General features: G+C 35.3%; 1 non-coding gene and 1 pseudogene across 1 annotated transcript; one reads left to right on the top strand and one right to left on the bottom strand.

The window, feature by feature from the left end:
• Nucleotides 1–3,372: 3,372 nt before the first annotated feature.
• LOC145591963 (wax ester synthase/diacylglycerol acyltransferase 4-like) lies at nucleotides 3,373–31,597 on the bottom strand (annotated as a pseudogene).
• A 22,754-nt stretch (nucleotides 31,598–54,351) lies between these two features.
• On the top strand, nucleotides 54,352–54,457 carry LOC145593251 (small nucleolar RNA R71). Its single transcript, XR_014102622.1, has one exon. It is a non-coding gene; the product is annotated as a small nucleolar RNA R71 (small nucleolar RNA).
• Nucleotides 54,458–72,089: the final 17,632 nt, after the last annotated feature.

Genomic DNA, 72,089 nt, shown 5'->3' on the forward strand with positions numbered 1-72,089 from the left:
CCTAATAATTAATTATAACTAAAGGATAGTTTACGTAGGTTCTCAAGAAGCTCCATGTATGAATCTTTTGCTTATGTTGCTCGATAATTATGCCATGTCACTAACAGATTCATAAGAAAATCTAAAGCAGAAGATACATACAAAACAAGACTAATATAAAACAAAACTAATTCTATTATGAAAGGAATACAATTGCTCTCACGTTACTCAAGACATTTAAAATATAGAGGTGACAATATACCTGATGAACGGATGAAATATTAAGCATCATAATTTATCTAATTCATTCAATTGTATTGAGCTTTGGTTCTGATAACTTATTGTGAAATAAAGGGAATATGTGAGAAATTGGGGAGAGAATAAATACATCTCTTATTCCACTGAATAGCTAGGTTTTTTTAGAAAACACTAAACCCTAAATCTAGAATATTCTAGAGTGTACAGGAACATAATGGGCATCCACAAATATTTCATAACAAAACTCTAAATAATCCATATTTTTTCCCAAAAAAATAAAAATGATCCTTATTTAATATATACTCACGAGTAGATCGAAACTTTGACGAACCAAACTGTATAAAATACCAGTTTTAATCTTAATTTGTAAAATAATCCACACCCAAAAATTAAAGAGACTAATTAAATAATTAATCTTGAGTACTTACTTTGCTCTCGCATTAAATTAATTTAGTTCGATGTTGACATTTGTTTATCTCTAATGCCTGATCTATGCACCCGGCCCGAAACGACAGAAACGCAAACCCCAATCAAACCTAAAAAAGGCAGAGAGAACATTAGGTTACTTTCTAAAGAACATGGAGTGTATAATGTAATAGGCTTGAAGTAAAAGAACACGAGTAATAAGGAGTTGGCATTTTCTCTCTCTAAAAATTTCCTCTCTCTCTCTTCAAAGTAGTTTCGCTGCTTCTTAAAAAGTTAGAAGCAAAAATCGTTCAATTATTGCCAAGAACCCTAGCATAATTCGAAATTCGTTGAATCTAACCTCAATGGCCGATTCTAATGATAAGTAAGTACAAAATTTTCACCTTCAAAGTTTTTAAATCCATAAATTTGTTATTATAGAGTAAAATTTTGATTTTCGTTTTCTTTTTGTGGGAATTTTTTCAAATCAAAAAAGGGTAGGTACAAAAAAAGGTGTAAGAAGAACAAATTCAATTTAGTGAAGAACAACTAGTACAAGAAAAACGAGAAGAGCAACAACATAGGCTATTTTTTAAAGCTATTTTTCTTGTTTTTTGATCAATGTTCTTTTTTTTAAGATAATGAATGTTCTTAGATATCAAATCAAACCAAAATTTTCGAAAAAATAGGGTTCTACACGACTAGGGTTAGGAAAATTTGAGCAATTATAATCACCATTTTAACATATTCCAATCAATTAAAATCACCATTTTAATTATGTCATTGAATTTAAATTTCTCCCTTAATTGAACTAAAATTAATATGGACATCAAAATAATCAAATTATTATGATCAATATGCATAAATGCAAGAGGATCACTAATACCACTGTAGGGATTTAGGTACTACATTATTACAGAATATACTAATCATATTCGTTCGCACCTAAACATGATTTACAAGCATAACACATAAAGAATCACCTTTAACGTGTGATTTCCATGATGTGATTAACTATCAACTAGGGAGATAATAGAGCCCCAAGCGTTTCTCCTCTACTAGCCCACAGGATTCGGCTGTACTTCCACCAATACTAATTGGTCGGATGACGGAAGATAATCACCACGGTACGATCACCACCTTTTATGGACAACCGGCCACCACGAACCACCACGAACACCACAACGGCACACGCACAAGGAGGGACGAGTGAGAGAGAGAGAGAATAGACTAACCTTATGTTTGCTAATTAGGGATTGTTAATCTCATCAACTGTTATATCAAACCCTATGCACCTAGTCTATTTATACTCATATTATAATTAGACTAGGAAGCAATCCCAATCCACATACGACACTACTCCCTATGGCCGGCCACCTAGAGAGAGAGGCCCATCATGTGCCTTTTCCTCTAATGTTCAATCTAGGCCCCTTTGTGTGACCTTATAGGATATGTTCATCAATTGGGCTTTGGCTTATTTTACTAGATTAAAGATCATTAATGCCTCTAGCTATGATATAACGACGATCCAAAAGAACAAACTTAATTATCTCCATAATTTAATCCATTTAAATATCTAGTAATTGCACTTGAGGAAAACAAAAGGCATTCAAATTATTACTCCGCCACTATTCGAGTCGGGTTACATTAGGTTTGGGTCGGGTTAAATATAAATCGAGTTGAATTCGAGTCGGATTAGTAATAGGTCGGGTTGAATCCAGGTCAAGTTAGTAATAGGTTGGGTTGATTTCAGGTTTCCACGGGTCAAAGCAGGTTTGGGTTAATCTCGAGTTCTGGTCGGGTTCGGTTCAGGTCAATAATTGACTGGTTATGTTCAGTTCAAGTCATCTCAGGTTAAGTCATGTTCCGGTTCAGGTCATGAATCCTAAGGTTAACTCGGGTCTTGGGTTGGTTTTAGGTCGGTCATATCGGGTTTAGGTCATCAATTTCTCGGGTTCAAACAGGTTAGGTCATGATCGGGTTCGAGTAAAATTTTCGGGCCGGGTCAGCTTTTAACAGCTCTAAGTTAAATAGGTGAGGTTCAAGGTAGGGGGTTTTTGAACCCGAATTGGCCCGAACCAGAAAGTGACCCAACCTGACTCAATTGTCAGTCCTAACTTATAAGATAATTTTGGAAAACCGGACTAAAATCCTCACTAAATTTTCGCCTTGATTAAAGAGGTCAAGTGACTTAAGTCTTAGATTATGTGATTATTATTAAACGTGCAAATATACCTAGCTAATTAATTAAGATAAATGTACGCCTTGGATTTACAATGATTCTTAGGATTAAAAAAAATGCTTTAAAAACATGTTTTTTATACTGAAGTATATTTTCTCATGATTAAATTAATCTTTGGTTGACCTGAGTTTTGCATGTTGGACTCACCAAACAGGTTTCCGAGTGAAATCTATAATAAAAACGAGGTAGGGACTCATTCAAAGTATAATCAAGTACTACGTATATAGAACTAAAGCGTTTAACTTGTTGGATTACAAACAATAAATTGACTTCCACAATACTCATTAGCACATATACCAACATAACATTAAAACACTATTGACACCAAGTATGGTTTTATCAAGGAATATTGCTCATATATAGTGCAATCAAAATACAAGTTTTAAAAGTGCAAAATGAATAAGTAGTACAAAAGCTTTGAAAGAGTACATCTTTATTGAAGGGAAAAACAACATTCAAAATATCTCTAGAATCTTGATTATACATCTTCAAAGATCCATAGTTTTTGTCTGATAAATAGCAACATCCTTCATTTTATGTAACGCGTCTTCAAAGCATTTAGCTAGATATCATGGATCTAGGATTATCTCTTTTGCCACAAGAATTTGCATGTTAGCGATTCCCGCATAGCTTATCATGTGCATAGTTATTGCCTAATGTTAAGACATATCAAACTTAAATTAAAATCAACTTCAAACTTAAATTAAAATTGATGACAAACACTAAACACATCTTATGATATTGTCATAATATTCCATGTATATTATTAATTAAGAAATAAGTTTGTAAAAAGTTTACGTAATAAAGATTACAATACCTGAATTCAATTTAAAGCTAAAATAAGCTACAAGGACTTTAAATATATATAAGTTCACATAAATTTTGATAAACATAGATATGTGATGAATATAATTGAATAAAATGCACCCCTAAAGTTAAATCACTAACTACTAAAACTCCAAATGAATTAATCACCATTTTTTTATAGATATTGAAAATTACTATGTATTTATAGTTCTAATAAATTGTTGATAAACTTTATTTCTTTTGATAGTGTCGTCGTTAGTTAGTAGCATACCTAGCCAATATGATTAACTTGGATTAGATAATTTAAAATCTAAATAATATCATACAATTGAAGATAAAAATAGCACTTACATGAGGAATGCTTGTAGATGATGATCGTATAAAAGTCATGGGGTTACCAGCAAATGTCATTTCCTCTTGTGGACCAACCATATTTGTGATCATGAAGTTGTATTGCATACAACCCTGTGATTAAGTATGCTGGCAACCTAATGTATCATAACTTAGAAGAATTATTCGCATAATAATATGAATTTAGATGATATAGATAAGAGACATAAGTATATCGACAATGCATTAATATGCTAGAAGAACAATCGAACATATATGGGTTGGGTTTGGGACCCCTAAGGCTTGTGTATAGGATTTTCATAGGGTTACAGGTACGAAATAACTTACTCGGCCACCCAAGAAAAAGCAATGACACAGTTTTGTATGGAATGAAATGGTTTTTTTTTAACACAAATTATTGATTTCAATTTTATTTTTTTTAAAAATTTTGAAACAGTTTATTGATTCCTTTTCAATTTCCACAAACTCTTCAAACTTGGTTCATAACCTGTGGCATCCACTACTTATTTTCAACATGTGTGAACCAAGACTCTATTAAACGGAAAAGGGAATGTTTTAGTCATCAATTTCTTATACTAAAGTGGATCATATATGACCAGTGAAACTAGCTCACAATATGGTACGTAAAGTAGTTTATAGGCTCTCATCAGCTTTGTCTCTATACCACACTCATAATTCTTTTATGTTTCTCAAATGTACAAAAGTATATATAAGCCAAGGAAAAAAAGATGTAGAGTCGTCCTTTACTACTTTGATAATCAATTTTATATGTTAAGGAAAACTGATAAATGTGATTATAAAATCAATCGAAAAAGTAAATGAAATATTGAAATCACGTAAATAGTAATAAAACTAGATTAGTGCTCTTGCGATGCACGGTAGTAATAACCTTTTTCCATAATTATTTGTGATATAATATAAAATAATGCATATAAGAAAGATGAAATAATAAGGCAAAAATTATTAAAACTACAATTGAGAAAAAAAAATACTTCCTCCGTTCCTGAAAGTTCGACTCACTTTGTAATTGTGCGGTCTCCAATGAAATTCTTTGACCATGAATAACTCCGATTATGTATAAGTGAAATTTGTAAAAATTGATATTTGGATTATTTATAATAATAGGAATATAATAAAATCTCACATGCTTATTTATTTATATTGTTTGTATATACCTCATAAATTATAGTCAAACTTATTTTATTTTAAACACATGAATAGTAAATGAGTCGAACATTTAGAAACAGAGATAGTATTATTTTTGAATAGTTGTGTTAAAAATATCTAAAAAAAATACGCATTATATTACATTAATTGTGGATGTTATTCGCAATAAAACTATACAATGTAGATGTCAAATGGCCTTTTTTTAATGTATTATTTAGTTCACAAAAAAAAAAAAAAAAAAAAAAAAAAAAAAAAAAAAAAAAAACTATACAATGTACTTTAAAAAACTAAACTAAGTAGAATAATTGATAAAATTATTACAGAAGTATTTAACTCAAAACTAACTCAATTATTATTATTTCATAAGATTTCAAATCAACACTACGAATAGAAATGTTTTTTTGTTTTTACCCATTAAACCCCACTATTTACAACTATATAATGGTAATTTCAAGAGAGTGAGGAATAACTCAAGTGGTTAGAGCTTCCCTTCCGATCGCAGGAGATCCTGAGATCGATTCTCACCCCCGCCCTTGTGGCTCTCTGAACACCAAAAAAATATATATATAATGGTAATTTTAATGATAATATTGTATTTTTGGCTCCGCTATTTTATACTCTTCACCATATTTCAACCTTCTAAATCATAACTTATTCTCCTTTAATTAAAAGGTATCAAAATCTTGCGTAACTATTTTAAGTAAATAGAACACAGAATAAAAAAATAATACAATTATTATAAAGATAATATATAAGATTAGGAGTAATATATTATTATAGTTGTATTATACAAATATTCACAAAAAAAAAAAAAAAAAGATTTTTGCTAAAAAGAGAAGGAGGAGTTTAGAAGAGAAAAAATAGCACTAGAAAGTGACACGTGTCATTCTCGGTGTCTGTTTTAGTATTATGTTATTAATTGGGAATTAGCTTCAAATGTTCCAAAATTATGCAAATACCATTAATAGCATAAGAAACATATTGGCCATCCAATTTTGACCCTTAGTCCATTAAAATCAGAAGGCCAAGATGATATCTGTGTCCTTAATAGCATTTTTCGTTATTTTGGAAATTTTCAAGCAAATTGTGACTTAGAAACTTTACACAATCTAGTTTTTCCCTTACTTTAAATACCAAATTAATGAAAACTTATCTAAATAAATATTTTTTACTAAAATAGATTGAAAGGTTTGTTACTGCAAATGTTACTTAATGAAGATATTTGTAATACCCCGTATTTTTAAGACATATTTTCTAATTAAATAATTATTTTTTATTTTATATAAATGGTATTTTAGTAAATTATTTTACTACTTGAATTTTGAAGCCAAAATAATATTTGAATTTTGGTGCCAAAAATATTATTTAAACTCTATTATTTTTTTTGATTTTGGATAAGATTTATTATCCATTTTTTTAAACCAGATTATACATATACATTTCGGATATTTTAATTAAGCAAAAAATATTATATTTTCCTATTTATTTTAAAGGACAGAAAATTTATTTAATTAAACTAGGAATTTCGGATTTTCTAGGCATAGACAATCTGAATTTTTTCATGATTAAGTAATTATTTTAAAATTGATATTTTACTAATTAATTATTTTCTACAAAAAATATTATTTACACAATAATTTTTAATCCTTAAAAACTAGAAAATATTTCCTTAAAATCTAGTAAATTTTGGGATAATTATTTTGTTAAGTTTGTATTTGAATTATTTTCCTTAAATTCCTTATTTTCTTAATTCCTGTTTTCCATCTCACAAAGATTTGATCATACAATTTATTTGCCTTAAATCCTTCTTGATTATTCTCCAAGTAAGCTCGCTTGCCATCTTCCATTTCATGATCAAGCTACTTACCTTTATTTTTTGTTTCTTAATCACCATATACTAAACCTTATTTAATTCTTAAACTCTCTTTTCCAAGTAATTCTTTAAACTAAATTTACCATAATTCTTCCTACAAAATCTTACCTTAATTCTTTCATTCATAAGCCTATAAATACCCCCCTAATACCTCTCATATTCTTCACACCAAAACTCAACTATTTTCTTCTTTCTTACTCTTCTTTTACCTCAACCTTTTCCTACTTTTCTTCTCTTCTTTTCCGAAAGAAAATCAGCCTGTATACCTTTGAAGCCAATTTTTGGACATTTTTGGGGTTTTACTATTTCACAGAAAAAATTTTCCCTCAAAAACTACTTGAGGCACTTAATTAAAGAGTAATCGCACCGGTTCAAACCAAACCGATGCGAACTTGAGTTAATTACACCGGTTCGGATTGTTTGGAATGGTTTGTGAGTATACTAATATCGAATGTGACTTTGTTTTGTGCGACTATACTAGTATCTATTTTTGTTTTGTGGTTTTGTTTGGGATTGTTTTAAAATAGTAGAAGCTATAATGATTGTAGATGGTTGGGAATGCATGATTATTCATTTCCTCGCTAGTAACCATTATCTTTTCTAAGATAAATATACAAGGCATGTTTTAGGACAAATGATAATCAGTAAAAACAAGGAGTTCGAATATTAGAGTATGAAAATATTGTTAATTTTAAGTGACTATCTTATGATTTGTCTCTCTTATGAATGTGGGATAACTATCTATGCCGTATGATTTAGATTTGTAAATTTTCTAGATTTTATTAAGTCCTATTGATTGTAGTGTTGTCTTGGGGTTTTATATGTGAAGTTGTGAACCTTATATTTGGTGACTGGTGACATATTGAGTACCTTATATATTTTGCATGACTTGGAATTTTTGTGCAAGAATTCATTTTTAAAGATGTTTCTATAGCAGTAACACTTCTAAATAATTCGAAGTATGCAAAAGGAACTAACCATCAGATGTAGGTGGCCTGGCAAGGCTGCAATTACTGTTGGTCTGGCAAGGCTGCAACTACTGCTGTTGTAGGGTGGCATGGTAAGGCTGCTGCAGCTGCTACCCTACCGAGGCTGCTGCTGCAGGTAGCCTAGCAAGGCTGCAGTTGCTGCCCTGCTCTACCCTGCCATGCAGAGGCTATTGTTAAAGAAGTGAAGCATTATTTTTTGAACCATAGGCAAAGTATCGACTGGTTTACACTAATGCTACTCTACTCTCGATGCTGCTAGTCTAATCTACACTACTATTGTAATATTATTACAGTCGGACTGTTTACAATGTTTACCTATGTTCTATAACTTTTTTTTTTGAGTGAAAATTGTAATATTACAACTTTGTATTAATGAAAATTATAAGTTTGTATATGTTAGTCTTTATATGTCAATTTAAATGCAAAAAAAAAAATAATAATAATAATAATAATTTTTAGCATTGGTGCAGCTTTGAACCGGTGCGAATAACTTTACTTTTCATTTTTATAGGCATTTTTACCGGTGCGAATAAGTGCTATATATTACCACCGGTTTTGAACCAGTGCGATTTTTTTTAGTTTTTTGGCATCCCACCGGTTCAAAACCGGTGCTATAGGGGGTTTTGAATCGGTTCTCTTTTATATTTTTCTACTAGTGAGGTTAGGCGCAAGAATCACCCAATTCGGAGTTATATTGAAGGAGTTATGCTTCTGCAAGTTGTGCCTTTTCTTTCCAACGCAAATCCAATTCTCTTTAATCCTATTCCTTTATTTTCTTCATGGGTAGTTTTCTAAAATATAAATACTTATTTCAAAGATAAAATTTTATATTAAAGTATTATTTCTAAAAGAGTTTTATAGTCCATGCACATTAGGGTTTATGTCTAAAGATGTTGTGATAGCCTTATGATTATGTTAATTGCAAGGTGTATTCGTGATTGAACTTTGAAAGTGTGAAGTGTTGATTGAGATTCGGAACCAAGGTACCTTTAGGTGGCTAGATACCTTAGAAAGTGATTGGTTTGAATAGCATGTTTTATAATTAATTTGAATTATGATTTATGAATAAAGTATGTTTGGGAGAATTGATTTTAATATATGTTTTAATTAATATATTTGAAGCATTTATTTTAATATCATGTTTTAAATTACTTAATTATCATGTTTAAATAAAGGAATTGATTTGAAAAGCTTGTTGAACTAAATAAAAGGTTTTTATCTTGAAAGGAAGAGTTACTGATTTTTGAATAGTTATTAACATGAGATTTAATTCTAACGTAATATTAAAGGCTGATTTTTGAAAGCATGTTGAATTGAATAACAAAAAGGAGTTTTGAGTTAACCTATTACAAAGGTTGATTTTTTTAAAAAGGAATTGAATTTCATGAGAATTATTGAATTATTATTAAAGCTTCATTAGCATGATTATTATATTAATCCCACTATGCGGATTTGGTTGATAAGAGTATGGACTTTGTATGACCTACTCTTTCGTCAAGGATAGCCTTTCCATATAAAGATACTAACTAGAGTTAGGAGAGGAATTGAATTTTTTTAAAAGAGGAATTGATTTTATAAATCATTATTATTGAATTATTGAGTTATTGGAATAATTTTGAGAAGTTTGGGAATTGGTTTTCAATTAGGAGATTGGAATTATTAGAATAGGTTTTAAAAGCATATTTGCTAATAAATTGAGTTTACTTATCTTGCACTTATTGTACTTAGCATATTTTGCTAACCCGTATATCCTATTTGTTATGATTCGCCCTGTTTACCTTATTGGTAAGCAGTGACGATTATTTTCAGGTGGAGTTATGAATGAGCATATGGGAGTCCCGAATTTGCTTCACCTAGTTTAGGAATGTTGGTTTTTATCTCTATTTTTATCAATATTAATAAAAGAGTTTGATTTTCTGTTGCAACGTTTGTTTATGAGTTAAGTATTTTGAGTAGCATTGTGTAATCACACAGCGGTAATACTCCTACATCTATCTCTACAATATAATTATACGTATTATACTAGTATTTCCATAGAGGGAGATTTGGGGTTGTTACAATATTAATATGTTTTCTTCATTTAATGTTAAAAAATAGTATAAAAAGAATTCCTAGTAAAAATATTTTTAACTCAGTTCATATATAATTTACTTTAATGATATATTTTTTTAGTTTTAGTGTACAAAATTGATTTACAGCTTTTATTTTAAAGTTGAATCGCAATTAAGTGTAAAAGGTCAAAACATTTACGAAGTGAGATTGAGGTAATATGATGAAATATGTTCTTGACGTTTCATAATTAGTATTTTCAATATATAAAATTTATACTACGTAAAAGTTTTGCACTCATATACATGTGTAGGGGCGGAGCTACAGGGGGGGCTGGTAGAGGCCCGCCCCTTGTAGCCCAAACTCGTGGCCCTTACTTTTATTAATTTGGCCCCTGTAGAGTTTTAGTATATTTATTGATGATTTCGTTTATATGATGTTGAAATCCTAGTGGTTTAGTGGTAGTTGAGCTAATATTGTTTTGTCTAGGATTGAGGTTCAATTCACTTAGTGTGTACCGTTATTTTTTTTTTTTAAGTGTGTCTCCATAATCTTCTTCATAAATCCAACGACATTAGATCTTTCATTTTATTTTTTTTCCTCTTTTTTTTGCCCAAATCTATACTAAATTTATTCAACTGTTCTGTAAGTGATTTATCTTTTCAATTCTTCAATCTTTTATTTTCGTTCGATTGGTCTTTTTTTTTTTTTTTTTTTTAAATTACCGCCTTTATTTTATAAAAACTCAAATTTTTACTTCTGTAAGTGATCACTTTTTTTTTTTTTTTTTTGGATGATATGATTTGTATACTCATGAAATAAGAAAATCTTAATTTTTAAAGTTCGTGGTGTTGATATACACCAGTTATATACATACGTAGTATATAGGAAAATTAATTGCCAATACTTTTAACATGTAATGTATTATTGACATTTATTTTAATATGAAAATTCATAAATTGTGATTTAGAAAAAAAAATTATTATAATAATAAACCATATATTTATACTTGGTATATTGACCCATCGACCCCCCTAGCTTAAAAATCCTGGCTCCGCCTATGTGGTCAAAGTTTTTCATTTACGAGTAATTTACCCGTGAATTGTCGATAAATTTATAACTTAATGCTAACAAAGGATGTATATTAAATGCGTATATGCAGCCTTAAGGGCTGTAGGGCTGCATATAACATTACCCTTAATTATATTTTACTTCTTGACAGTGGCAGATCTTCATACCTTTTCTTTTAGGGGCCAATAAATTCTAAGATAGAATGTACGTAGTTATATACAAGACTTAATTTAAATAAAGTTAGTTAAGATAAAATAAAATATGGAGTACATTTCTCCCGTATTTGAATTTTAAATATCGTAACAATTGGACATTCCACTATTCACATACCTTTCGTTGACCATAATTATGAATTATACATGAGAAATATATAGTCACGTAAAAATTTATTAGATTAATCTAATTTCAAATTATTTTCAAACCGTTAGCGGTGCGTCTCAATATACGTAGTATATCTTTAAATTATCGATTTGAATTTTTTTCTTACTAATATAAAATTAAGTACATTAATGATTTATGAATGATTGGTAAATACATTTGCAACTAAGATTGAGTACTCAAACTAATTAAATGAAATTTCAATTTTGTGTTAAAAAACATATAAATAATTATAAATAGATATCTGAAATATTAACATTTTAATTTTTTTTTTTGTCAATTGGCATGCAATTTGCCATGTATTAGATTCTTTGATTAACAAAATTTTCCAATTACTTCAGGGGCCAAGCCCACACAAGCCCCTTCAAACATCCGCCATTGCTTCTTGAGCAACATAGTTTAAAAGGTTATCTTCTTTTTCATTTGCCTCAGTACTCTCATACTAGACGTGGAAAAGGGCTTGAAATTTTTACATTACATTTCTATAGTCACTAACTAAAGGCATGGTCATCGCTTATTGATTACATTCAATAAACAAACATCTAGTTAGTTATCTTCAATCATCTTAATTATTAATAAAATTATTTTTCACTATCTCTTTTAACATCTACTTTTCATAACAAAATAAAAATAAATAAATAAATAAATAAAAAAGTAAAAAATTAAAAAAAAAAAATGATAATCAAACAACTAATCACATATAAGACGTGCCATAATAATTGTAAAAAATTATACAGGAAAAAGTTTAATATCTTCAAAAGTTTGGAAATTAGAGCATTAACATACGCCTTCGTTGATTTTTTTTTTATCTCATCATTAATAATTCTTAAAGTGATTTTTTATTTTTTATTTATTTTTTTATTTTTTATTTATTTATTTTTTTTGTAGTAATGACATATATAGTAGTTCTTTTTCATATTGTAATATTGATTGAAAAGTTCAATTAGGAATAGGCAAAGTCATAACTAATCAAATAAATGTATTAAGTAAATATTATGTTCGACCAAATAAGATCACAACGACAAAAGTTTAGATCTAACATATAAATAAGTTAAAACTAGGTAACGGGGCCTAAGAAAAATACTAAATTTTATGAGGGCATGTGTCTTTACCTTTGGTCCAAAGAAAAGCATTGTTAACTTTGCAACAATGTATGAAAAATGAGCCTCCAAAGACTGTTTCTTCTGATCAATCATCTTCTTAGCTCGTTTTACATACATTAGAGGGTTTTCATCATTTGTATAATAATAGATAGGTAAAAGAATGAATCCAAACTTATTACCCCAATTTCCTCCAGATTCATTTTCCATCAAATTGGACATTTCCTTCATAATAAGTAACAAAAATGACAATGTGTTAATTCATCATTTAAATAACAATTAATTACATGTTGTAAATTTAAAAAAAATTGAACCTCTATCTAAGTTTACCTGTAACCCAAGTTGCTTTCTTAAATTAACCATGGCTAATCCAGTAATTTGAAGCCCTTCATGAAAAGCTGATATAATTGTACATACAATGATTGGGTAATTTGTTAGATCAAGTTCAAGCATTTCTATATATATATATATATATATATATATATACACACACGAAGTATATTATATGCATTTGAAAAACATATTTGTATTTTGTTAGATGTGTTCTCCAAGAGCTAACATAAATTAGTGAACATTGAGCCTAAGTAGAATTATTAGATTGCCAACACCTTCTATGAGACCTCATCACGAAAGTTAGGGGAAGTTGACAAATCCTTTTGATCATTATGTGATGCATCTTTCTACTTATCTGTGTACTTATTTTATTTGTGAGCTCAATGGAATGTTAATTCTTCATTCTAATACATTAGTTTAGATTATAACCCTAGCTACCTTATTCCTTTATCAGTACGTTCTCTTAGCAACTAGAAATGGAAACATTGTAATCTTAAGAAGCTCACACCTTTAGAGTTCAATGTCGAGTTATCTTATCTACTTAATTAGAAGTTAGGTTGGGGTTTGAATTTTATATAGGTGTGATAACTTCCTTTTATTTTAGCAATCTGTGGAGGTGTAGACTTTGCTAAACTGATGTGTTAATAAAGAGCAAAGTGTGTTGCATAATGATGTTTTGAATAATAGTAATTTGCTATAGACCAACTATAGTAGTAATGCAAATGTTGAGTAGTGTTGGCAGTACGGTGGAACATGAAAATTAACATCAGTGGAAGAATGATTCAATAACATTAGCAATAATAACAACACCAATAGAAACAACTATAACAACAACAACAACAACAACTATAACAACAACAATAACAGTAGCAATGCCGTCGTGGTCATCATCATCATCAACAACAACAACAACAACAAAGACTATTGGGATGGAAAACGTTTTTTCACCGTATATATACCCCTAAAGTTTATTCACCCCTTGGCCTTTATCAAATACACTATATATCCCTAATTTCACAAAAATACTTAATGCTAGAATGAGAAATGAGAAAATCACTAATCCCTTGACACATCATCTTGGTTAAAATTCAAATTCCCTCCTCTTTTTGTTCTTGACACATCATTCTCGCATTTTGACAATGACATGTGTTAGGATATTATTAGCTTTCTCATTTTCTCATTTCATATCTCATCTCTTATATATATTCATACTCTTTTCCTCTTCTAGTCTTTCCTCTTAAAAAAAAATTAAAAAAAAAAAACCTTTTAAATTTATTTGCAAACTGTCATCCCAAACTACTTTCTCTCCTGTACTATGACCCGAAAAGTGACTATATCACACAAAAGATTATTTTACAATCCAAAATCGAAAGAAAATAATTATATCATTCGAAAAGTGATTATATCATTCTAAAAGTGTTATATCATTTGAAACGTGATTAAAAAATTCAAAAGGTAATGGTTCGTTTGGCATCGATGTGGTTTTCTGTTTTTTGGTTTTTTGTTTTTCAAAATCATATGATAAATGTCATATAAGAAATAAAAAATTAGTCAAACTTAATAAAATCATGATAATTTTAAAAATTAGCAATAGAAAAGTGGAAACACCTTTTTCTTGTTTTATGTTTATGGTTTTTTGTTAAGTTTGAAGTGGTGGGCAGTGGGGTGGCCCGCTTGGGTTACTCGAGTTACTCGGCCAAGGGTTACTCGAGTTACTCGGTACTCGGTTAGGGGTTATTTAAAGAGTTCGGTCAAGGGTTACTCGAGTAATTCGGTCAGGGGTTACTTAACGAGTTCGGTCAGGGGTTACTCGGACAGGGGCTACTTGACGGTTCATTCAAGGGTTACTCGGTCAGGGGTTACTCGAGAGATTCATGACTAGTCAAGGGGCTACTCGATCAAGGGTTACTCAAGGGGTTACTCGGTCAAGGGTTACTTAAGGGGTTACTCGGTCAGGAGTAACTCAAATAACCCTTGATCGAGTAAATTGAGTAACCCCCGGCAACTTGAGTAACTTGGATAACCCCAGCAATTCAAGTAATTCCTAATCGAGTAACTCGATTAACCCTTGCCGCATGGTACAATAGGCCGCATACAAAAAATTGTGAAAAAAAAAAATTTCATCAAATGATTTGGTAATGACCAACAAATTTCCCACAGTTTACTCCCACTACACTCTCCTATAGTTGTACCCTTTACTTCTCCTACTTCCATTTTTTCTAGAAATATTGCTCAATAGTTCCTTTAACTTTTCTCGCTAATTTCTGATCCCTAATCAACTTTACAAATTATTATAGGGTATATAGCAGATGATGATTATGACTATTTGTTCAAAGTTGTGTTGATTGTATTCTGGGGTTGGAAGGTGGTGGTTTTGGTGGTTTAAAAACGTTAGATTTAACTAAGCTTTTAACCAAATTTCACCATTAAGGTCACGTTTGTTAACTTGTAAAAGTTTAAGGCTACAATTGATGATTAAAAAAACAGATTGGCTACCATTGGAAAAACGCAAAAACAGAAAACTACCATTGAGAATTTCCCAAAAAAAAAAAAAGACAATAACAACTACTTAGGCCATGTTCTCTTCACCTTAAAAAAAATAATATTAAGTAAAAATAATTTCAGTTCACTAAAAATAAGTTCAGTTCAGTAAAATTAATTTCATTTCAGTAAAAATAATTTCAGTTCGGTAAAAATAAGTTCAGTTCAGTAAAATTCAGTTTTCTTAAAGAAGAATTATAATAGAAAATCAGTAAAAATAATTTCAGTTCAGCAAAAATAATTTAAGTTCAGTAAAAATAATTTAAGTTCAGTAAAATTAATTTAAGTTCAGTAAAAATAATTTAAATTCAGCAAATATAATTTTATTTTAGTAAAAATAATTTCAATTCAGCAAAAATAAGGTGAATGAATGAGGCCTTACAGGGAAACATTATATTTTTGCATAAAATAAACGGAACTCAAAAGAAATAATTTGTACCATGAGAATGAGATGATCGCGTATCCAAATATTTTGATAACCTAGAGGATATGACTCCAAAGAGAACGTCATTGATTGTCTACAAAACAAAAGCTCTTACTAAATATGGCATTAAATTAGAAATAAAGTTACCATATACGGAGTACAATATAAATACGATTGTTAAGTTAATTAAGATTTTGATAAAATCACAACAACAAAATTATAACAAATTTTTCGTTCTAGTAATGTTGCAATAATGGGGTAGGTGAGGAACAAATTTTAAGATGAAGAGAAAATAGGGGACCATGTGATACATACGGAGAGAGATGGAGCAAAGACGGATCTAGAAAATTACTGTAGGGCGGGCTGCAAAGTTATTAATTCGGGATTCTACTTTGAATTGGAAGGGCTTTTAAAATCAAATGGTAAAATCAAATTGCTTACGATTCTACCGATGTGCATAATCAAGACGTTATATAATTAAATATATTAAAATTATGAGCTTGAAACCTAATTATTGATAGAAAATAGTTGTTACTCATTAAACAACCAATAATTCACAATATATGTTTATAAATAACTATATAAGGATGTTTTAAACTTGTAAGGATTTCGCTAGTTAAGAGAAATATGTAAAATCCGAATGAATCGTAAATCGAATCGTGTGACATATATGAATCATGAATTGTAAAATTGTAAGATTCTAAGATTTAAATCGGGATTTTAATAATAATGGCGGGCCATACAAGTTTTTTCAAAAAATGGCCTTATTGGGAAAAGGGCCAAATTGGTTTTATAAAAATTATTAGTTGGAAAAGAATGGGGACCAAGGGATTTGAACATACTACCTCAACAACATACATTGCATGCATAGCCAACTAAGCTACCTTATATTTTCATTACATAATAGAGCATTACATACTAAAATTGATCCATGGGGTGAACCAAGGCCCGGGTAAGCCTCCCCGCCCTTGTATCTATGAGATAAAGAAAAAACATTTGCAAATAATAAGAAAATTGTTCAATATTATCATATATATATATATATAAACGGTTTCGTAACCAGGCTACGAGACAGCGACACTTGGCATTTCAATATTTCACCAAGTGTCGAGCCACGTTAGTGGCAAATAGGTATTATTGTGATACATATGATGCTAAGTAAGCAAATTTTGGACAACTTTTTTATGATAAAATTATTGTATAGTGTTTTATTATTGTTATACTTCTAATATTTCATTTATACAAAATTAATCATAACTTTTAATAAATAATTTATAATTCAGTTCTATTTCCATCATAAAATTTGTTTTAAAAATTTCTTTAAAATAAGATTGTTAAAAATAATAATGTATGTCCATTATAACTTGTAACCATCTCTTTAATATGACTATCTTAAGTGTCTTTGTAACTTCCTTTGTAACCTCCATATGCCTTTAGTTCACATTGTAACTCTTCATGAATGGACTCTTCATTGTCCATATAGGTTACATGGTTCACATCATGTATATATATAGATGGCCCATGAAATGAATGAATAGAGACAACACAATTACCTATCTACATCTCTCACTAATATTCTCCCTTTCCCCTTATTTTAGAAGACGTTATCAGCACCACGCTCTACCCAATTGCATTAGAAGGTCTTGATGTTAGATTAATTGATACTACATACCTTTGAATCATAATACTACATTATCGTCAGTCGATATGTAAGTATCTTATGATGTTAATTTTTTGAGTTGAATAATTATGTTTGACTTGTGTGCACTAATAATTTTAAAGTTATTCATCTTATATTCTTGATATTTTAATACTGCTTTTGGATTTTAGTATTAAACATTCACAATTTTATTTGTTTGCTAGCTTATTGAAACATTAGTAGTTATGTTAATTAAGAATTGTATGTGGGCTCCTTTTTACATGTCGACTTAACATTACCCCTTGTCACTTTCGTTTAGCCGAAATACTAATTTTATGCTATATATATTTATGTGTTTCGTCTGTTTTATGATCAATTATTCATTGTAATTTTTCTATATTTTAAGATTTTGTTACATATGATTCATGAATATATTATTCTCATACATACTTTTGCCTAGATATATACTCTATCCAATATTGATTTCTGAAATTATAAGTTTTTCCATAATTGTGATAATCTGATATTTCTGTACAACTTTTATATGTTTTTATTATTTCATGTTTTTTTTATTATCCTTATTTTATTTGTATACACTTTTATTATCAACCATTATGTTTTGATATGTATATGTTTGATATTTTATGAGATCTAATTCTGATATTATTTTATATAGTGAAAATGTCAAACCTTGCTAAGCTTGAATTTGTAGCCCTTGATATTACCGAAAAGAATTATTTATCATGGGTGTTAGATGCTGAAATACACCTAGATGTTAAAGGGATTGGTGAAACAATCAAAGAGGCTAATAAGGCAACACCTCAAGATAAGGCTAAAGCCATGATTTTTCTTCGCCATCACCTCCATGAAGGGCTAAAAAATGAATATTTAACTGTGAAAGATCCACAAATCCTTTGGAGTAATCTAAAGGAAAAGTATGACCACAAAAAAACAGTGATACTCTCTAGAGCTCGTTATGAATGTTTGAATTTGAGATTGCAAGATTTTAAATCTGTTAGTTAATATAACTCAGCTATGTTTAAAATAACTTCTCAATTGAAATTATGTGGAGAAAATATTACTGAAGCAGAAATGCTTGAAAAGACATACTCCACTTTCCATGCTAATAATATTGTCCTGCAGACACAATTTAGAGAAAAAGGCTTTCAAAAATATTCCGAATTAATATCTCGTCTTCTTGTGGCTGAGCAAAATAACGAGCTGTTAATGAAAAATCATGAATCACGTCCTACTGGCTCTACTCCATTCCCTGAAGCGAATGTGACATCCCATAACGGGAAAGAAACTAAAAACAAAAACCATTCCAACAGTAGTGGTCGAGGTAGAGGTCACAGTCGTGGCCAATGGCGCGACCGGGGTCGCGGACGTGAATATGGTAGAGGTCATGGAGGTCATTTCACAAATTCACATTCCCACCAGAAGTGGGAACGTAGGGATGATAAAGAGAAAAGTAAGACCAATATATGTTACCGTTGTGCAGGAAAAGGCCATTCGTCTCGGGTTTATAGAACTCCAAAGCATCTTGTTGAACTTTACCAAGAATCATTAAAGAAAGGAAAGAAAGTTGAGGCAAACCTTGTTCTTGAAGATGGTGAAGGTGATTTTGATTTTGGCAATGCAAATCAATTCGATGTTGCTGATTTCCTTATTTCCCCGGAAGGGAATAATTTTGATTTTGGCAGTACAACTCATTTAGAAGTTGCTGATTTCTTCACTGCCCCAGAAAGGAATAATTAAAATTATATTGTTTTGTGTCAGTTTTAAGTATTAGACTTACATTTGGTTATTCTAGTGATTTACTTAAGTTATTTTCTGTGGTTGTAATAAGGACTTTTGCTTTATGAATTTATGAACTATTTGAGTGTTTTTATTGATTTATTTATTTATCATCTTTATTTTATGCTTAATTTTTTTACATATATTTTATTTCATGAAGAACATGGATATTACTTAAGTTCAATTTGCTATGAATGGTGAAGAATTAAGTCTTGCTAATAGTGCAACTACTAATACAATACTTAAAAATAAAAAGTATTCCTCTCATTTGATGATGAAAAGGATTAATGTGAGTACCATATCGGGTAGTACAAATATCATTGAGGGCTCCGGAAGAGCCACTATAAAATTGCCTTGGGGAACTGAAATTAAAATAATTGATGCTTTATACTCCCCATTGTCTCAAAGAAATTTATTAAGTTTTAAGGATATTTTCGCAACAATGGTTATCATATTGAGACAATTAATGAAGAAAATAACGAATTCCTTCAAATCACGAAGATAACTCAAGGCACATTTTTTGGAGAAACTCCCTACATTCTCCAGTGGTTTGTACTACACAAAAATTAATACTATTGAAACTCGTGCTATAGTAAACCAGAAGTTTACTGATAATTTTGTTGTTTGGCATGACCGGTTAGGCCATTCCGGTTCAATAATGATGCGAAGAATAATTACAAATTCATGTGGACATTCTTTGAAGAGCCAGCAGATTCTTCATAATAATTTTTCATGTGCTACTTGCTCAGAAGACAAGTTGATAATTCGCCCATCACCAGCTAAAATTAATTTTGAATCAATTAGTTTTCTGAAACGCATACAAGGAGATGTTTGTGGGCCCATACACCCTCCATGTGGACCATTTAGATACTTTATGGTTTTAATTGATGCATTAACTAGATGGACACATGTGTCCTTGTTATCAGCTCGTAACCTGGCGTTTGCGAGATTACTTGCCCAATTGATTAAGTTACGGGCACATTTTCCAGATACATCTATTAAGACTATACGGCTTGATAATGCTGGTGAATTTACATCTCAAGCTTTCAATGATTTTGCATGTCCATTGGGATAAATGTTGAACATCCTGTAGCACATGTTCATACACAAAATGGTCTGGCAGAGTCATTAATTAAACGTCTTCAGTTAATTGCTAGACCATTGCTTATGAATTCCAATCACCCAATTTCTGCTTGGGGACATGCTATATTACATGCAGCAGCACTAATTCACATCAGGCCAATAAGTTATCACAAGTTCTCCCCATTACAATTGGTTTATGGTCAGGAACCAAATATTTCCCATCTAAGAATTTTTGAATGTGCGGTTTATGTTCCAGTAGCTCCACCATAACGCTCTAAGATGGGTCCTCAAAGGAGGTTGGGAATATATGTTGGGTTTGAATCCCCGTCAATAACTAAATATCTTGAGCCTACAACAGGGGATTTATTTACGGCTCGTTTTGCGGATTGTCATTTTAACGAGTCACTTTTCCCAACATTAGGGGGAGAAAAGAGAGAGCTGGAAAAAGAAATTAAATGGAATGAATTATCATTATCCTATCTTGATCCTCGAACTAAACAATGTGAACTGGAAGTTCAAAAGATAATTCATTTACAAAGTTTAGCGAATCAATTGCTAGACTCGTTTGCTGACCCAAAAAGAGTGACCAAGTCACATATTCCAGCTGAAAATGCTCCATTTAAAATAGATGTCCCGAAAGGACATAATAAATTTGCTAATGAGTATAAACCATGTCAGAAACGTGGAAGACCAATAGGTTCCAAAAATAAGAATCCTCGGAAAAAGAAGGAGCATTAATTGATGATGGTCAAATTGAAGAAATAATTTCCGAAGGATCTCCAGAAGAGAATTTAGACATGATACAAGAAGAAATTCAAGTACCTGATAATGAAGAAAATTTCAACAAATTATATAATGTCTAGAATTACATGGAACCAAAATCAAATCGACGTTGATGATGTTTTTGCATGCAATGTAGCATTAGATGTTATGGATAACAATGAGGATCATGAACCAAAATCCATTGAAGATTGTAGACAAAGAAATGATTGGCCAAAATGGAAAGCAATTGAAGCAGAATTAAAATCTCTTGAAAAAAGAGAAGTATTCGGACCTGTAGTCCGTACACCTGAAGGTGTAAAGCCGGTGGGATATAAATGGGTCTTTGTGCGAAAGAGAAATGAAAAGGGTGAAGTTGTAAGATATAAGGCGTGATTAGTTGCACAAGGATTCTCACAAAGACCCGGTATTGATTATGAGGAGACATATTCTCATGTGGTGGATGCAATGACTTTTAGATTTTTGATTAGTTTGGCAATAAGAGAAGGACTTGACTTACGTTTGATGGATGTAGTCACTGCTTATTTATATGGCCCACTGGATAATGATATTTATATGAAACTCCTAGAAGGATTTAAGCTGCCAGAAGCAGCAAAGTCTGGTTCTCGAGAACATTTCTGTATTAAAGTGAACAAATCCCTTTATGGATTGAAACAATCTGGGCGTATGTGGTATAACCATCTAAGCGAGTATTTGTTAAAAGAAGGTTATAAGAATGATCCTATCAGCCCATGTATTTTTATAAAGAAATTTGGATCGGGATTTGTTATAATTGTAGTGTATGTTGATGATTTGAATATCATTGGAACTCCTGAAGAGATTTCGGTGACTGTCAATTATTTAAAGAAAGAGTTCGAAATGAAAGATCTTGGAAAGACAAAATTTTTCTTGGGGTTACAAATAGAGCACCTAGAGAATGGAATCCTTGTGCATCAATCAACATACATAGGAAAAGTTCTTAAAAGATTTCTATGGATACAGCACATCCATTGAGCAGCCCTATGGTTGTAAGATCACTTGATGTAGTGAAAGATCCGTTCCGACCTCGGGAAAATGATGAATAAGTTCTTGGTCCTGAAGTACCATATCTTAGTGCAATTGGAGCACTAATGTACCTTGCAAGTCATACACGACCTGACATATCATTTTCAGTTAATTTATTAGCAAGGTTTAGTTCATGTCCAACCCGAAGGCATTGGAATGGGATTAAAGATTTACTTCATTATCTTCAAGGTACGAAGGATATGGGCTTATTTTTCCCAAAGTTGTCCAAAGAAAATTTGATTGGTTTTGCAGATGCAGATTATTTATCTGATCCTCATAATGGTCGGTCACAAACTGAATATGTGTTCACATATGGTGGTACTGCCATTTCTTGGCGTTCTATGAAACAAACCATTGCAGCTACTTCTTCCAATCATTCTGAGATTTTAGCAATTCACGAGGCTAGTCGTGAATGTGTATGGTTAAGGTCGATAATTCAACATATAAAAGAAGTTTGTGGTTTATCATCTGGGAAAGAGGCACCGACAACTCTATATGAGGATAATGCAGCTTGTATTGCTCAACTTAAGGAAGGATGCATCAAAGGTGACAGAACAAAGCACATCTTACCTAAATTTTTCTTCACTCATGATCTTTAGAAGAATGGAGATATAAATGTATTGCAGATTCGTTCAAGTGAGAATTTAGAAGACTTATTCACTAAGGCTCTTTCGACCGCAACATTTAAAAAGTTAGTTTATCGTATTGGATTGCGTCGTCTCAAAGATCTTCAGTGATATAATAATGAGGGGGAGTAATTGTGCGCTGCACTCTTTTTCCCTTATCCATGGTTTTTTCCCACAAGGTTTTTCCTGGAAAGGTTTTTAATGAGGTAGCATATAAGTGCATTAAATCTCTCTTAGATAATGGGCATCCAAGGGGGAGTGTTACAAATAATAATATATGCCCATTATAGCTTGTAACTATCTCTTTAATATGACTATCGTAAGTGTCTTTGTAACTTCCTTTATAACCTCCATATGCCTTTAGTTCACATTGTAACTCTTCATGAATGGATTCTTCATTGTCCATATAGGTTACATTTTTCACATCATGTATATATATAGATGGCCCATGAAATGGATGAATAGAGACAACACAATTACCTATCTACATCTCTCTCTAATATTCTCCCTTTCCCCTTATTTTAGAAGAAAGATCCATTTATAATATATTTTTAAAAAATTAATAGAGAATTAGTAAAAAAAAAATATGTTTTAATTAGTTAAAGTAATATTAGTTTAAGTTCAATAAATATAATTTCAAGTAAATAATAACATAGATATCTTATTTTATACTATTTGAATAATCCTTTTTGATAAATTAATTTTTTTTTTTTTAAAGAAAGTACACTATTATATAAATGAGTGATATGATATTGTATTTCAAAATATCACGTATTATCAAAAAGTATATGACCCGTATTTAACATTCAAGCCAAAAAATTTATACTAAAATTTAATCAACCATCTGGGCATTGTCCGGGCACAAAACTAGTGTGTGTGTGTATATATATATATATATATATATATATATATATATATATATATATATAAGATGCATTTAAATGAAAGCTTAGGCCTTGTTCACTTCACCTTAAAAAAAATTAATATCAAGTAATAATAATTTCTGATCAACAAAAATAAATTCAGTTCAGTAAAAATATTTTCAGTTCAGTAAAAATAATTTTAGTTCAGTAAAAATAAGTCCAGTTCAGTAAAAATAAGTTCAGTTCAATAAAATTCAATAACTTTAAAGAAGAATTATAATAGAAAATCAGTAAAAAAAAATAATAATTCAGTTAAGCAAAAATAATTTCAGTTCAGTAAAAATAATTTCAGTTCAGTATAAATAATTTAAGTTCAGTGAAAATAATTCCAGTTCAGTAAAAATAATTTAAGTTCAGTAAAAATAATTTCAGTTTTTAAAAATAATTTCAGTTAAGTAAAAATAAGGTGAATTGAATGGAGCCTTAAATGATTCGGACTATTTATGTATATTTTATTCGTTAAATATATCCATAGCTTTTTAAATTATATATTGTTGTTTAATATTCACGTGGAGATATCATCAATAAATCATACAAAATCATAATACTTCCTCCGTTTATTTAGTTGCATCACTTTTCTAAATGGAAGTTTTAAATTAGTTGCATTACTTTTCTCTTAAACTAATAAATTCTTTCTATCTCTTTCCTATCACATGGGGCTCTATTTATTTTGTCTCTCTACATATCTCTACTCTAAAAATTGGGTAGGAGTCTGTGAAAACTAAAGTGATGTAATAAAAAATAGAATAACATTAAGGTAAAGCGTCATTCCTAAACTCAGGATCAAGAATTGGGGCACTAGCCAACACAATCATTCATGATTTTCCCTTCTAGTGACGTCTTAAATATTCGTTTTGGCTTTTAAAGGGCCTACAATGATTCCAAATTGTAGGTTTGATTTAGATTGAATTTGGTTTTGACTTTACTGTAGTTTGGTTTGACTTGAACTTTGCTTTTGGTTAATGTCTTCCGCTTTTGTCTTTGATAAATGTCATTGCCATTATCACGATATCGGTAATGTCTTAATTATTTCCTATTTCGTATTTAAAAAGGATAAAACATGTATTTCAAAATGAGGAATTTTTAGGGTGTTACACTCATCTCCAATGGATTTACTTGAAACAATAAGTAAAGCGTAGGTGATGGGATGAATTTCGAAAGCAATCGTCAAAGCTATTTTTCAAATTAGTTAGCACATAAAATGCAAAAATGAGGAGGTGGTCTTTTAATATGTACCCCTAGAAGGCGCCTCACCTCGGTGGATTACCCAATGCATTTATTCAAACAAATTGGGATCTTGTAGGCCCAGTGGTATATCCAGGAATTTAGAATTGTGGATTCAGAATCATCAAAATAAACATAGTAAGACATAGGTCTTTCGTTTAGTTTTTTTAATTGCAATGTTGGGGATTTCACGCTTGCTAATACACATTTTATAAATAAAATATCTTAAATTTTTGTAAAAATTAGAAATAGTTGATAGCATAAAAATATTTTTCAAGATAAATCTAACAAAATCCCACTCGGGTATAAGAAAATATAATTTTTTTTTAAAAAAAAAAAGCTTTTTTTTTCCAATAAATCGGTGGGTTCAATGAACCCACCCTAAATACGCCCTATTGGCCTTTACAACACTATCTACAAGGTGATCTCAAAGTGCATCATTATCAAAAGAATAAAGCAAGCCTTGAATGAAATTTTAGGGGAGTTCTAAAATGCCTTTGTTATTGGCAAGTTAATTTCTAATAATTGCGTTCATTATAGCTCATGAGTTGTTGGATAGGATTAAACATAGGAAAATGGATGATGTCAATGCAACATTGATTGATTGATCATAATAATGATAGAATCAGGTGGGACTTTTAAACGACGTTCTGTAAAGAAAATAGAGAGAAAAACAATTCCTATTATTCACGTTCGTTACTGATGATGTTCTCGTCTTTTTGGACCATCTATTAATTTATGACCATAAAAGAAACACTAGTTGATTATTATTAGCTCTTAAATAGATTTGGTTCAGACTAATTTATTGTGGATCACTAATACTAAAGACACTATGGTGATTTTATTAATTAAAAAAAAGACACTTTATTAAAATAAAGGTTATTATGTTGAAATAAAAGGCGGTTTGGTATTATAAAGGCTATAAGAGGTTAATAGTTTTTTAATGAAATTTTTTATATAATGGTCAATATATATATATATATATATATATATATATATATATATATATATATATATATATATATATATATATATATATATATATATATATATATATATATATATATATATATATATATATATATATATATATATATATATATATATATATATATATATATATATATATATATATAAAGGTCAATATTTTAAAATTCGAGTCATTATATTCAACATAACGTCGTATTTTAAGTTCACAATAATATTAAAGATCATATATATAAGTTTTAATAAAGGTTACTATGTTAAAAATAATGTTACTATGTTAAAATTAGGGATCACTATGTTCAATATAATGTCAGTTGCGTGCGTATAAATCTTAGGTCCATAATAATATTATTGTTGACTAGGTCCACGCAAGTTCTTCTGAATACACTTCAACCTTTTGTGGGAGTTCTAAGAAAGCCTCTTGACTGCCCTGGTAGAAGGCATTTTGGACCTTGTTTGTAAGTATTTGATTTAATTGGTCCTTTGCCATTATCTTTTAGACCATGTACTTCCCGCAATGGTTTTTCTCGGGAAATTTTACGAAGAATTACCATTTAAATGACGAGTTTTGGAAATAACTACCATTTAAATTTTTTTTTGAAACAACTACCACAAAAACAAAATAAGTTTGAGTAGCACTATCTTGACAACTAATCCGGCGAGAATCTCCGACAGTGGGCCCCACGAATTACGTTTTCCCTCCTAAAATTCCACCTGAATTAACGCATGTATCCCTAATTTAATTTCTCCCTAACTACCTATCTTCCTCTTAATTAATTTCCCTCCCAACTCCATTCATCCACCTTCATTCACTCATCTCCATCTACTCATCTCTGAAACTCATAGAATACTTGCTACAAATACACAAACAAAGAATGAGTAATGAACCCTAGATTGGATAATAAAGATTAGTTGCCCCCAAAACCCCCAATTTTAGAAATCCCCAATTTCAATTTTTTTCCCAAGAACCCTAATTTGAAGATTTAATTGAGAAATTATGTCAATTACAATGGAAAATAAGATATACATTACCTTGACATGAGTTCGCCGAACAATTTACCTTCTTCTCTCGCTCGGAATTGAAAGCAATCAAGATATTAGGGTTTTAATTTTTTAAACAATGGCAAAAGGGGAAAACGAAGTTTATCAGTTATAAATAGAGGAGAGAGAAAGAATTTTAGGAGGGAAATTGTAATTCGTGGTGTTCACTGCCGGAGATTCTTGCCGGAATAATTGTCAAGGTAGTGCTAATCAAACTTTTTTTGTTTTTGTAGTAGTTGTTTCAAAAAAAAGAAAAAAAAAATTAAATGGTAGTTGTTTCCAAAACTCGTCATTTAAATGGTAGTTCTTCAAAAAATTTCCTTTTTTTTCGTAATATAATACGGTCCTACGGAGTATAAAGTATAAATTTAAGGAAAATTTGTCAAGAATAACAAAACCTTTCAGCGATCTTCTAATAATAGAACGACCTTAGGATTATTTCAAAATAAAACGACCTTTGATACACATCTGCCAAAAATAGAAAAAAAAAACCCGTAACTTGTTTTATAGGTTACATTTGACATGTGTCACTTGGTGATTGGTTAAAATATTTTTAAATTATTTTCACATTTTTCTTTAATAATAATGATTTAAAAAAAATACAATTTAAATTAAAAAACTAAAACAAAAACTGAAATATTAAAATTGGAAACCCCTCCCCCTTGCCCGCAGCCACTCCACCGGGCCACCACTGCCCGACATCACCGCCGGTGACCAAAGCCCCCTACCTAACACCGGTGATGCCCCCTCTAACCTAGTGCCCAACCATCCAGCGCCTTTCCCCTTCCCCTGAACCACCTTCCCCCCACCCTAAATCCCCTCTCCATCCCCTCAAAAACACTCCTCTCCCCGTCGGACGACAACCAAACTCACTCCCTTGTGCCGAGGAATCTGTTTATCCCCTTCGCCAGTCGTCTCCACCCACTTCCCCCTTGAACCACCACCTGAAAATCCTAAAACCCCAAAATTGAGTGGTGGTTTTAGGGGTTTTCGACTTTTTAGTGGTGGTTCAAGGAGGAAAGGGGGTGGAGACGACCTTCGAAAGGAAAAATTGGTTTGCCGGCACATTGGAGATTGTTTGGCGCCGGCCGGTGAGGAGAGGAGGGTTTTCGAGGGGAGGGAGGAGGGTTTTCGCGGTGAAGGAGGAGGGTTTTAGGGAAGGAGGATCGGAAGGTGGTTTAGTGGAAGGAGCTGGGTGGTTGGGGTCTGGGTTAGGAGGGGCGTCGCTGGCGCCGGGGTAGGGGTAGGGGCCTGGCCTGAGGCTCTGGCCGCCGGTGATTATGGGGAGGCTCGACGGTGGGGGTGGCTGTTAGCACGAGTGGGAGGGTTTTTTTTTATTTTTTATTTTAAGTTTCAGTTTTAATATTTTTTTTTTAATTTTAAAGTTTTATTTTTAAAAAAATTGACTAATGACATTGTGACATGTGACACATGTCACTAGTAACCTATTTAACAGGTTATGAACAGGTTATGTTCTATTTTTGGCAGATATGTACCAAAGATCGTTTTATTTATAAATAATCCAAAGGTTGTTATATTCTTGGAAGACTGTACCGGTGAAAGGTGATGTTATTTTTGGCAAATTTTTTTAAATTTAAAGATATTTTTAGAAAAGGAGGTGATGACAATTTGACTGTTGCATATTATATATATATATTGCCTTCTACTTGAATCTTATTTATAATCAATATATTTGGATTTTTGTCATACTTGATAAATGTCACAGTATATAATTAATTAAATATGGAAGTGTTACCCTCTTGGCTCTCTATTTTATGATGTCACGCGCAAAATTATGCATTTTATACAGGGAATAACAGTGTTACAATTTCATGTACTTACTTATTCTTGTCAATATAAGATCAGCTCAAATCAGATTAATAATATTTATATCGTAGTAGATTGTATATACACAAATTCTTAATTAAGGCGGATTTTCATTGACTTATTGTAAGATCGGTTAAAGTTACCTTAAAAGTATAGTTGCCCTTATATATTACAAAAGTTTCATTTTCCTAACATAAATTTTACCCTTTAAAAACACTTATATTGTATTAAAGTAATCATATTAGGGTGCATTCTATTCACCTGATTTTTACTTATCTGAACTTATTAACTCTTATTAGAACTTATTTTAGTTATAAATTAAACTTGGGTAGCCCTGATTAACTCTTATCACAACTTTTTTGAACTTATCTGAACTTATTTTTTCTGAACTTATTAACCGTAATCTGAACTTATTAACCTTAATATGAACTTATTAACCCTGAAATAAGTGAAAATAAGGTGAATAGAACAGGGCCTTAGCCTTCATATCATGTATGCATTAGAAATTATTACAAATTACAATACAATCAAACTCATTACAAATTAAAAGTTTTCCTTAAAGGAATTGAAGTTACTGTAAAAATTGTTAAAATTACCTTGTAATTGACTGCCTTACAGTAAAATTGATATAAGCTTGCTTTATACCGGACTTATTGTAAATTATAATTTTAATTCGTTTACTTATGGCTAAATACAATATCTTTAATTGTTTATTAAAGGATTAGAAAAAAAAAAATTTGTACTCCATTTCGTTATTATAATCAACACTTTTATTTTACATTTGTTTAATAATAACTACGGTACTTCTCGTTTGATAATGACCCACTATTATTCCATCATTTCTCTCCTCCATTAACTCCACTAACATTAATATTATGTTATTATTTGTCTCTTTCACGTATCAAATTCACTTACAATACTGTTATTTATTTATTTATTTATTTCATATACTAAAAATTAAATATGTTTCAACTAACTATAATTTATATGATAAATTTCTTCTTTTTTTTATTGTAAGAGACCAACTACTAATTATATTCACCTGCTAGGACAACTTCCTACCCATACTCTCTTAGAATACGTGAGAGAGCTAAGGTGAGTTATTGCATGCATGGGCAACCCTACTAGCTTCTCTAAATACATGAAAAAAAAAAATCAATAAACTCATAAAAATAAGACATAATCTATCTAACTATCCTCCCTAAGAAAGAGTCATATCTTTGCTTGCCGTTCACAATTATGGTTGATCAAGTTTAGGCAATAATCATTAACTAGTGTTTGGCCCGTGCGTTGCTACGGGTGTTACTTGAGTACTTTTATCATTATTATTATTAAACAGCTTGAAATAATTTTTTTATTGTCGAAAATTATAATATTACAATAACAATAATAAATAGTTTTGAATAATTTTGCTTTTATTTCTAATATGTATTTATATATTTATGTGCATAGATAGAGCAACATTAGCTTATAGCTTGGATGGTAAGGTCTTGTGTTCAAATCTTATTGGAGGCATTTTTGGTTAACCATGACATGAAACAAAAATGTGCTAAAAGTACACAAGGCATATTGAATGATGACGTGGCATTATGCTGGTGCAAGAATGAGATACACGTGACACATTGGCATTTTTAGGAACGCTTTTTAATATATAAGTATAGATAGATAGACTAGGCCTTTAATCCCTCTTTTATTTAATCATTTACTTTATAATTTTCCTAAAACTTTGTACATGCATGCCAATTATTGCAATTATTACAAAACGGAGAGATGAGTATGAAAATTACATAATCTACCAACATCCAATTTGATTGTACGTTTTTTCTTATAGATTAGTGTAAAAATGCGAACAAAATTTAGATTAATCAATTCATTAGATCAAATAAAGATAATAACTTCTTACCGCGTGTGGAATAGCTCCTTTGACAGTTTTCATATCTTGAAGACTAAACTTGGCAGATGCCGCCACCCTCGGCCATAGCTCCACCCCGTCGCCGCCGCTAACGACAGTCTGCTTATCTTTCACCCATAAACACCGCCCAATAAACTCCACTATAAAAACTATTGTCCACCAAATCATCTTCAGTATACTCATCATCATCATTATTCCATTAATGTTGTTTGATTTATTCTTACTCTCTCCCTTGATTTCTTCATCAGTTTTCTCAGTTTCATTACTACCATCAATTCTTTTGCACGAAGCCACATACAATGACATCAAGGAAATCCCATCTCCTAAAGCATGATGCAGTCGAAAAATCATGCATTTTAAGTCAATATACATGTGTAGCTCCCATAAGGGCTTCTCTGTACTCAATGGACTCGAAACAGCAAAATCCGCTAAGATTGCATTGACCTTTTCCTCAACTATTTCATTTGTTTCAAATTCAGAACTCGGGTTTTCAGGATGATGAATGATTATATGATCATCTAAATTGATTTGGGTTCGTCTCCAAATATCTCTCCCGTGTTCATCTACCACTAGGAGGCTGGATAATCTAGGGTGTTCCATAATGTAAGAGTTTAGAAACTCTGTTTTTATGGCTGCTATATTAAGGGGGTACTTGAAGCCTATCGCGCAGTGGATTATGTGGTCGAATTGTGGCTGTAGAAAGATGCGTCCCACGGGAGTGACTGGTTCATCTCTGGTGAATTCCATTTGAGTTGAGAGTGAGTAAAGCTTGGTTTCTTTTAAGAGTGCTTTGTTTGTAAGCTTATATACTATATTAAGAAATACAATTTTATCTATGATCACATACATGACATTTTTGAAAATAAATTAATACTCCATTCCCCTCATAATACTTGACACACTTCTATTTTCATCCGTTGCACAATATTTGACACGTTATCAAATATAAAATGAGATCATTAATAAAAAGAAATATATTTTTCCATATTTTCTCAATCCTCAAATACCCACTCTCACCCCACTTGTTGTTTTATTATAAATAAAAGAGAATTTTTTATATAATAAACAATGTTTTAAGTTGATCCACTTGTTGTTTTCTTAAACTAGGTGTCCACTATATTGTCCCAAGTATTATAGGACGGATGGAGTAAATTTTTCATTAAAAGCAGACCTTATAATTAATGATGACAGCATAAAATAGTTGATTTATTTACTACCTTTGTTTCATATTATTGTAACGATTTGACATAATATTGAAAGAAAAAATGTCTAATCGCTATAAATAATAAGAAACGGAGGTAATAGTAAAATGTCGTGCAATAAACTTATTAAAGACCATACAATTTAATTGATTCGGACAAATAATAATGGTGCCGCCATTAATAGTCGCACCAACAGACGAACTTATTAACGCCCATACAATTTAATTGATTCGGAGGTTACCCCCGAGAAAGTTCCAAAATCCAAAATAAATGCATCAATTAATTTTTTTTTTAATTTTTTATTTTATTTTTTAACGAATTTATATGTATAAATAGAGTTAACAGTTAGGCCGTGTTCACTTCACCTTAAAAAAATAATATTCAGGTTAAATAATTTCACTCCAATAAAATTAATTTCAATTCAGTAAAAATAAGTTCATTTCAGCAAAATTAATTTCAGTTCAATAAAAATAATTTCAGTTCATTAAAAATCAGTAAACTTAAAAAAGAAATATAATAGAAAATCAGTAAAAAATAATTTCTATTCAGCAAACATAATTTCAGTTCAGTAAAATTAATTTCATTTCAGTAAAAATAATTTAAGTTCGGCAAAAATAATTTCAGTTCAATAAAAATAATTTCAGTTCAGCGAAAATAGGTGAAGTGAACATGACCTTATTTTACTGTGTTTTTTTAATTAATGAAAGAAGTTAGGCTCGATTATTTTTAGCAGATAAAGTAGTTGTTGTTATTATTATTATTATTATTAATATTAATTATTGTTATTATTATTAAATATTAATTATTATTATTATTATTATGATATTTAAATATTAGTTATTATTATTAAATATTAATTATTATTATTATTAGATATTTATTATTATTATTATGATATTTAAATATTAGTTATTATTATTAAATATTAATTATTATTATTATTAGATATTTATTATTATTATTATTATTAAATATCTATTATTATTATTGTTCCCTTCGAAAACCCAATGTCCACCTCCTTTCTAGCAGAAATCCCTGAACAATAGAATACATCAATAAGGGTATCTCGAACAACATTTTGCTGATCTTTAATGCCCACAATACTAGCACAAGACACCGCGTCATCAACGAAAATATCCCAAGTAAATATCCAATGTTTACTACTACTACTACTACTACTATTACTATTACTAGACGAGTGCCTTTGCGATGCACGAGTTTTTAATACATAAATCTCAAAATCTATACTTTGTATTTTTCTTACTTAGATACTAAGTTTTGTTTTAATTATCTGATAGATTCATTACTATTTAAAAGTTTCAGACAAAATTAGACCACGTAATAATTTAATTAAACTTCTAATGCCTATCAGGAAAAGTCTAAGTTTTAATTTTGTTAGTCTAAATTTTTAGTTTTTCAATGTAATCTTGATTTTTTTTAAGCAATTTATGATGCAACCTTATTTTCATTATTAATGTTAGTGTTTTACAGGAAAAAAAAATGGATTTCACTAATAAAAGATAGCCAAATGACACGAACTTACAAATAATTCCTAGGAAATTTAAAATTCCAATAGAAGTACAATTCACCTTGGAACTTGTTACATCCAGATTCGATCAATGATCACCTTAATAAACTTCATCTGAAACAACATAATCTGTTAGTTAGCACTAATTCGGCTTGAGTTCCACTGATGAACTGTTTGAGTGAAAATACCCATATGGTCTTCTAATACTTTTAGAGAATATGAAACCCTAAATCTTCAACCTTTGGCAGACAAACAAAAAAAGAAATTAAGTCTAATCGAATACCACCATATTAATGTTGGGTTTAGATGAGTCTAACTCACCGCGGAAAAAAACCCGAGCCAAGACCACACTCACAATTAATATAATCACAAAGCATAATTAACTTAAACAACAAGAATTAAGGAAAGATTAATACCTTTGACGGGTGCTTCGCTCTCAACAAGAGCTCTAAATTCGGAAAGCTTTTAGCTTCGCTCGCACAAAGACCTCCAGCGGAAGTCCACCCACAACACGACCCCGCCAATGTCCAATGCTTAGAGGTTAGCTAAACCCGACCTAAACTCGAGTAATTATATGTGTTTAAAGGTTTTCTCAATGTAGATGCCTTTTCTAACACCTTACTCAAGTGAACAATCCCAAGGTATGCTTTGGCTATTTATAAGGAGTGCTTCCTTGTGAATTCCACTCATCATTCAATATGAGACTTTTTTCACAAAAAGATCCCACATAGAAAGAATGTTGAATTCAACCCTTAGTTAAATAAACCAAGGAATAACAAAGTAACAAGTGTCACATGGTTAGGTGAGGACCACTTCCTCACTTGCTCCCCAAGGCAACTCACATGCATTGTGATCTAACCATGTGGCACCTAACCTTGAGCCCCAAGTTGGGTTCGGTTGGGCCGCCACCTTTTAGCCCGCGTCCATGACCCGCCACCCGGGTCCGCGGCCTGTTGCCACATGGCATTGCCAACGTGGCACGCTGTCATGTGGCGATTTGCCACTTGGTTGCTGGCAACGTGGTACGTCGCCACCTTGGCGCTCCACGTGGAGCACTGCCACTTGGTGGCTGCCACGTGTGCTGCCACATGGCGCTGCCACGTGACACACTTCTATTTGGCGCGCTTCCCTAGCTTTTTACGTGGCTAGGGTTTTTACTTGTTACTTGAAGCATTTTCCCGTCTCGCCAATTCCTAAATTTTGGCTCGACTTTTAAGATTCGGTTCCGACGCTCTAAGCTCGGAATCCGACCTCTTTGTTCACAATACTCGAGCGACTCATTAATTCCTTCCGAATTAATTCGTCATGTCGATTCGTTAGTTGCTTGGGTGTGACCCGAAGGGTTCAGTCAAGATTAAGCTGTAACATTAATTATACATTAATATTATTGATCGGAAGCGGCCTCCACCTAGGCATTCCGATCACTTGACCTCACTGAATAATTAGCTTTCTAATAATTCCGAACCTTCTATCGGAATAATACACTTGTTCGAAGGACACCATTCCTATCAATTAAAGATGGGATTAATTTATTGAAAGAAATTAGAAAGATTTTGGGGCTTAATTACCATCGGTAAAAACACCGGTGGAATAAGCCCCTACAAAGGTCCATAATTTAGTCCTAAAGTAAAGAGAAGAAAGAGAAAGAAAGAAAGAAAAGGAGAAGAGTGAATGAAAACCTTCAAAAAACTAGAAAAAACTCTAACAATGGAGCTAGAAAAACCCTCCCAAGTGAAGTGGTATATATTTTTAAAACGTAAATATATTTTTTTAAAGAAAATATATAAATAAATTTTAAATAGGCTATCTTATCCATCAGATATTAGAATAAAACCTTTTATGTGAAATTTTTTTTTTTTATCTTTTTATATAATTTAAATCCTAAATTACTATTCGTTGTTTTTACATTAGAAATTAAACTGTCAAATCTCATTTGTTTGCTTATGGGGCGACTGAATTTTTTAACTATAAACTAAAATATAAGTCTTTTTTTTCATTAGTTGAAATAAGCTCGTGCGATTGAAATAAGATAGTTTTTAGCTCTTAAAAAAGATAATTTTTTTAGAAAATTTGGAATTTAACACCCAAAAAAAAAAAAAATCCGAAAATGGTTTTTAACACCAAAAAAAAAAATTTAACACCAAATTTTTTTACGAAATTTGATTTTACTACTACTTAACAGATTTTGTCCGAAAATCCCGTTAAGTGGGGTCGATAGTGCCACGTGTCACTTTGTGTGTGGTTAAAAAAAAGAAAAAAATAAAACACATATTGCCACCTAACCACCACCACCACCAACACCGCATCCCCACCCCACACGCACAGCTTCAACCCGTTGGAACCAGAACCCACCCTCCTCCTCATCCCCGACCACCGGAACCCATTCCGATCCCCTCCCATTTCTACTCCCATAAACTGGCCAAAATGAAAGCTTGAATTCTAAAACAGCCATTAAATTGGCCACTTATGGCCGAAATCGGTTGTTTTTGGGGCTGATTGGCCTAAATCGGCTGATTCTGGCCATTAGTGGCCAACATCGTGGTGGTTTTTTGGGGAAGGGGGGCAGCGATTTGCAAGCTGCTTGGCAGTTATGGCTGCGGGAAAAGGAGGGGTAGGTTCCGGTGGGGCTGGGTTAGGTTGGGAAAGGTGGTGTACAGTGGGGCGGAGGGCGGCACCTGCACTGGCTAGGAGAGGAGAAGAGGGTGGCCGGTGGTGGATTTAGGGTGGCTGGGTAGGTTTAGGTTTCTTTATTTAATTTTTCTTTACCATACACAAAACGACATGTGGCACTGTAGACCCCACTTAACGGATTCTCGGACGGAATCTGTTAAGTGGTGGTAAAATTAAATTTTGTAAAAAAATTTTGGTGTTAAAATAAAGGAAATTTTTTAAATTACCACCCAAAAATATATCAATTTTTAAAATAACCACCTGTTTAATTTTTATTTTTATTTTACCACCCTTTAAATTAAAAAAACTACTCAAATTACAACCCATTTCAAAATTCCAATGGATTTCTGTTATGTGGACCCACCCAACGGCTAGAAACGGCTATGTTTAAGCATTACAATCAACCCTATTTTCACTCCACCTCCCCATTAAACCAGTTTATTGAGTACAAGAAAACCTAAAACCAAAAGAAAACAACTAAAAAAACCAAGAGCTTGCTGTCTGAATTGCCACTACTACTGATCATCTTCTATCTGTCACCACTAAGAATTGTTAGGTGGGGCCCACATAAGAGAAATCCATCGGAATTTTGAAATGGGTGGTAATCTGAGTAGTTTTTGAATTTAAGGGGTGGTAAAAAAAAAAAAAAAATTAACGGGTGGTTATTTTGAAAATGGATACATTTTTGGGTGGTAATTTAAAAATTTCCCTAAAATAATTTTTTTTTTGGGGTGTTAAAAACCATTTTTAGGGTTTTTTTAGGTGTTAAAATCCAAATTTGCAATTTTTATTTTTTTAAATAAATTAAATCCTAATAAATCACTATTCGTTGCATTTACCTACGTGAAAAATTCTTATATATTAGTCTTCACTTTTGCTTATGTGGCGAGTGAATTTTTAATTCTAACTTACAATACAAATTTAATTGTTATTGGTCGAAATAATACCTTCGCTTTTGTGGCGCGCCGAATGCTTTCGAAAAATGCCTACTTTATTTATATATATATGTATGTATATATATATATATATACACACACACACACACACACACACACACACACACACACACATATATATATATATATATATATATATATATATATATATATATATATATATATATATATATATATATATATATATATAAGCTTATTACTATTTCTATTATTGTTACTATTATTACCGTTATAATTTTTTATAGTATATGTTATCGTTATGCTTATCAGCTTAATAAAATTTATTGTATTTTGATTGTTTTTATTCTCATTGACATAATTATCATTTTTTAGCGCTATATATATATAATATTTTTATCTCTCTTTTTTTAATCATTTTATAAATTATTAATTATTAATTTTATTAAGGAAATTTTTTAAATTACCACCCAAAACTGTAACCATTTTCGAACTAACCACCCAAAAAAAATTTTATTTTAAATTACCACCCCTTAAATTAAATAATTGCTCAGATTACCACCCATTTTGAAAATCCGATGGTTTTATGACTTGTGGGCCCTACCTAACAGCTAAAAATGGCTATTTTTTGCTATCTAATTGTTTCCCCACCCCGATTTTTCCTATAAAGCTCTTCCCCTAATTCAATTTTCAATCCTACCTGCAATTTATCCACAAATTCCACAAGTTTGAGCTCGTTTGTAATTACAACCGCATCTTCAAAACCGAAAGAACTTCAATTCGCATACGGTAATCTCACTTATCTGTAAAAATTAGGGTTCTTGTGACATCGTAAATGGTTATATTTTTGGGTGGTAATTTAAAAATTTTCCTCTTATTAATTGATTACTGTTATTAATTATTAAATATTGATTACTAGTTTTAATTATTATTATTTATTAATTATCAATTTAATGTTTATTAAATAAAGCGATTACTAGTTGTTTCAAAAAAAAAATACTAAGCAAAGTAGAGCAAATTTCTGCAAAGCACGACAAATGTTAACAAAGCTGAGCAGATTTCAGCAGAGCAGAGCAGAATAACTCAAAAAAACAAGGCCTTACTTTAATATTCTAGTCAAGGATAATGGAGATAATTAAAGAGAGAATATGAATGACACTGGATTTTTTAAGTGGGGGCTACATGAGTAAAAAAAAAATAACACTCACTCCGTTCCTATTTAGTAGATACACTACGTTGGTTAATATTCCCTCCGTGTTTTAATAAATGTTACAGTTATTAAATACGGTAGTGTTTTAAAAATTATCCTTTTTTTTTTTTTTGCAAATTACATTTTAATATTATATGTTTCTCCTTTAATAGTCCCCACCCAAACCTACTACAGTACTACTTCATTTTTTATTGTTTCTTTCCTCTCACATTCATCAATTTTCAATAAACTAATAACCCTGCTATTTTTTTTTTAAAAAAAAATTAATGCTCCAACTACTCCACTTACCTCTTAATTTATTTAAGTTAATTAAATTACCTAAACTTATGTGCCAATCAAAGTGTAACACTTATTAAAACACGAAGAGAGTACAAGTTTGACCTTACATATCTTTAATTTTTAACTAGTAAAAATATATATGAAATGTTTACATTTTCAAAATAACTTCAAAATAAGCTAAGAGGGGAGGGAAACTTTTGAACTTCCCATAATACCCCTCCACATTCAAATGATGTTATTTTAATACACTAGTTATTTATTACAATCAAGTGTTAATAAGGAATTTGAAATTAAAAAAAAAAAAAAATACAATCACATATATAAAGAATGTTATAGTAGTAAAAAAGTGCTCTTGAACAAAAAAAAAATATCATTGTCGAAATGTAAACTTCACAGAAATCATATTGTTCCGGGTATGGATCTAAGGGTTCTGATCGGGGTAGGCTGGGTCCAGCTGGAAACCTGCGCACAACAACACACGTTATCGACCTCGGGGGTGGATCGAGGAACCCCCCTCCGATGCTTAAGTTAAAATGTGTTTAGAGAGAGAAAGTGTGTTTAGAGAGAGAAAGTGTACTTAGAGAGATAGAGAGAGTGTAATAACTTGTGTGTCTAACCTCTTTTCCGTTGTACTTTATCCCTTATTTATAGGTGTACAATCTCCTTTGCGGAGAGTCTTACTTGGTCAGCCTGCAGGCTGACTCTGTCGGGCAGGTAAGCCCCTCTGATTATGCTTCCAGCGGTGAGTGCGCACCCCGTGAGTCAGACTAAGAGCCCGTTGATAGCTCAGCGGGAGCTATCCTATACAACTAACCCCACAAGAGGTGGTATTAGGTCACTCATGCCAGCTTTTGTCTACGTGGTGCGGCCTCTCTTGATGAATCCAGCTGGGAGGGAAATAGCTCAGCAAGAGCTATCCCCTACAACTAGCCCCTTAAGAGGTGGTATGAGGTTCCTCATGCGACAGCTACTTTTGGCATCTTGTCCCGACCGAAAGTGTTATGACGATAAATAAAACCATCTTTGTATTGGATCAATGTAAGGAATACTTATGGACTATTGATTTAGTCGCAAAATACAAAATAACTAGCCTGACCCAAAACGAAATGAGCTAAAGTCCAATTAACAAAGCCCGATCAATAATTAGGATTAAACCCAAAGTTAAAACCTAATTTTGACGGACTTAGGGACGCCTAGGTTAAAAATTGAAGCTGCCGCAGGAAAATCTACGCGCATCTCAAGGAGTCGCACTGGTATGGCGTGCACAACTTATAAGGTTGCGCGTGACACCCAGCGTAGCCTCCCGTGATGCGCTCACGAAGATTCAAAATTTTGTGAAAATACTTAATCGAATCTTACCATAATAACGCGCGCATGAAAATTAGTTGCGGTGCCCCTAATAGCGCATCCAAATCACTTGAGCACGGAAGATGCGCGCGAACCTTTGAGATGCGCGCCACCTGCTGCAGTAGGAAGGCTCTAAACCCTAAACGCACCCATTCCCTATAAATAGGGGCTTAATAGGAAGCTTAAACACACAAAAATTAAACCGAAACACTGGCAGAAACTTTATGAACTTATGTGCTACTAACCCTCTTGTCCTAAACACTCACCCCTCTTATTACTTATCCTTACGGTGTAGGTTCCCGAAGAAGAAGGAGTCCATAAGTGTTCTAAACGAAGATCTAGCAAAGAAAAGTGGTTAGTTTCCCGAGCGCTTAGATAAATCACCTTCTTTTTATTGTTTAAACAACTTTAATAAATTAATTAGTGTTGTTTGATCACTTTAAATAAACATTTATTTAATCGATTTCACATAGTATCTCGCGTTAATTAAAGACTAGAATCGAATAATTAATTGTTGTTTTATCACCTAAGTCAAGGCAAATCTTGTTTATTTATTGTTCCTTTTCACGAATTTGATTAAATAAAAATAACGACTTTACAATGTAATTTCTACGTGATTAATGCTTGTAAATAAAATCAACTAACTTAGTTTTAGGTATCACGTTGCATATATTGTTTGGTAATAAAATTGTGAAAAAGGAAGAGCTAGTAGAGGCCGCACTAGGGCTAGAATACCGATTCCCCCTAAAGGGAACATTATTTTAATACCCTCGCTCCCGAACACATTTCTGTACAAGTAGACCAATTTGGGCATGGGTAAACTTACGATTCGTGCTAAATATCCCTTGAACTCTACTTGGGAGAAAGGCATGAATGAGGTTTATGAGTTTTCCTAAAACTCATTGGCGACTCCTTACTAGTTTTTTCCAAAAAAGTATAATGATAGGATCAATTCTAATTCAAGGTCCCCCAAATAGTAAAAAATTAAAATCCTAATACACCCTAATAAGTGTAAAGTCCTAGGCTTTTAAAGGGCCATGGACATAAAGGTGAAGGATCCCCTATGATGGGCATACCCTCCTTGCACATGCCAGCTATTCTGAGCGTGTAACCTTATCGGTAATTGCTCAATGGGTTGTCCGGCTGAGTCACCCTGTACACCTCTAGCCCCTCAAGTCTCAAGATTAACTTGGGAGGTCACGCTGTGAGGTGATGAAGACGTGGTTATGCTAGTACTTGTTGATGGTGGCTTTTCTCTGTCCGCGAATTACATGTCGTTCATGTATTAGCGGATATTTAATTATTCTTGTTGATATTGGAGGGATAGCAAGCTTGCTGGGAGGAATTTTGATTACTCCCGCTGAAGTCTGAGAAATGACGGGCTTGAAGGGAGGAATTTTGATTATTCCCGTTAAAGTCTGAGAAATGACGAGGTTTTTTTTTTTTTTTTTTTTTTTTTTTTTTTTTTTTTTAATTTTTAGGTGGAATAGTGCTTGCATGATTGGGACGCGTATTTTACTGAAGTGACATGGCTGTTTGGCTTTATTGTTTTGCTAAACCGTCCATTAACTACTTCATTTATTTCACTGTCCCCCTTTTTACTTCCCTCTTTCTCATTTATCACTTTTCATCTTCCTCCATTCTTTTTCAAATTTTTTTCTCTTACCATTTTTTACAGACGATCATTGCTCCCCTGTTGTTGCTGTTGTAAGTTCTTCGCCTCTTTTTGTTCCCTTCTGCTCTTGTTTTTGTTCTTGTTTTTCCATTTTTCTTGTTTACTTCCTCCCGTTTCTTGTCTTACATTGGGATTCCTCACTTTTTTTGTTACAGTTCGAGGCCCTTGCTTAGCTTTTTGGCATCGCCATTATGTCTTTCTACTGTTTTTTCAATAAAGGTACTTCCTTTGTGCCTTTCTCTTGTTTTTGCTTCGCCAATAGTTGTTCTATTGATTTTTTTCTTTCGTAAGATTTGATCTTTTCTTGAATCTGATTGTTCTTGTCCATTCTCCCTTTTTCCATTGTTGTTTGTGCTTACTTGTCTCTGTCTTTGTGATTTTTCTCCTCTTCTTGCTCTGCTTATATTTATTTGTTCTTAGGGTTTAACTGGTTTTGTTTTTGCGTACCCAAATTTTCTTCATCTTCATTTTGGGCTTTTTTTGTTTGTAGATCTTAGGATGTCTGATGCTATTGATAGCCAAAATATGAGTTCCCCTTCTGTGCGCACCGAGTCCGATTCTTCCCCATCTCACTCAAGTGAGCGCTTTGTACGCACTCCTTTTTCTCCTCCTGCTTCTCCCCCCGTTCCCTTGCAAGTAGGTACTGCTGCGGCTTTACAAGTTACACTGACGTCAGGAAATAGTCGTCCTTCTGCCCGTAGTGCTTTTCGCCCTTTTCGATCCAAAACACACCCTGATTTCTTTGATCCTTATGAGCGTGTACTTACTCATGATGGGGTTCTTATGCCTCATCATATACGTTTGAGAATGTGCGCCATGCGCCATAAGCGATTAGCTGATGAGCTTAAGGCTAATCCCCTGATGCATCCCTTGTTAGCCTCATTCCCCATGTACAACCTTTAAACAGTTTTGCCTATCTTGATGATATGGATGATATGAATCGATTTGATCACTATGTAGCATGTGGGGTTCGTTCTGCAACTTCTTCACCACCTCCACCTCCACCTCCAGCTACGAGTATGAGCAGGATGGCTAAGTCTCTCAGTGTGCAGGATTTTCAAGATTGCTAGCCTACATATGTTGTTGAGCTCGTGGAAGAAGGGGAATCTGATTTCTATCTTGATGAGAGATGTCATGGCCCTAGGAATTACATGTTGGATTCCAACTAGCGTAAGGACGCTAAAAGGTTGGACTTAGCTGTAGTGGGTCAGAAGTTTATGGGTTTGGGTCAGGCTATAGGTTCGCCCAACCTATAGAGGGATCTAAACTGTCTGCTCCCCCTGCTGGGCATATTGCGATCTTTGCTTCTCAATTGGACCTACGCTTGCTCTTTCCTTTGGATCCTACATTGGACAAAGTTATTCGTGCCTTCAATCTTTGTATTGCCCTACTGCACCCTGCTTCCCTGCACATCCTGATATGCTTGTTGTGGTTCTTGTGCTTTCGACGTTACCTAGAGTTGCTGCACTTGTTCAAGTCTTTGATGAGCTTAGAGAGATCATCGTCTGGTTCTGAGTCTTGTTGGTACTATGTGGCCCCTGAGGAGGGCAGAGTGTTGTCTTATCCTAAGCTTGGTCGCTTTAAGGATTGGACTAGTAAGTTCTTCTAGGTTGCAGTGCCTTCTTCCTTTGCTGTGCCGCGTAACTTTCGGCTGATCTGTACTAACATGGCTGGGGTCACCGTCTCTCCCTCTAAGCCCGCTCGAGAGATTCGTGCTCTTGATACGCTGCGGGGAGCGGGTAAGAGTGATTCGAAATTCCTTAAGAACTAGCTACCCAACTTGTACATTTTGGGCAACGCGCAGCTCTCTACTATGCGCTTGTGTTCTACCCATGGATCTGGTATGCTTTCTCTTGTTCTTTCTGAGTGTTTCTTCCTTTATATGCCCGTCTGCTTTTTGTTCTCACGTTTTTTCTTCTTTTTCTTTTCCTTGCCTGTTATTACAGGTTATGACAAGCTGGATAGGCGTAATCTTGCGCTGAAGGACAATTGGAAGTATCCTATCACTGCCACCATTGATAATCCTCTTGAGCTGTTTGAGACCTTAGATGTTCATGCGGGTGCCTTGAAGGTTGCAATTCGCTTGGCCCTCGCTGAACTAAGGGCTGTTTTTTATACCGTGATTCCAGCAGATCAGGCAGGGCTTGGGGGAGCTGAAGTTGAGCCTTCCTCTTCTACTTCAAGGAGTCGGCGAGAACAACGTAGTAGGCCAAAGGAAGTTACTTTAAGATCTGAGGCATTAGTGGTATAGAGAACTTCATCTTCCGGCCAGGTGGCACCATAATCCTCTCAGGTACATGACCTCAAAGAGCAAGCTTTTGGTGATTTGAAAGATAATGATATAAGTAAATTTGCTGATAGCGTTTTTTACTCTCCTCATGAGACGGGGGTGAAGGCTAATGCTGTGGTTGGTGAGAAGCCCACAACTTCTACTGAGTATGTTTTGCTCTCTACTACTAGAATTGGTACAACCATTGCTGCCAAGAAAATTGGTGTTCCTTCACTACTAAAAATTGGCCAAATTGCGACCGCTGCAAACGGTCGTAAAGAATAGTGAAAACGGTCGCAAAACATAATTGTGACCGTCAACGGTCGTAACATGGTGGTCGTTATTCTCTTGGTCGCCAAAAAAAAAATTACGACCGTTTGACGGTCGCAGATTTTTAACGGTCGTTTTAACTATTTTCAACGACCGTAAAAAAACGGTCGCAAATATTAAAAATTGCGACCGCCTTATGAAACGGTCGCTGATGGGATGAAGAACGGTAGGTCGTTGGGCTACCACCCCACCCAATCAAACAAAATTTGTAACTCAACAAACCCCTATTAAGTATAGTGGTAAGTCAAGGTCAAACCCAAGGGAATGGAGGTCGAATGCACAATGCCTAAGTCAAGCTATTTCGAAGTCAAGTAAAGGGGGTTTATGAAGGAAACTAGAGCTAGAGCTAAATGATGCAAGAACTTGTATGAAATCAATCTAAAAGACACTAGGGCAATGGATCCACATGTAATTATAATGGAAAATGGTAATTTGGGAGGTCAAACCGACTAAGTCAAGTGATATGAAGGAATATCAATCATGTATCCAAAAGAGCATACCAAGATAGTTCACCTAGAGGTCTAACTAGCGTCAACTACGCTAAACACTACCTAGGGAACGTCACAAAGCACCTCAATCGTGAAATTGCAAGTTACTAATCAATGGTCCGTATCATAGCAAGCTCACAATGCAATCTAGTGCAATAATCAAAGATGGCCAAACTTCAATCAATCACACACATGCACATGAATTATCAACCAAATTTAATCATATCATCAACTCCATCAATTATCCCCAAATTACTCTAATCCATCACTCAAACATGCTTCACCATTTCCCTAGCTAGAAAACTACTCACTAGCCATGGAAATCAAGATCAAAGCTACACTAATCATCAATTTCATCATCAACATATTTGAAATCAAAGATCATATCAACAATCAATCAAAAATCAATAAAACTACAATCAATCATCAAACAAGCTTCAATCAATCAACAATAACATGGAAAACAATTGAAATCAACTAAAATCAAACTTGTATTGAAATCAAGAAGAAGATCCTTACAAAACCTTGATCTAAGATCAATTACAATGAAGAATTCTTGAACAATCACCAAAAACCATTAGTTTCTCTCTCTTCAATCCTTGAGTTTCTCTCTCTAAAATTCTATCAAAAACTAACTATGAAATCCAATCTAAAAGCTTTTTTTTTAAAAATAGAAAGAAATAACTATATATACAAAGAGGAGGTCGGTATTGACGCCCAAAAATAGACCCACGTCGGTGCGGGCGCATGGAGGAAAGAGAGTGGTGTGCACAGGAAACACACCCAGATTGGTGCGCCCGCACGCACCAGGTGTGCGGCTGCACCCGACCAATGTGCGGCCGCACACTCCCTGGGTGCGCCCGCACCTAGCTGGGTCTTTCCCCCTTCTTCTCTTCGTCCTAGCTCAAGCGGTGCACACATCCTAGATGATGATGATGGAGGACAAAGTAGGCAGAAACTTTCTTGAATTTCTTGAAGAGTATAAGCCATGAGAAAGGCATATACAAAGCCTTGAAGCATGCCCCTTGGATCCACCTTTGACTTGAAGCTTCTTGCACAATCTTTAGGCATGAAAACAATGAAAGATCATAGAAAGGAAGCTCGGGAATTCTTGGACAATCAATCACAACCTACAATCAAAGGATATAAAGCAAGTAAAAGGGAAAAATAGCAAGTAAACTAGAAAAATGCATAAAATAGAGAAACTAACTACAAAAAGCATGAAATGAAGAAAACTAGAATAAAATTAAGGAAAACTAAAGAAAAGAGTAATAAAATGAAATAAAATTCATCCAAAAAGGGACCAAATGAGTGCCATAAATGTCACTCATCAAATTCCCCCAAGCTAAACTTTTGCTCGTCCTCGAGCAAAACAAAGCAAGAAAGATAAAGGATGAAAATTTTATTGAAAAAGAAAAAGAAAAAGACTCAAGATAAGAATATACACTAAAACTCACTGTCGTAGGAATCACGGTTGCTTTTAGCTACAACAAGCCCTTTAAACCCCAAAGTCGCCTATGAGGACGAGTGAGGTCTCGTAAGGGTATCCTAAGAGTTTGACCCATAACTCTCCACCAAACATCAATGAGGCAAACCATAAAAAGAAAGGAAAATAAAATGAAAACAAACCTTTGCGAAATGAACCTACTTAAAGACTATAATGCAAATGAATGACAATCTTCCTGAAGTAGTTAAGGTATGCACTTTTCAAGATATCTAAGGTTGATTGAAACATAGGGTATGCTAGGCATAGGAACTAGTCATCGCAATCCACGTTCATCCCAAACAATCTTACCGCGTTCTCCCCACTAGTCTCAAATCTCCCCTTAGTGAGTGTCCCAATGATTCCTCGAAGGAACCGGAAAAAGAATTATTTTTAGGCTACTCGACAATCTTGACTATGCATCCCCTTTCCTTAGGCAATGACCCATGATGCCCTCCCCCGAATAGTGACTCAACTATCTAGGTCGAAAGGTCTTTCCCCAAGGTTGTAACGTAAGGCATAAAGGGTGAAGGTAGGCTAAAATTTAAAAAATTGGTGATTTTCCTAAAAAGTGAAGCAAAAGGGTGATCAATCCTTAACACCACAATCAAGAAATTACCAAACAAAAACAACACCCCCAAGCTTACTTGAAGCTATACTCACAAAAATATATACAAAAAGCGTACACGCTTCTCCCCCAAGCTAAAATGAAGCATTGTCCTCAATGCTTAGAAGGAGAAAAGAATACATCAAAATATTTTTGAATTTTTCACGTTCTCAAAATTTTTTTTTTTTGTTTTGTTTTTTTGTTTTTACGAATTTGCAATGTCCTTGCCTTTTACTTAATTCGGACGGCTTTTTCTATATGCAACTTATTAGTCCATGCCTTTTATGAAGTAGGACGGCTTTTCACAAAAATTTGCCATTATTCACAAAGAAAATGATAACACAAACTTGCATTCATAGAAACCAAATTTCCAACTTATACACCACAAACTCCATCTCAAATGAACATATTGCTTCACAAAAACCAAGAAAGTGTAGAAAATGAAACAAAAGGTCAAATAACTAAAGATGTGGCTTGAAAAGAAGGGATAAGGCTCAAATGGTTGCAAGAAGGAAAATGTAAACCCAAAAATAAAGAAAATAACAAAATATAACAAAAATGAAAAATACCACCCCGAAAAATGTGCCTTTGTCCTTCCTAGACAATTCGGTCTCGGGTTTGAGAATCATACATCAAGCTTTATTAGATTAGGTTTGCATAGTCAAGGATCCACGCCGCTCATACAAGTAATGTTGAAGGCTAGAAAAACAAGTAACCTCACAAGGTTGTGGCAAAAACTCACTAGTGGTGTCAAATTGACTATAGGGAGCAACTACCAACATGCCACAAACAAGTAGAATCCGGCTTCATGATCCTCCTAGTTCAAACCAACTACCCTAGCATACACCTATCCTAGAGTCAACCGAACATAGTCTCAAACTGTGCATACCGTTACAACCTAGGAAGAAAATCATGCAAAAGACAAGTCCAATGTACAAAGTTCATTTCATAAGAAAAATGAAAAATAAAGCCTCAAAATCACATCAAAAATGAAAAGAAAAATAAAGGAAAGTAAAAGAAAAAGTAAAATAAAAGAAAATAAAAGAAAAGAAATGGAGACATAGAAAAGGAAATATAGGAGAAATAGCATGCAATGGACTATAAAGCAAGTTAAACACATAAAATTCCCAATCGACAAACAAGTGATCGATCGACATCAACGTCATCGATCCCAAACACATTACGTGTTAACAAGCATACATCCTCGAACCATTCAACTTCTCCTAAACTAATCATATTCTATGCAACCAAGGAAAATAAAGAGAAAAATAAGAAAGGTCTCACCGGGCTTCCAAGCTTAGCAAAAATAAATGAAGAAATTAGAAACCACCTCGTAGCATTCCATATCCAAAAGCTCTTCAAGGAACCAAGTGAGAAAAAGAAATAAAAGAAACTATGAACAAAGAAAATGGTTAGTAACTTCAAAACAAAGAAAAGAAAACAACAAATTAAAGGAAACTAATCTAAGCAAAAAGTATATACAACCAAAGGAAATAAAAGCTAAACTAATCAAAGAATAGAAAGAATAAAAGAAATGAAACTAAGAAAGCAAGAAAGTCTAAACTAACTAAAGAATTACACTAAACTACAAGATTTGGATTCAAGGGATTTGGATCAAAGGGTTTTGGATTAAGGGGATTTGGATATTAGGGATCATCAACAACAACATGCCAAGCGAAATATCATCACAAACAACAAGCATCCAAGCAAATAGGGCAAACAAGCTAGCTACAAGGGAGGTAGCCTAGAGATCAAGAAAATGAGGAAATCAAACAAGAGGAATAAAAATAAACATGCAAACAACTAAGGTATGTACACAACAACAAAATTGGTCACCGAGCAAATTATTAGTTCCCCCAAGCTAGATAAAAATACATCTCAACATCCCAATCAAAACAGAACATGCATCAAAAATATAAGGGATGGAGGCAAAAAGCATGAAAAGCGAAAGGGAACTAATAACTACAACCATCACCACCACCACTCCCACTCGGCCCGGCCCCATCGGGGTCCTTGTTGCGCTCGGGGTCATCGAAGGGATGAGGGTAAGGCGCCCATCCTCCGGTGTACCCCTCGGGCCACCCATAATGCCCCTTGAAAAGATCTTGTTGCCAAGGGGCAAGAGGGGTGAAGTTATCGGGCAAAGTGAGTTCGAAGGGGTGGTTGGGATGGACATGGGGGTAGTTAGGATCACCCCTATAGTCACTACCACCCGGAGCCTTTTAATCATAGTTACCGTGCTCATCCGGATAGTAGTGACGCTCGGTGTCGGGGTTGGAAGGCCCCGACCAATAAGGATGCCCATACGAAGGTAGAGGACCTTGTTGGGGCGGGAAGTACGGATAGTTAACCGGGGGAGTAATGTTCCCATGGTCAACTTCCGCACCATAAATTTGTTGTTGAGAAAACATACCTTGTTGCATTTCTTGAATACCTCTAAGTTTTTCATAGAAAGCCCCAAAGTCTTGATCATACATGCCATCCACGTGGATTTTTAATCCACTCAATTGCTCACTAAGAGCCCTCAAATCGGCATTGGCATAAGCATGTTGCCCTTGTTCTTGTTCTTGAGGGACTTGTTGTTGTGGAAATTGTTGTTGTTGTTATTGTTCTTCTTCTTCTTCTTCATCATCTTCCTCATCCTCATCGGAGTCGAAGTTAGGATGCCGAAAGGACTTGGGGACATGCCATACATTGTTGGCGATCTGGGCCAAAGAAGTCAAGCTGGGGTTAGGTAAATAGCACCAATGCTCATTGCCCCTTAGCCATTCATATCTCCCTTCTCTATAGCCCTTGGAGATGAATTGGATTTGACCCAATTGTTCCATGTCAAGGTAGAGGGAGGTGCTATCCCCAATCTCCTTACAAAATGGGAGATATGCATCAAGGCGAAGGTGAGTCAAGAGCCTAGTCACCATGCCCCCGCATGGGATCTCTCCTGAACTCCGGCCACGAAGGTCCACACAATATTGGGCAAAGATATACCCCAAGTTCAAACGGCCCACATACTCCGGGCGGGTAGACAACCACAAGACCTTGAGCTCTAACTTGCTCAATTTCCCCAACTCTTGTTTAGGGAACACCACATAGCCCAAAAGACGGTGCACAACCCTAAGGCAAGGTTGGTACACCGATGAAATCTTAGCCTTGTTGGTGATAAACTCGTTACCACCCGAGATGTCTTCCCACCATGAGTTGTGATCGTACTCCGGGAAGATATAGGGTTCAACGTTCAAAATATCCCCATGGGGATCAAAGTCCAATGCCGCGTTGAACTCTTCCAAGGAATGATCGAAGATATGGTTGAACAATTGGAATCTCACCCGATATACCCCTCTTACGGGTACAAGCTCCAAGGTAGCCAAAAATTCCAATGTAGGCTCCTTGTAGGTGCGATAGGCATCGGTGATGAAAGAACCCAACCGAAGGTTTAAGAGCAACGACCGCACATCCTCATCAATCCCCAATTTTACCATGTCGGGTTAATAATGGCGGGTTTGTTTGAGGGTTCTTTCTTCCTTCAAATTTTGGTAGAAGGTCTTTTGTTTTTCGGTGAAGTTTTTCTTTTTGGGTAGAGAGGTTGGAGGTCGTGTTTGAGAGGAAGAGGGGTTGGAAGTACTTGGCCTAGAAGATGTACTCGGCCTTGAGGAGGTACTTGGGCAAGGCTCATCGATGATAACATCGGTTTTTCTTTTCTTGGTGAGTTTCTTTATGAATTTAGACATGTTTGAGAGTTTGAGAAAGGTCACCAACAATGAACAATAAGCAAAACCAATGAACCAAGAACACCACACCCAAATTCACCACTTACTATTAAAATCACCAAACTTCAATTTCACACTTCCTTCAAATCAAAACCAATTCCAAACCAATCAACAACACCAAAAATCCAAGAAAAACTCCTTTCAACAATTCAAGAACAACCACAAGACCAATACCAACAATCACAACATACTACCCATATTCCAAAAATCCAACTCACAATATATCAACCGAAAATGATGAGAATCACTACAAAATCAACAAACAATACAATGTTATGCAAAATCAATCAATAAACATCACTAAATCACAACCAATATCAAGATCAAGCATCAAAAATCACAAAACCAATACTACACTATTCATGCTCATACAAATTTTCAATCTATGCAAAATTATGATATAATTGGCAAAATTAAAGCAAGGATTAGTGATTATACCATAAAAGAAGCAAGATTAACCAACTTTGAGCAAGCAATTTCAACCCACAAAGAAAACCCCAATTTTCGGCCACCAAGAGTAGGAGAGAGAGTGAGTGAAATTTGGGTCAATTTGTGAGGAATTTTGAGTGTAAGAAGGTTTGTGAGTGATTTTGAGTGAAAGTGGAGTGATTTTAGTGAGGAAATGAAGGATTTTTTATGGTGAAAAAAGGGGGGAAAAAGTGCGCACAAAAGGGTTTTGAAAGGGGAAGCCGTGAGGTTGAAGATGAGTGGAAATGTTGAAATGAAGGGAGGAAAGAGGAGGAAGAAAGTTAAAATGCTCGACCAGCCAAGTGCGGCCGCACAAGACTGTTGTGCGCCCGCACACGCAGGCTGTGCGCCCGCACAGGCCTCGTGTGCGGCCGCACATCCCTGTGCGTGCCCACTTCTTCCTTTTTCTCATCAATTTGATACTTACTGCCTATTTTGGTGCGCACATGAATCATGATGGTGATGAGGAGCAACATAGGCAATAGCTAAAATCATTTTCAAAGCCCTCAAAGTTGAAAATTCATGTGCTCACCACAAAAATTCACTAAGTATCAATTTCCTCCAACTTTCAAAATATGAATTTCCTATCTTACCTCTCTAAAATTCTTACCCTTTTTACCTCAAATTTCGATTAGAATCGAACAAAATGTGATTTGTGCCACGAACACCTTCCATTCACCATGCATACTTGTAGAATTCCAATCCCGCAAAAGTCATCCTAAAAATCCAATCAAGTAGAAAAGTGAAAGGAAAGACAAAGTAATAAAAGAAACAAAAATAAGAAAATTCAAAAATCAAAAGGAAAAGTTAGAAACTCCGGGTTGCCTCCCGGGAAGCGCTTGCTTAAGGTCCTAAGCTCGACCCTTCCTCCAAATCATGGAGGGTCAAAGAACACCACCTTCTTCAAGGTAGTTGATGGAGCAAAATCTTCTTCAATTTTGAGCAACTTCTCATCGTTGCTTAATGAAACCTTCAAAAAAATTCTTTTCAAATTCTTCCTTTTCTTTTCTCAATTTCTTTCTTTTTCTTAATTTCTTCGAGTCACGGGTTTTTTTCTTCGGCTTGACTTCAACATCCTTAACCATGGAAGCTTTCTCTTCATCTTGAGAATTAAGCTTGAACCAATTTGGAATCTCAATTTCTTTCTCATCCCTTGGCTTTTGAATTACAAATTCTTCTTCACTAACATCATCAAGACTTGCACAAACATCATTAACAATCTTAAAAGCATCGTTAGTAGAAGAATCAACCATGCACACATCATCAATGGAACGAGAAAGACTAGCACATGCTATATCTTGCACACAACATAAAGACTCATGCATTGGCTTCAACTTAAAACTTTCTTCTAATTTTCCACATCTCAAAGTTATTTGGCCTCCCTTCACATCTATTAAGGCTTCCGAGGTGGCTAAGAAAGGTCTCCCTAGAATGATTGGAATATGCTCATCTTCCTCAATCTCCAAAACAACAAAATCCACGGGAAAGACAAACTCTCCAATCTTTAGAGGGACATCATCAATTCTCCCCTTGGGAAACTTAATAGAGCGATCGGCCAATTGAAGTGTTATATTAGATGGTTGAAGCTCACCTAGATCAAGCCTCTTGAAAACCGAAAAGGGCATAATACTCACACTAGCTCCTAGATCACACAAAGCATTCTCAAAAACCATCTTCTTGATTTGACAAGGGATTGAAAAATTCCCCGGATCTTCCATTTTCTCCGGAAGCTCACCATGGACAAAAGCACTAAAACACTTCCCTCCTTCCACCGAACTACCCTCATCAAAATTTTCCTTCTCCTCTAGTATCTCCTTAAGAAACTTGGAGTACTTAGGCATATCGGGAATTGGCTCGGTAGAGGGTGTTGAATCATGGACTTCCTTAAGAACTTCAAGGAACTTCCCAAATTGCTTATCCATTTTGAATCTCAAGTATTTTTGGGGGTATGGTAGATCGGGAAATCTCTCTACCTCACTCATCTTTTCAACAACACTTTCTTCTTTTTCCTCAACCTCACAATAAATTTCCTTAGACTCAACCCTCTCATCTTCATTCTCCATAGCACCATTCTCATCTTCTCCCTCTTTTGAACAAGAAACTCCCTCACTAAAGTCATTTCCTCCACTAGTGGCAATAGAGTACACAGGTTTCTTTGGTTCAACACCTTGGGAAGGCAAAGACGAAGGACTAGCATAATCCTTAATAGTGCTTGCTAATTGGGTTATTTGAGTCTCAAGCATCTTATTGTGGGTCATCATCTCATTGAATTTCTTATCACTAACCGCCATATAGGTGTTAATGATCTTGGTTTGATTATCAATCAATTCCTCCAAAGTAGTCCTAGGAGAAGAAGGTTGTGAATAGGAATTTTCACCTTGAGTCTTTGAAACAAATCTGGGAAGGGGACCTCTTTGAGCATTGTTTTGAAAATTTCCCCTTCCTTGATTGTTCCAATTACCCCTATTTTGATTTTGACCATAACCTTGATTATGGTTACCACCACCTTGATTATGGTTACCATTACCTTGGTTATGATTTCCATAACCTTGGTTTTGATTGCCATAGCCTTGGTTTTGATTACCATAATTTTGGCTTTGATTTTGGCCACTATAACCTTGGTTATGATTACCACGAGAACCTTGATTCCCTTGGTTCCTATAACCACCACCATGATTATAGTTGTCAAAATTGTCTTGGTTTTGGTAATTCCTATTCCATTGGCCTCTTTGATTATCAAACCTTTGGACATTGTTGTTTGACACAAAATTAACATGCTCACACTCATTGTTGTCAAACTCATCAACACATTCATTGTTGCAATTGCTAGAATCATGGTCATATGATCCACATACATCACAAAACAAACATCCCATAGGCATATTATGTGAAGTAGAAGGAGTTTGAGAGTTAGAAGAAGTACCTCTCCCCTTAATTTGGGAGGCAAGATTTGAAGCTTGAGAAGAGGAAGAAACACTTTCCAACTTGGCCTTGATTGCCGTCATCTCCTTTCCCAAGTTTGTCATTTGAGAGGAAAGATTGTTGATGGCATTAAGATGGTCCACCGAGTACAACGAGGATTGCTTGCTTGAAGAATCTCTTTCCCCATCTTGCCAATCTCTATAGTAAGTCACCACATCCTCTATTATGTCCACAACTTCTTCTTCGGTTTTGTTCATAATTGGACCACCGGCCCCTCCATCAAGACATGCTTTGCCTTGAGGACTCAAACCACCATAGAAGATTTGGATCAATTGATATGTTGGAATTCCGTGGTGAGGACATTATCTTTGGTACTCCTTGAATCTTTCTCATGCTTCATAAAGACTCTCATTTGGCTTTTGCTTGAACCCTTGAATTAAAGCCCTTGCCTCCGCCGTTTTCTTTTGAGGATAGAAACGGGACAAGGAAGCTTTAGTGACATCATCCCACGTTCTCAATGAATTGGGCTTCACCTCTTTGTCTAGCCATTCCAAAGATCTTCCTATGAGAGAAAAAGGGAACAACTTGAGGCGGATAAATTCTTGAGACACTCCATTAACCTTGATTGTGTTACAATATTTTTCAAACTCTTTAAGATGGTTCAATGGGCTCTCGTTCTTTGCCCACTATATTGTCTCCTCTCAATTAGGGTGATCATTGCCGGCCTAATTTCAAAATCGTTTGCCGGTGTTGTAGGTGGAGCTATGCCGCTCTCGAACCTATATGCACCGGGCACTCCCAATTCTTTCAAGGCAACTCTTGGTTGTTCTCCCATGACTTGCTCTTGTTCAATCTCTTCTTCGCTTGAGGAACTGTAATCCAATTTCTTGTTTGCTACTCTCCTCCTTGAGAGAGTTCTTTCAATCTCCGGATCAGAGGGAACAAATGAACGATCTCGGGACCTATGCATACAAAACTCAAAGAAAATATAAGTAGCACGGCTACAAGTGTAGCCTAAAGTGTAAAATCTTTTTGTATTTGCAAATGAAATGAAATAGACTCAACAACAACATGCACTCAAAGCACCATTCCCCGGCAACGGCGCCATTTTGATGGGATGAAGAACGGTAGGTCGTTGGGCTACCACCCCACCCAATCAAACAAAATTTGTAACTCAACAAACCCCTATTAAGTATAGTGGTAAGTCAAGGTCGAACCCAAGGGAATGGAGGTCGAATGCACAATGCCTAAGTCAAGCTATTACGAAGTCAAGTAAAGGGGGTTTATGAAGGAAACTAGAGCTAGAGCTAAATGATGCAAGAACTTGTATGAAATCAATCTAAAAGACACTAGGGCAATGGATCCACATGTAATTGTAATGGAAAATGGTAATTTGGGAGGTCAAACCGACTAAGTCAAGTGATATGAAGGAAGATCAATTATGTATCCAAAAGAGCATACCAAGATAGTTCACCTAGAGGTCTAACTAGCGTCAACTATGCTAAACACTACCTAGGGAACGTCACAAAGCACCTCAATCGTGAAATTGCAAGTTACTAATCAATGGTCCGTATCATAGCAAGCTCACAATGCAATCTAGTGCAATAATCAAAGATGGCCAAACTTCAATCAATCACACACATGCACATGAATTATCAACCAAATTTAATCATATCATCAACTCCATCAATTATCCCCAAATTACTCTAATCCATCACTCAAACATGCTTCACCATTTCTCTAGCTAGAAAGCTACTCACTAGCCATGGAAATCAAGATCAAAGCTACACTAATCATCAATTTCATCATCAACATATTTGAAATCAAAGATCAAATCAACAATCAATCAAAAATCAATAAAACTACAATCAATCATCAAACAAGCTTCAATCAATCAACAATAACATGGAAAACAATTGAAATCAACTAAAATCAAACTTGTATTGAAATCAAGAAGAAGATCCTTACAAAACCTTGATCTAAAGATCAATTACAATGAAGAATTCTTGAACAATCACCAAAAACCATTAGTTTCTCTCTCTTCAATCCTTGAGTTTCTCTCTCTAAAATTCTATCAAAAACTAACTATGAAATCCAATCTAAAAGCTTTTTTTAAAAAAAATAGAAAGAAATAACTATATATACAAAGAGGAGGTTGGTATTGACGCCCAAAAATAGACCCACGTCGGTGCGGGAGCATGGAGGAGAGAGAGTGGTGCGCACGAGAAACACACCCAGATTGGTGCGCCCGCACGCACCAGGTGTGCGGCCGCACCCGACCAATGTGCGGCCGCACACTCCCTGGGTGCGCCCGCACCTAGCTGGGTCTTTCCCCCTTCTTCTCTTCGTCCTAGCTCAAGCGGTGCACACATCCTAGATGATGATGATGGAGGACAAAGTAGGCAGAAACTTTCTTGAATTTCTTGAAGAGTATAAGCCATGAGAAAGGCATATACAAAGCCTTGAAGCATGCCCCTTGGATCCACCTTTGACTTGAAGCTTCTTACACAATCTTTAGGCATGAAAACAATGAAAGATCATAGAAAGGAAGCTCGGGAATTCTTGGACAATCAATCACAACCTACAATCAAAGGATATAAAGCAAGTAAAAGGGAAAAATAGCAAGTAAACTAGAAAAATGCATAAAATAGAGAAACTAACTACAAAAAGCATGAAATGAAGAAACTAGAATAAAATTAAGGAAAACTAAAGAAAAGTGTAATAAAATGAAATAAAATTCATCCAAAAAGGGACCAAATGAGTGCCATAAATGTCACTCATCAGTCGCAAATATTGAAATTAGCGACCGACATAAGCGGTCGCTAAAAGTATTAAAAAAAAAAAAAGACCCACCCACCCACCCTTAACCCAGATCCACCCAAACCAGATCCCACCCAAACCACCACCACTGCTACCCTAAACAACCACTAGCCACCGCCCTCTACCCACCATCACCTTCGCCCACCTTCAACCACCTTCAACCACTAATACCCACCACCACCCACCTACCCTCCCTTAACCCAGAAAAACATTAAAAAAAAATCACCTAGATAATTTCGAACAAAAAGCAAACAAAAACGAAATAAAACAACATCAAACAATCAAACAATTTCGAACAAAAATCAAAAAACGACATAATTTGAACAAATTTATCAAAACAATTTAACCCATAAATAAAATGCATAAAAATTAAACCAAAAAACGAACAAAAATTAAATAAAAAAAATCGCCCAAAAATTCAACCCAATAATTATACCCAAAAAAAAATAAACCCACAACAATTAAACCCACAAATTCGAACAAAAAATTCGACAAAAAAATCAAACAAAAACGACATAAAACCCTCATAAATCGAACCTAAATTCGACAATTAAACCCACAAATTCGAACCTAAATTCGACAAGTTTGAGCTCAAAATCAAACCAAAAATCTATGAAATTCGAACAAATAAAGAACAAATTCGAACAGAATTGACAAAAACTCGAAATAAAACCAAAATCAAAGGAATTCGAACAGAAACTCAAACAAAAATCGATAACAAAATCAAACAAACATGGAAATTCGAACGGAAAACGAAATTCAACCACAAAATTCGAAAATAAACAAAATTTTCAGAAAAATAAACATACCTTTCATAATATATCTTCCTCTTTAGGTTAATATGGTCAAATTCGACCAAGAAAACTCCAGATCTGGAATTTTTAAGGTCGAATTTGACCATAAACACCAAACTTCGTGTGTTGCATTTAGCGGTGGGCTTTGCTTGTGACGGTGGCTGCTCTATTTAGGGTTGGTGAAGAGAGGAGATGCGAGAGAAAGAGAAAAAGATGAGGGCCGTTCGCTGGGAGGTGGAAAGAGGAAAGAGAAGAGAGAGAAAGAAGAAGGGTGTGAGAAAAGAGAGAGGAGAAGAGGATAGATGCGTGAGGAGAGAGTGAGGATAGAGAGTAGACGACTGCTTCTAATACTAGGGTTTGGGTGGATCTCCTTTTATACTTTTTTTTTTTAATTTAAAAAGCCCTTTTGCGACCGGTATGGCGGTCGTTATTTTGCGACCGTTTCTCAAACGGTCGTAATTAACGCATTTTGCGATCGGTATGGCGGTCGTAATTTTGCGACCGTTTCTCAAACGGTCGTAATTAACACATTTTGCGACCGCTACTAATGGTCGTAACAGAATTAATTTAATTTTGAATAAATTTTCACATGCATTTTATTTTAAAAATATAGTTAAGTACCTTTGCGACCGTTTTATAACCCAAAAACAGTCGCAAATTTGCGATCGCTTTAAAAATGGTCGCAAATATCACTTTTGCGACCGTTTTCATGACGGTCGTAGAAAAACGGTCGTAATTCGGCCGAATTTTAGTAGTGCTTGTACTGAAACTTCTAAATTTGAGAACTTCCTAAGATTACACCTCGCTCAACTGGGCTTCGAGGCTATCTCGGAGTGCGAGCAGAGGTTGTCACTCCGGTCCTGCGGGGTCGCATCAGCAGGCTCATCCAGTTATGAATTTGGAGGATGACCATATGATACCTCCCCTAGCTGACGAAGGGCCGTCTCCTGCGAAAAAGGCTTGTACCTCCTCTGCGGTAGATCCTCTTGCCTCTCACTCTGCCAATATCAGGCTTCTTAGTGAGAATTTTGCGAATGATGCGGAGACTCATAATTCCAGTAAGCTCAACCGCTATGTTCACCAATTTTTAAGTGTTGCATTTGAGAATCCTCTCTCAAGGACCTCTCTTTCGGCTGGTGGCACTTTTCGCCCTACTGGGTGACAGGCTAAAGTCGTATCACCTAATCAAAAGTAATTACCTAAGTCCTCTAACTAAAGTAGATAGGGAAGTAGGGTCGAATCCACAGGGAAACTGGTCTTTCTATTCCTAATTAATTATTATAATCCAAATTATTAAAGTAACCAATATTTGTTGTGATTATAAACTATACTACGAAGATTGTGAGTAAAGAGAATAATTAAGGAAGAAATCAATAATAATAAAGCCTAGGGCATAGGTTCACTAATAAACAATATTCCAGGGTAAAACACAATAATCAATCATCAATGCATTAATTAATCAGATCATAAAGGGCTTTCGCTACGTATTACAATCACATAATTAATTTACCGGTATTAAATCTCATCTCTCGAATCTCGACCTAACCATTTATAAATTAATCTGCCTATTGAAACTAAGCCTAAACATCAATTCTCATCTCTCGAATCTCGAATCAATATTGCTAAACTCATACAATTAAACCTGACCAAATCTAATTGCATAGCATATAAACAATCAATAGGAAATCAATTAAGCATTAAAGATCAACAATCATAAAATTACCCTTTCATATTATTTATTAGATCCCCAAAAACCCTAGAAGGAAAACTACTCAGATATAATTAAAACTAAGCAAAACATAATAATTAAACAAGACATGAAAGAAAAATAGAATGAATAAAATACCGAGATTAATTAAGAGAGAAATCGTACCAAGAAGGCGGAATTACAATAGAGTTGAGGAACAAGAAAGAGAATAAAAGTCTAGAGAGAGAAAGTTGAGTAGAGAGAAGGAAGAGAATAAAAACTAGAGTAAGAGAATTATGAAGAAGTCTACAATTTTGTCTCCTAAAATTGCATTAATACTAAGCAAGAAGATTTCCGCTAAAACAAAAGTAAAACGGAAAACTAAACTCCCTAAAGAAAACACGCGCCCGGTCGGGCAGTGGCTCGCCCGACCGGGCCCGCCTTTTCCTCTTCAAATGTCTTCTCGCGCCCGGCCGGGCAGTGGCTCGCCCGACCGGGCCCGACTCCCTTGCCTTAGATATCTTCTCGCGCCCGGTCGGGCGCATGATCCGGGCGCGGGTCCCTTTAAGGTATTGCTCCGCCCCGCCCGGCCGGGCGCGCCTTCGGGCGGAGCTCTAGTGGTCCGGGCGAGGCTTCTTGGGCCTCGAGGCTCTTCTTTGGGCTCACCAACTTGGCCCAAACGCCTCATATCTCCAAAACTGAGCCCTTAGTCACCGATTTGCTACCTCCAATCGGTCTTGGGCTATCGAACGTGGTCGCGGTCTTTCAATACTTGTAGATGCTCCTCGAAAAACCCGGGAAAATGCTCCAAGTACGCAAATTCCTACAAAACTCAAGCAAAACTACCAAAGCACTGGAAAACACAAATTAGTAATAAAAGTGGCTCGTAGGAGCCAAAAACACTACTAATTACGACCAAGGGACGGGGATAAATATATATATAAAATGAACACATCAAACTCCCCCAAGCCAAACCTTTGCATGTCCCTAAGCAAAGAGCTCCTCAATGAACAATAAAACATGCCTCACCCAAAATAAAAATCAAGCACAAACGATTCAAGGCAAATCAATTGAGCATGCTTCAAAACCAACCAATCCTATCCATCTAATCGCCCTTCCTCCCCAACAATTGTCAAATAGAGCAAACCACAAGAGCATATAGAATTCAAGACTAGTGCTCACACACTCAACTCTCATTTATGTGGCGAGTAAAAGATGTACTCAATCGCTCTCCATCCCAACCCCTTTAATGTGAACAGTGCCCTCCCAAACTCACAACACTCGTGTGTTTAAAAAGACATACACTCAACCTAATAGTCGACTCGGAATATGTCAAGTCATAACTTGCATTGATGAACAACACTTTCACATTTACACAACTCTATGCACAAGGTCGGAAGGTCTTTAAAGCTTGTAATGTAAGGCTAGGGTAAAGGGTAAGATAAATTTGGGAATATGTGAGAGAAAAGCCTTGCTAAAAGGGAGCCATATCCTAATAAACCCATGACCAAATATAATGATCATACACATCTCCAACAAAACTAAATCCAACACAAATCCACCAAATATACTCCAATCATAAAAACCAAACTCAATACTTACAAAATTCACTCATAAAAATATGATAATATAAACTAAAGCGAATAAACAAAATCAAACTCAAATATTTACAATGAAACTCAATTTTTTCTTTCTTTTCTTTTGATCAACCTTCACTTAGATAATTTGAACATCAAGCACTTTTTTTTCTTTTTGCTCTTTTTTTCATTTTTTTTTCTTTTTTTTTTTCATTAGAAGTTCACTTTCTTTTTTTTTTATTTTCTCACTTTTCTTTTTCTTGAACTTCTCTTTTCTTTTCCTTTTTTTTCCATCACACTTTTATTTTTTTTCTCAAATATATACACAATAAAACCCATCAAAACAAAAATATGATAAAAAACAAATAACTTCTCAAACCCACCCAAATTGTGCAAATAATGTGCACACTACAAACTCCCTCACCTCACTCACTAATAGCTCCCCCAAGCCAAGCTTGGGACTAGTAACCAATGGGGCAAACATGGCTTGTAATGTGGCTAAAAACAATAAAAAGTCAAGGCAACAACATGGGTAGCAAGAAGGGAACAAATGTATCTAAATAAATCTGAAGGTTACCTAAAAGAACAAATGCCTTCGTCCTCCTCATGTGCATAATAATGAGTTATGAAACACTACTCATCGTTGCAAATCAATACTCAAATTCATTGACATACCAGGAACTAACACACATTCCTAACCAAATCAACTAGTCAAGCACTATATTCACAAGTAGTTGGACAAAATTGACGCATGTTTAGGAATCCAAGTAACTAAACTTCAAATCATGATCAACTAATCCACAATGCTCAAAATCAAATACCAAGAATCAAAACAATTTTTCTCAAGTATGGGGCACAGGGAAGCATGATTTACAGTTCATTGGTTCGTATTTTTTTTATTTTATTTTTTTATTTTTTCAATTTTTTTGTATTTTTCATATAAGGAAAGCAATAAACTAATCTAAAAAGCAATAAATCTAAACTAACAAAACACACCAAAAATAAACAAAAATAAAGAAAAAGGAAGAAGAAAAAAAATATATACCAAATCCAAAAATCTCCCCCAAGCCAAGATCGGACAATGTCCTCATTGGCTCGAAAGTAGCCCAGCTGGCTACTCATCCTCATCCTGGTCCATCCGAGAGGACCCACCTGCTCCACCACTGGAACCTGCACCATCTGCACCAAAAGAGCTACCACCAAAATAGTTAGTATGAAAAGTCCCCCCCGGCGGTCCCCCAAAAGGAATGTCCTGGCCGTACCCATGGAACGAGGAATAGTCTGTGTAAATACCATGGGCAGTGGGATCCCTATCGTATCCCTGAGGTGGGGGCTGGAACCAGTCTGGGTAAACAGCATCGTCGGGAATGTTACCCCGACGAGCATAATCATCATAAATGGGGTAGAGTCCCCTACCCTGGTTCCTCTCTAGGTAGCCTAGCCTCTGGTCGACAGAACCAATCATCTGTCTGAACTCGGTCTGGGTCTGCTCTATGCGACCTATGGCCTGGCCAATACTCTGCAAGTCCCAAACTGGGTCAGAGTCACCGTGAGGGACGGAATGGGACTGTCGGGGTGGTGATGGTGGCTGTGGAATGGGTTGAACTACAAGCTGTGGTTGGGCCTGGGCCTGCTGTGGATCCTCACCCCTAGCATGGGCAACTAATAGGGCATAAGTGTAGGACTCTTGCCCTAGGGGAAAGGCGGTCAGGTCTGGGTTGGGCAAAGGAAAAATGGGCAAGGGTTGTTCAGTCCCTGTCCTAATGCACCAATGGGTGACCTAGTTCTCGTCTACCCGCAACCACCCAAGCTCCTCAAGGTACCTAGAGGTCATGTAGGTGTCGGGTCCCATGTTAGTCATCCGGTGGGGTCCACTCTCTACAAAACCGGCCTTCTTGATGGCTATCCTAGTGATAAGGCCACCAAGACGGATGGGGGTAGTGTGGTGGTTGCTGGCCGTAGCATGCCTACCTAGGTGGTGGATGATATACCGAGCTATGTTCAATTTCTCATACCCAAACATGTAATGGCCAATTACAGCTAGTTCATTGGTCTGACAGTTATGAGGTTCATTCCTACCTAGGAAACATACACCGGCAAATCTTTGCCACATTTTAGGGACGGGGTGGTGGATAGGCCTAGCACTAGCATGTTGTGCAGAAACATGAGGAATACCAGTCAAAGCTAAATACACATCCTCCATTTTAAACTCAGCATGCCATTGTCTGTTTAATTCCGGTTCCAGTTCAAACAATTTACAAAATTCCGCAAAAGAAAGAGTGATGTTTTTATTGTTAAGCCTAAAAATTAATTTTGGACCACTTTTATGGTTTTGAATAACAAGAGAAGACAAGAATTCACAGGTTAATTCACGGTATGTCGAATAATGCATATCTACAAATTTGCGCATACCAATATCATTCAAAAATCTCTTAACAAAGCCATAAATACCTAAAGCCTCTAAAGTGGGACGATGTAACCACCGTGAGGGAATTACCTCTCGTCCGTAGAGCACCTCCAATTTCTCCCGTTGCTCCGCCGTCGCGATCTTGATCGTCGGCCACTGAGGGAGTTGAAGAGCCGGGTCATATTGTTGGGATGACCCGCTTGAGCTTCCCCCAAGAAAATTCCTCGCCCTTTTAGCCGCCATTATGAGTGGTCAAAAATTAAATTTTGTGGAGTTTGAAAATTTTTGATGTAGGAGTGTAGAGGATGAAGAGAGGAGTAAAAATATGTGAAAAGTTTTGGATTTGGGTAAGAGATGAAGGAGAAATCTTAGAGAGAAGTCAGAGAAAAATAAGAGTTTTAGAGAGAGAAAGTGAAGGAAAAGAAAGAAAATGAAGGAAAAAAGAAGAAGAAAGGAGAAGAAGAAAGAAAAGAAAGACGGTGCAACGGGGAAGATTGTCGCGCCCGGTCGGGCGGACGTTCGTCCGGTCGGGCGATCTGATTAAGCCATTCTTTTTTTCCACTCGCGCCCGGTCGGGCGCCAATACCGCCCGGTCGGGCGATCAATTCGTCTCCAAAATTTCTTCTCGCGCCCGGTCGGGCGTTCCTTCGCCCGGTCGGGCGATTATTAAACAAATTCTAAGCCAACTCTCGCGCCCGGTCGGGCAAAGCTCCGCCCGGCCGGGCCAAATAAATGCCCGTATACGTCAACTCTCGCGCCCGGTCGGGCGAAGCTCCGCCCGGCCGGGCCCGAGAGTAAGGTTTGACGATTCTACTTTCTTCAAATTTGGCTAACTCTTTTCCTGTAAACTGTACCAAAAAACTCATAAAACTCATTAAATTCCCTCCTCTCTCCTCTCATAAGAAAAAGAAGAAAAACAAAAATAAAAACAAGCAAAATACGGGTTGCCTCCCGCAAAGCGCTGGTTTATCTAGGTCCCGCACGACCTACTTACCATAGTTTTCTCAAGGTGAACTGGAACTAGTTAGGTGTAGTAGTTCAACTGCACCAATTGTAGCCCCTTCGTGATATATCTTAGGCCTCTGACCATTTACCTTGAACTCATTACCATGCTCGTAAAACAACTCTACAGAACCGAACTTGTTGGCCCTTTTCACTGTGAAAGGACCCGACCACCTTGACTTCAACTTTCCTGTGAAAAGTTTAAGCCTAGAGTTGAACAACAACACCTTGTCACCCTCTTTGAATTCTCTCGGAAAGATCATCTTGTCGTGCCATCTCCTAGTCTTCTCCTTGTAGACTCGCGCACTATCATAGGCCATCAACCTAAACTCATCAAGCTGGTTAAGTTGTAGAAGCCTCTTTTCTCCCGCTAGCTTAGCGTCCAAATTGAGCTCTTTAATAGCCCAATATGCCTTGTACTCTAACTCCACCGGAAGATGACATGCTTTACCATACACAAGTCTATAGGGAGTGGTACCTATAGGGGTCTTAAATGCGGTTCTATATGCCCAAAGGGTGTCATCCAACTTATCGCTCTAATCTTTCCTAGATTTTGCTACCACCTTCTCTAAGATGACCTTAATCTCGCGATTAGACACTTCGACTTGGCCACTAGTTTGGGGATGGTAGGCTAGCCCTGTCCTATGGTAAACACCATACTTCTTTAGGAGGGTATCTAACTTCCGCTCATGAAAGTGGGATCCTCCGTCACTGATTATAGCTCTAGGCACTCCAAATCTAGGAAAAATAGTTTTCTTGAAAAGCTTATGGACCACCTTGGCATCATTGGTAGGAGTGGCAATGGCTTCTACCCACTTGGATACATAATCTACGGCGACTAGTATATAACGGTTCCCTCTAGAGGAAGGGAACGGTCCCATGTAATCAACACCCCAAACATCAAAAATTTCTACTTCCAAAATCCCAGTTTGAGGCATCTCGTGCCGCCGCGAAATGTTGCCGGTCCTCTAGCAAGAGTCACAAGCCTGCACAAAAATGTTAGCATCCTTGAACATGGTGGGCCAATAGAATCCTGACTCGTTTATCTTGGCCACTGTTTTAGAGGGACCATGATGTCCTCCATAAGGTGAAGTGTGGCAGCTAGTGAGAATACCATGTACCTCCCATTCTGGGACACACCTGCGAAATAATCCATCTGCACACTCACGAAACAAAAAGGGATCATCCCAAAAATAATGTTTGACATCATACAGGAATTTCTTTTTTTGTTGGTAGGACAAGTCAAGAGGTAGAGTACCACCCACTAAATAATTTGCAAAATCGGCGTACCAGGGGTGTTGCTCTACAACTGCATACAGGTTGTCATCAGGGAATGAATCATCTATAGGGAGAAAATCCTTACCCTCATCATACCTGATTCGTGACAAGTGATCTGCCACAACGTTCTCTGCACCCTTTTTATCCCTTATTTCAATGTTGAAGTCCTGGATCAAGAGAACCCACCGGAGTAGCCTAGGCTTTGATTCAGCTTTGGCTATCAAGTACTTTAAAGCTGCATGGTCAGTAAAAACAATAACTTTAGAACCAACTAGATATGATCTAAATTTTTCTAAAGCATAAATGACAACTAAAAACTCCTTCTCCGTAGTGGCATAGTTGACTTGAGCCTCATCCAAAGTTTTACTAGCATAGTAGATAGCATGTAAAACTTTGTCCTTCCTCTGTCCAAGCACGGCTCCTAGAGCAAAATCGCTTGCATCACACATGATCTCGAAAGGAAGATTCCAATCGGGAGCACATATGATGGGTGCCGATATCAAAGCCTGCTTAATCCTGTTGAAAGACTTAAGACACTCATCAGTAAAAGTAAAAGGGGCATCCTTAAGTAAAAGCTAAGTCAGTGGTTTGGCAATTTTAGAAAAATCTTTGATAAAACGGCGATAAAACCCCGCATGACCCAAGAAACTCCTAACTCCCTTAACATTAACTGGGGGAGGTAATTGCTCAATCACTGAAATTTTAGCTTTATCTACCTGTATGCCCTTATCAGATACAATATGACCTAGGACTACTCCCTCCGTCACCATAAAGTGACACTTCTCCCAATTTAAGACCAAGTTGCATTCTTCACATCTTTTAAGGATTTTAGCTAAATTTATTAGACATGAATCAAATGAAGAACCATAGACACTAAAATCATCCATAAAGACTTCCATGATAGACTCTATGAAATCAGAAAAAATGCTCATCATGCAACGTTGAAAAGTAGCAGGTGCATTACACAAACCAAAAGGCATTCTACGATATGCAAAAGTGCCATAAGGGCATGTAAATGTTGTCTTTTCCTGATCTTCAGGGTGGATCGGAATTTGGAAAAATCCTGAATACCCATCCGGATAGCAAAAGAACTTATGGTTAGCTAACCTCTCAAGCGTTTGATCAATAAAGGGGAGAGGGAAATGGTCCTTTTTAGTGGCGACATTTAATCTACGATAATCAATGCACATACGCCACCCTGTAACAGTTCTAGTGGGAATTAATTCATTTTTATCATTTTTAATAACGGTCATCCCACCCTTCTTAGGAACCACTTGTACAGGACTTACCCATTTGGAGTCAGAAATAGGATAGATAATACCTGCATCAAGTAATTTCATAACCTCTTTCTTGACCACCTCTTGCATATTGGGATTCAACCTCCTCTGGGGTTGAATGCAGGGCTTGTAGTTGTCCTCTAGGTGTATCCTGTGCATACAAAAATCTGGGCTTATACCCTTGAGATCATCAATACTGTACCCGATTGCCCTTTTGTGGGTTCGGAGAACCTCTAGAAGTTGGGAAGTTTGTGGGTCATCAAGTGCAGTACTAATGATCACAGGATGCATTTCCTGCTTATCAAGAAAAACATATTTTAAATGAGAAGGGAGAGGTTTTAGTTCAGGTTTCTTTACCTCTGCAGGTTTCGATTCCTGAACTAATTTTACTACCTTCTTATTTTCTTTGTCATCAAGTTCTTCCATGGCAAGTGCTTTCTCAATAATATCCACCTCCTTGCTCCAGATACTCGCATCATCTGCAGACAAATTACCACAAAGTATTTCTTCCAAGGGATCCCTTGCAAGAATCTGTGTCAAGCTATCATCACAAATATCATCCATTATATCAATAACATCAATCAAACAACAGTTTTCCTCAAGCATAGGACCTTTTAAAACATTCCCTAAATTAAAAGTAATATTATCATCACCAACAGATAGGGTTAGTTTACCATTTTTAACATCTATAATGGCTCCTGCAGTATGGAGAAAAGACCTACCTAATATAATGGGTATTTGTGTGTCCTCAGCCATGTCCAATACAACAAAATCAACAGGGATGAAAAATTTACCAACTCTAACAGGGACGTCCTCTAAAATACCTAGGGGATATTTAACAGAACGGTCTGCCATTTGCAAAGTGATATTAGTAATTTTTAAATCACCCATATTTAATTTAGCACAAACAGACGATGGCATTACACTAACAGAAGCACCCAAATCACATAATGCTTTATCTATGAAGACATTACCAATATGACAAGGGATAGAAAAACTACCAGGATCCTTTAATTTAGGAGGAGATTTATTTTGTAACAATGCACTACACTCCTCAGTAAAAGCTACAGTTTCTACCTCATTAAAGGCCCTCTTCCTAGTCAAAATATCTTTCATAAATTTAGCATATGCAGGAACCTGTGTAATAAGTTCAGTAAAAGGAACCGTTACCTGCAAATTTTTAACAACCTCCAGAAACTTACCAAACTGCTTGTCCAACTTAGTCTTTAGTTGGCGATTAGGGAATGGTAATTTGATAACTGGTGGTGCTTCCCTACTCTTCCCCTGGGGTACATCCTTCCCTGGGGTTGTACCCTGCAATGAATCATCAAAAATATTAGCATCAGGAATTTTACCCTGCAGCCCTACAGGGGAAATTGGTACAACGGAATCAGGATTAGCAATATTAGATAATTCAGGTTCATCCTCTTTGGGCATCTGGGGCCCATCGTAGTGTGAACCACTCCTTAGGGTGATTGCATTTGCATGATCCGTAGGTTGAATTCCCTGCGCTGGTAGAGCTCCCTGCTGACGAGATTGAAGGGTAGAGGACAATTGTGCTATTTGGGTGTCCATGACTTTATTATGGGCTATAATAGAGTCAATCTGTTGGCCTCTACTCTCCATATGTTTTTGCATATTGGTCAGCATTGCCCTAATTTCTGATAAAGCAGGGTCAGAAGATGTAGTAGGGGGCTGTGATGGGGGTTTCTGATTAGCATGAGGATGGTAATATTTCTGCTGTGGAGGGGGTGCTTGTTGTGGTTGTTGTGGAGGTGGAGGATTTTGAACATTGGTGCTACGGTAAGATAGGTAGGGATGGTTCCGGTAGCCAGGATTGTAGGAATTGGAGTATGGGTTATTTTGCTTGTAAGTTTGGAAAGCATTAACTTGCTCCATTGAACTCCTGCAATCTTGTTCAAAATGACCTACACTTCCACAATTTTCACAAAAAGCATCATTAGTATTATTAGAAACAGCAGAAACATTAGCAACAGAATTAGGATTGTTAGTAGTAAGATTATCTAGTTTCTGACAAATAGAAGTAAGCTGGGCTTGCAATAAAGCGACTGAATCAACATAATGCTTGCCCTTGTTAGCAAAACCTCTAGCATTCCCATATTGGGAATTATGGATTGCCATATCTTCAATAACCTGACCTGCATCATCAACATTTAAATTCATAAATCTACCGCTAGCTGCGGAATCTAAAATTGTCCTAGATGCATTTCCTAAACCATTGTAAAAAGCTTGAATCAACTTCCACTTCGCCAAATTGTGGTGGGGACACTCCCTCTGCAGATCCTTGAATCTTTCCCAAGCTTCATATAATGCTTCATCTGCCTCTTGGGCAAAATTCTGGATAGCGCTTCTCAATAAAGCTGTTTTCTCTGCAGGGTAATATTTATTATAAAAATTCAACGCAAGAGTCTCCCAGTTAGTAATACCAAGTGCAGCTCTATTCAAACCATTAAACCATAATTTAGCTTTTCCACATAAAGAAAAGGGAAAAAGAATCTCCCTGATTTGATCCTGCGTTACCCTATTCTGCCTAATAGTATTGCAGTATTGACAGAAATCTGCAATGTGAAGATTAGGATCTTCACCCTTTGCTCCACTGAATTGCTTTCTTTCTATCATCGTTATGAACTGGGGCTTGATCTCGAACTGGACTCCCTCGAGGTCGGGCGTAGGAGAAAAATGTGGAAAATCCGTCAGCGATGGTTGCGAATAATCGCTAAGCTTGCGAGGTGGAGGTGGTGGTGGTGTACCCATCTCTAGTTCTGAATCAGAAGAATGCTCTGAATCACTAGAAGTAGGTGATGGATTTCTAGGAATATTATTACTCCCAGAGTCTGCTGAGATCTGCCTGTAGAAATTCTTCTGTCTATGAAACGAGCGTTCGATCTCAGGATCGAATGGAATGTAACCTGATCTGGAACACCTGGGCATAAACAAAGAACTAAAAAGACAATATTAGAACTACCTCAAAGAACTAATGTCCTTTGAGGCAAAAGGGAAAAATAATCTAAACTACAAAAACAATTATAAATAAAAATAAAACAATTTCCCCGGCAACGGCGCCAAATTTTGACAGGCTAAAGTCGTATCACCTAATCAAAAGTAATTACCTAAGTCCTCTAACTAAAGTAGATAGGGAAGTAGGGTCGAATCCATAGGGAAACTGGTCTTTCTATTCCTAATTAATTATTATAATCCAAATTATTAAAGTAACCAATATTTGTTGTGATTATAAACTATACTACGAAGATTATGAGTAAAGAGAATAATTAAGGAAGAAATCAATAATAATAAAGCCTAGGGCATAGGTTCACTAATAAACAATATTCCAGGGTAAAACACAATAATCAATCATCAATGCATTAATTAATCAGATCATAAAGGGCTTTCGCTACGTATTACAATCACATAATTAATTTACCGGTATTAAATCTCATCTCTCAAATCTCGACCTAACCATTTACAAATTAATCTGCCTATTGAAATTAAGCCTAAACATCAATTCTCATCTCTCGAATCTCGAATCAATATTGCTAAACTCATACAATTAAACCTGGCCAAATCTAATTGCATAGCATATAAACAATCAATAGGAAATCAATTAAGCATTAATGATCAACAATCATAAAATTACCCTTTCATATTATTTATTAGATCCCCAAAAACCCTAGAAGGAAAACTACTCAGACATAATTAAAACTAAGCAAAACATAATAATTAAACAAGACATGAAAGAAAAATAGAATGAATAAAATACCGAGATTAATTAAGAGAGAAATCGTACCAAGACGGCGGAATTACAATAGAGTTGAGGAACAAGAAAGAGAATAAAAGTCTAGAGAGAGAAAGTTGAGTAGAGAGAAGGAAGAGAATAAAAACTAGAGTAAGAGAATTATGAAGAAGTCTACAATTTTGTCTCCTAAAATTGCATTAATACTAAGCAAGAAGATTTCCGCTAAAACAAAAGTAAAACGGAAAACTAAACTCCCTAAAGAAAACACGCGCCCGGTCGGGCAGTGGCTCGCCCGACCGGGCCCGCCTTTTCCTCTTCAAATGTCTTCTCGCGCCCGGCCGGGCAGTGGCTCGCCCGACCAGGCCCGCCTCCCTTGCCTTAGATATCTTCTCGCGCCCGGTCGGGCGCATGATCCGGGCGCGGGTCCCTTCAAGGTATTGCTCCGCCCCGCCCGGCCGGGCGCGCCTTCGGGCGGAGCTCTAGAGGTCCGGGCGAGGATTCTTGGGCCTCGAGGCTCTTCCTTGGGCTCACCAACTTGGCCCAAACGCCTCATATCTCCAAAACTGAGCCCTTAGTCACCGATTTGCTACCTCCAATCGGTCTTGGGCTATCGAACGTGGTCGCGGTCTTTCAATACTTGTAGATGCTCCTCGAAAAACCCGGAAAAAAGCTCCAAGTACGCAAATTCCTACAAAACTCAAGCAAAACTACCAAAGCACTGGAAAACACAAATTAGTAATAAAAGTGGCTCGTAGGAGCCAAAAACACTACTAATTACGACCAAGGGACGGGGATAAATATATATATAAAATGAACACATCACTGGGCCTATAGAGTTTAGGGAGATGCCCATTGATGTTGCCTTTCACCCCGTGCTTTGCCCTGCTGGAGCTAAGAATGCTCTGTTTCAGCCGCTGATGAGTCATTGTTTCTGGACAACCCTCAACAGGGTGGTACTCTAGGATACCGCCTTACTCAGGGCGTTCGTCTCCCTGCTGATACTAGTGGCTCAGTTAGCCTTCTAGCTGCCACTACATATCATGATCTGTAGAAGGTTAACTTATATGCCCTAGCTTTTCTCTTTTTGCCTTAACTTTCCTTTTATCTATCTCTTCTCATTTTTACCGCTTTGTTTATTTTTATCTTTATGTTTTTTACAACTCACCAAATCCGTTGGTGATTTGGCTAATTCCCTGCTTACGATAGAGAAGGAGCACCAAAATCAAAATGCGGCCCTTATTGAGAAGGACAAGGAGGTTCAGTTGGCTCGTATTGAGAAGGATGCAATGGCTGGTAAGGTGATTCCCCTAAGAGAGAGAACGGATGCCCTACAACTTTAGCTAGAAGAGTTCCAGCCCCTCAAGACTAAACTAGCAAATTGTGAGAGGCAGCTGAAAGTATCTCAAACCAAGGTGCAATCATTAGAGGCTGAGATGGCCAGCCTACATGCTAGTAGGAAAGGCGAGCTTGAGGCTGCTAAGAAGGAG

The sequence above is a fragment of the Chenopodium album genome, chromosome 18 (genome assembly GCF_948465745.1).
Source record: "Chenopodium album chromosome 18, dcCheAlbu1.1, whole genome shotgun sequence".
NCBI lineage: Eukaryota > Viridiplantae > Streptophyta > Magnoliopsida > Caryophyllales > Amaranthaceae > Chenopodium > Chenopodium album.